At 43.7% G+C, this 72,089-nt stretch overlaps 1 protein-coding gene across 6 annotated transcripts; it reads left to right on the top strand.

Annotated features, from left to right (window-relative positions):
• Nucleotides 1–27,592: 27,592 nt before the first annotated feature.
• On the top strand, nucleotides 27,593–64,831 carry LOC136302540 (zinc finger protein 131-like). Of its 6 annotated transcripts, XM_066206013.1 has the most exons (8): nucleotides 27,593–27,668; nucleotides 31,158–31,296; nucleotides 35,642–35,743; nucleotides 37,362–37,506; nucleotides 41,860–42,220; nucleotides 42,323–42,545; nucleotides 54,881–55,011; nucleotides 57,434–64,831. In XM_066206013.1, the coding sequence occupies exons 2-8, from the start codon at nucleotides 31,173–31,175 to the stop codon at nucleotides 58,076–58,078; spliced, it is 1,731 nt and encodes a 576-aa protein (XP_066062110.1). In that variant the 5' UTR covers nucleotides 27,593–27,668; nucleotides 31,158–31,172; the 3' UTR covers nucleotides 58,079–64,831. The 6 variants fall into 6 exon arrangements, with proteins under 6 accessions (XP_066062110.1, XP_066062109.1, XP_066062111.1 ...); XM_066206014.1 differs by having other exon boundaries at nucleotides 27,618–27,668; nucleotides 41,860–42,545; XM_066206012.1 differs by lacking the exon at nucleotides 35,642–35,743 and having other exon boundaries at nucleotides 41,860–42,545.
• The last annotated feature ends 7,258 nt before the right edge of the window (nucleotides 64,832–72,089 follow it).

Below are 72,089 nucleotides of genomic sequence, written 5' to 3'. Positions count from 1 at the left end.
GATCTTTGACTGTGTGATCCGATCCCCTGTTCATGTGCTTCCACATCCCCGAGCAGGGGAGCAAGCGGGAGAGCTAGTTGAACCACTTCGGGCTCTGCTCTTTCACCCATCCCCCTGAGCAGGAGAGCGAGCAGGGGTGTGCAAGTAGAGCAACCTGCAGTAGATAATCTGAATATTTCATGAGAGAGGAGCGGGTTAGCTTGTTTATAGTTTGTTTTTAGCTTGCTTACAGCTAGTTTTAGCTTGCTTATAACTTGCTTATAGCTTGCTTATAGGTTGTTTATAGCTGCTTTATAGCTGCTTTATAGCTTGTTCTTGTGGTAATTTTAAGGCTTTTTTGCTTGAGAGAGAGTGGCATCTTGCATAGGTACTGATACAGTGTAAAGTTTGTGGAGGAAGTTGGTATTACTTTTCTGCCAGGTGACAGTGTGTGCACCCTATGTGAGCAGGAACAACATTTTAGCCAAATAGACGTTGAGCCTGAGATTTTAAAGCTTGTGTGCAGAAATCACAATTGGGTCCTGAAACTTGGGGAGTGCAAGAGGAAGACTGGGAGAGGACTGGGATAGCCTGCAAAAGAAGGTTTGGGTGGAAGCGAGACAAGGCAAGGAGAAGGAGATAATGGGGACTGGTCAGAGCAAGCAGATCTCTAAAGCTAGTCCTCTGGGTTGCATCCTAGCACACTGGAAGGACATTGTGGGTTCTGGGGGCCTGGAGAGCAAACGGAATCTTATCAAGTATTGCAATCAGTGGTAGCCTTTGTATCGATTGGACGATGGAGCAAGGTGGCCACCTACTGGAATGTTAGACTACAACACCTTATTGCAATTAATGCTGTTTTTAAGGCAAGAAGGAAAGTGGGACAAGGTTTCGTATGTGGATATGTTTTTCTCCCTTCATAACCACTCTGAATGGCAGAGAGATTGTGAAATGAGAGCCCCTTCTCATCCCCTGGTGCTAGCCCTTTAAAGGGACTGCAAAGCAAGAAAAGAGAAGCTTATGCAGTGCTGCTCAGCTTGTAGCATTGGTCCGAGATGTACAAAAAAACAGTAATACAGGAACAAGATCTAGATAACTTGCTTAGGCCTCCCCTTGGGGAGCAGGAGGAGGATGACTTGCATGAGACATCAGCTCCAGTAGCTCCAGCCCACCCTCCTTCTAGTTGTCCGATTTCTTCTCGGACTAGAAAGCAAGTATTGCAAGCACCCCTACAGGAGGCAGTGGGGCCAGAGGGAGAAAGAATGTTAGTTAAGGTACCTTTTTCCACAATTGACCTGGAAGCATGGGAAAAGGTTGCTAAAAATTACCGGAGCGACCCAATAGCCACTGCCAAATATTTAAGATCTATAATAAAACAACATAACAAAGATTGGAGTGATATGCAACTATTATTAGATGCGCTGACCAAAACGGAAAAACAATTGGTTTTAAAAACAGCAGGGGATTTGGCAGAAGATGATTACAAAACTCAGCAGATGTAAAGGAATATTTCCCACTTCAAAAACCAAAGTGGAACCCAAATATAACAGTAAAAAGAGAAAAGCTGGAAAGCTACCAGGAGTGGATAGCAAAAGGGGTGGAAAGAGCCATTCCCAAAACTATAAACTGGTCAGCCTTATATGCAATCAAACAGGGTCCCTCAGAGTCTCCATCTGCATTCCTTGACCATTTGGGAGATGCAATGCACTGTCACCCTACTGGATCCTGGATCAAAGGTAGGAATACAACAGTTAGTTTATTTTTGGGACAGTCTACGGGAGACATTAGACATAAACTTCAGAAGCTTCGGGGAATGGGCGGGAGGAACCTAGAAGCCCTATTAGATGAGGCATGGAGAGTATTTAGCAATCAAGAAGAGGGATACAAACAAGGGATGAGAAAACTGGTGGCAGTTGTGAGTGAACAAGAGAAAAGTAGACGCAGCCAGGTGATGCAGAGTAGCACATGGCCAGAGTGTAATAAGCCACGTGCTAATATATCAATCTCTGAGGGACCCGCCGTTGCAGAGAAGTGGCTAATATTAATTAGCGAGACTGTTCCTCAAAGGTGTTTTGTAAATCAAAAGGTTTAATAAGTAAAAATATCAAAATAAACAAACATTACAGAAAACAAATTGATAAAGCTGCGCACAGGTGACTGAGAAAACCTCAGACACCCTGCTACAAACACCCCAAAAAGCCTTTACTTCCTTTTGTGCTCCTTCCTAAATACTGAATGTTTTAGGAGGGATAACCTGGCTTGTAGACAATAAGATCACCAAGAGGTTTTGAGTTACACAATCAGAGCCCAACACATGTTCTTGTGCTGGTGCTAAGCCAATCCCTGTCATAAAGGCATGGAAGTTTCTAGGTAAATGTCACAAGCATGACATGAAAGAACGACACTCACCCATCAGGTTGAGAGCGAGGAAAGAAGCCTTTTATTTTGGGAATTTCAACTTATATAGTTTTTGGGATTTGGTCAAGGATTGGGGGATGAGAGGAACACCCCTCTGACCCCAGTGGTCAAACCAGCAGTCCATCACAGAGAGGAATGCAAAAACAATCAACTTTGTTTATGTTAAAATCATGAGAACTCCAATAGAAGAATGTAAAACAATCACAAGGCTGAAAATCAGGGCCACAGGTAAACTTCCTAAAAGGTCTAAAGGTAAACTGAAACTCCCTATTTGGAAGCACCTGCTGAGTGTGAAGGATGCTTTACTAAAGGCAGGGACAACCCAGACAAGGCCCACCCCAGTTGGGTAGAAATCAGTGTACAATTTGTAAGAAGGTTGGTCACTGGAAAAACCAGTGCCCAGAACAAAGATGAAGTGACCGACAAGAAAGAGGGAACCGGGGGAAAAAGGAGGTGATCGCACAGGTGAAAGAAGACTGAGGAGGACCGGAGGATTCCACCCCAGTGGATCCACTGGTTATACAAATGAAGCTGGGGAAAGAAGGGAAAGAGCTGAAATTTTGAGTTGACATGGGGGCAGGGTACTTAGTTTTTAACAAAGTTCAAATGCCTGTGGGAAAAGATTGTGTTGTGGTTCAAGGGGCAACTGGCCAGTCTGAAAAGGCGTATTTTGGAAACCATTAAAATACAAGCTTGGGAAGCAGTGGGGCATTCATAGGTTTCTATATATGCCCAAATCACCGCAATCACTTTTGGGTAGAGATCTATTAGAACAATTACAAGCAACCATTACCTTTAAAAATGGGGAAATTACTCTGGAGGTAAACGATCAACAATACAGGGAAGTGTTGAGCTTAATGTTAACAGCTACTGAAATTAAAGAGGAAATTAATGAAGAAATAATTAACCAGGTTTTTCCTGGAGTGTGGCCTTCTAACGTACCAGGGAGGGCAAAAAATGCACCTCCTATATAGATTAAACTTAAGGAATGAAAACAACCAGTTAGAATTAAACAATATTCCTTGCAAAAGGAAGATAGGGAAAGAATTAGCCCAATAATTGAAATTTTTTTACAATTAGGATTGCTGAAAGAGTCAATTTGACTTTAACACTCCCATTTTGCCTGTTTGAAAACCTGATGGATCATATTGAATAGTACAAGATCTACGAGCTGTCAACAAGATAACTGAGGATCTCTGTCCTGGGGTAGCAAATCCATATACTTTGTTAATATGCCGAACACCAGAGCTAACTTGGTTTACCATTTTAGATTTGAAAGATGCCTTCTTTTGCCTCCCTCTCCATGAAGCCAGCCAGAAAATTTTTGCATTTCAATGGGAAAACCCTAAAAGTGAGTGCAAAACCCAGCTCACATGGATGGTTCTGGCTCAAGGGTTCAAGAACTCACCCACCTTGTTCAGACAACAACTTGCAAAAGACTTAGAATCCTGGGAAGATCCACCAGAAGAAGGAAGGTTGTTGCAGTATGTAGACGACCTCATAGACACCAGTATGAGAGAAAGGTGTGTGGCATGGATGGTAAGCCTTTTAACCTTTTTAGGACTCCAGGGGTACAGGATATAGAAGAAAAAGGCCCAGGTGGTAAAGCAGAAAGTGATCTACCTGGGTCAGTGCTGGACAATGGACTCTAGGGCAAGATCGTAAAGAAATGATATGTCAAACCCCAAAACCTAAGACGATAAAAGAACTGCGAAGCTTTTTGGGAATGACTGGATGGTGTAGGTTATGGACATAAAACTATGGGTTGCTTGTAAAACCTCTTTAAGCGCTTATTACAAATGGAGACAGAGACCTCCAGTGGACAAAGGAGACCACACAAGCCTTTCACCAGCTAAAGAAAGCTCTCATGTCAGCTCCAGCTCTAGGACTTCCAGATGTGAATAAACCTTTTTTTCTGTTTTCCCATGAGAAACAGGGGATAGCAGTTGTTTACTTTTCGAAGCAACTAGAGGCAGCAACCAAGGGATGGCCTGGGTGTCTCAGAGCTATCGCAGCAGATGTGCTGAATATTCAAGAGGCATGCAAATTCACCCTGGGCCAGAAAATGACTGTGCTAGTGTCTCACACAGTGTCCGCAGTGCTGGAAGTGAAAGGCAAGCACTGGCTTTGCCCACAAAGGTTCCTGAAGTACCAAGCCATCATGGTAGATCAAGATGATGTAGAAATAGTGGTAACTAAAATTGGCAACCCAGCTTCTTTTCTCAGCAGAAATCAAGGGGAGCCAGTATACCACGACTGCCTTGAGACTATTGAAGCAACCTACTCCAGCTGTCCAGACCTGAAGGCTACTTTCTCAGGTTTGGTTCTGTCACCCGAGATTTAGGTGGTAAAGAGTTTTTCTGCCTCTGAAAGCCCTGAGCCAGGTCGCAAGAAAGAAGCGGAGTCTTCAAGGTCTAATATTCTTGATTTCTCGTGTTGTTTATTATTTCATATCTCAAAATGTTCTCCGTGCCCAGCCGAGATCTGGACAGCAGCTAGGACATGAGACAACTTCCCCCGCAGTGGTGTTGCCTTGGAAGGCTGACCTGAAACAGAGACTGGACAGAGCTAGACAATAAAGTAGGTATTTATTGAAAGGCCTCCAGGATCCACCCTGGGCAGGACAGGGGCCTGACCAAGGCTGCACCCCAGGCGGACCAAGAATAGTCACAAAAATGGCCCCCCCGTCACAAGATCTTACACTTTTCATAAGTTTTGGTCCATTTGCATATTGGGGTTCAATTGTCCAATTACAGCTCCAGGTTGTGAGGTCCCATCCTTCTTGTTCCTCCCTTCAGTCCATCGTTGTTTATGCTTTCGGTCCTGAAAGGTGTCCTTGGTTTTCCGCAGAAGAAAGATTTGTTTTGTCTACCTACTCTGTGAAGAGAGCTTACTGCCACTAAATATGAGGCTCAGAACTGCATCCCTAGGCAGCACAGAATCTGTGAACATGAAAACTAAAACTTAAGGCATCAGTGGGATGTCGCAGTCCCTTTATACAGAAAGTTACATATCACCTGTTTACACTTAAGTTCCAATACCCATCACCTATACTAAAATGGTCAACTCTACTCTGATCCAATCTCCTTAAACTACTTTGTGCCACCGTCCCCAGAAGATGAAGGCCAGGGGAGTAGAAGGAAGAAAGAGCAACACCCAAAATCATCCATCTTGTCCCCCATGTACCTATATTCTAAAAACTCAAAACTACATAATTTTTCATCCTGTGCTAAACTAAACTACTCTTTTCACACCTTTGTGGTTTGTAATTCTTCTCTCAATGTTGGAAGCCATTCCCATGGGCTGAAGTCAAAGGCAGTGTCCTCCTGGGCTCTGTGCCAGGGTCTAATACCCCCCCGTACAGATTCCAAAGCCCCCTGTACAGATCTCAAACCCTCTTCCTCGGGTCCCAAACCTCTCTGTCGAGGTCTGTGGCCTCCCAGGGCACCCAGAGGGATGCCCTGGACTCCAAAACCACCCCTTTTGATGATGCAGAAACCTGGTTCACTGATGGAAGCAGCTACATCATCGCTGGAAAACAACATGCTGGGTATGCAATTACCACCTCCAGAATGGTGATTGAATCTGGACCCTTGCCAGCAGGTACTTCTGCACAAAAGGCCGAGATAATTGCCTTAACTCGTGATTCAGAGAGAGCAGAAGGAAAGAAAATAAACATTTTTTACAGACTCAAGGTATGCTTTTGGGGTTGTGCATGCACATGGAGCCATCTGGAAGGAAAGGGGGCTGCTGAGCTCCCAGGGGAAGAACATCAAACATGCACAAGAGATAATGCGACTATTGGAAGCAGTCCAGATGCCTGAGAAGGTAGCAATTATGCACAGCAAGGCACACCAGAAGGTGAACTCAGAATTGGAGGAAGGAAATGAGCTGGCAGACAAAAAGGCAAAAGAAGTAGCAAAAGGTGAGATAACAGTAGAGGGAGCTTTGATTCCAGGTGGTCAGATCTGCCTTGAATGTTAGCCAGTATATAATAAACAAGATAGAAAACTAATTGAGGGCCAAGGGGGAACATAAAACCAAGAGGGATGGGCTGTCACGGCAGAACAGAAGCTGGTTATCCCCTCCCACCTACTGTGGTCACTAGTAAGAGAGGAACATCAGAAAACAAACTGGGGAATTGATGCCTTGCATAACTATTTAATTGAAAAGATTACTGCCAGGAACACATAAGCTACCATTAGTCAGGTGACTCGGCAGTGTGACCTTTGCCTCCAGACTAAACCCAAGAATACCCCCAAACCAAAGCTTGGTCAAATTGGGAGGGGCCATGGACCCGAGCAGCAGTGGCAAATTGACTTTTCAGAACTTCCAAGAAAAGGAGGGTATCGATATTTATTGGTGTAAATGGATACCTTTTCAGGGTGCCTAGCTTTTCCCACCAGGACTGCCAAAGCCCAGGAGGTAAACAGAGTATTATTACAGGAGATCATACCGCACTTTGGAATTCCAGCCACAATATCCTCAGATAGAGGGCCACATTTTATTTCAAAAATAGTGCAGCAAATTAGCTGTCACTTATGCATAGATTGGGAACTTCACACCCATACCACCCTCAGTCAAGTGGCCAAGTGGAGAAAATGAATCATTTGATTAAACAACAAATTGTGAGACTAGGGCAAGAAGCAAATCTGCCCTGGCCCCGATCTCTCCCACTAGCATTGTTACGAATTCGTACTAAACCCAGAAGCAAAGAAAAATTAAGTCCTTTTGAAATACTTTATGGTAGACCATATGGGGTGGAAAAAGGAATATCCACCCAAGGTGGGGAAGAAACACTGGCCACCTACATGGTGGCCCTGGGTCAACAACTCAGAGAAATCAAAAAACATGTGTCTGGAACTCAGAGTATAGGATTGGACGGGCCAGTGCATGACATACAACCTGGAGATTATGTATATGTTAAGTCTCTTACAGAAAAGACTCTGGAACCACGATGGGAAAGACCATTCCAGGTGCTTCTTACCACATTCACTGAAATTAAGATCAAAGAGCAAAGTGTGTGGATCCATCACACTCAAGTAAAGAAGCCTCCAGAGACCCTCTGGAAAGTAACACCAGGTGATGATGAACTGAAACTGAAACTTACTTGAACAAAATGAATGCATTATAGCTAGGAATCATAAGTAATTCAGCCTGTACAAATTTAATCAAGAAAATTGTTTTGTTTGCAATCATAATTATTATAATCCAAGAATTGGAAAGTACCTCTAGCCAGAACAATGCTGAGTGGCCTTGGTCCCAAGCTTTTATTCAGTACACTGGATCCATGGGAGAGTATTCTGATATAAAAGATCTAAACCTATCAACTGTGTTCATGCTTGAAAACCAAGTATATGAAAGGCAAGAATGGCAAAAGCAAGGGCTATGGTCACTTCAAGGGACTATAGGAGAGGTAATTAGAATAGGATGCTGGATGGTTAATGGGACTACCCATAAGAAAGCAATCCAAATTAGGGTCTCAACAACCCCTATAGATGATCAGTGAGAGTTTTGTAATTGTTTAAATGAATTGGACTGTTGGTATAATTTTACATTAGTACAGACTGTGGAGGTAGTTTGTCTTTGCACCCATGGTACTATTCGGCTCTCATTCAAATTTAAAATAAATGCCATAACTGGACCCATTACAACTTACACCAGCACTCAAGCCCAAACACAACCCATGCCATTTGAGCTTGAATTCAAAATTTATGAAATTGGCCCATATGTAATAAAAAATACAGGCTAACAACAACTGTTGTTTAACCCAGAATGGTCTCTCAAACATGTTGAATTACTAATGCAAACTAATATCTCTGAAGTTCAGCCAGCCTGCTCTCCTTTCCTAAAGACATCCTTTGAGGGCTGGGCAACATGGTTACAAATACAAGAACACCTTAGAGGCAGAGTGAGAAAAGATTTAACTGGAATATTAGGAACAGGAGTGGGAGTTTTAAATGGAATAAATTCAGAAATATTACTGAATAAGCCAGCCACTGCAAAAAATGATTTAACACAACTAAAACAGCCCCCACGGTCATCCCTATTGGCATTAGGAACTAGTCAATGGCAGGTTTCAAAAGCATTACCAAGATGGGAAAAAATAGAGGACCAAGACCATAGGTAATAATAGATGCACTTAGTATGGCTCAATGTAATGTCTTTGGCTTTCAGTTGTATGCAAGCACAATTATGGCTACAGTCAACAGCTGCCTTAATCATAAGAGAAGGAAGTGAAGGCGCTTTTCTGATTGAGAGTCAGAAAGCTGTTTGGGACAATGCTACCAACTTTGAAAGGAAATTTCAATCTTGGTTGACCCTAGCAAATTTTACCTATGACCCTACTGTTAACATGGCTACTGCCTTTGTCCTTCTATATGTAATGCCACAGTTTGTTATTCATCCCATCATTGCACTAGGGTTAAATCATGAAGGGACAGTACTCCACCCCTCGGAACACAGAGTATGGGCCCGAAGAGTGAATGAGAAATGGTAAACTATAAATTAGGAATCTTGCATTGCCCGAGAACAGCAAGGGTTTCTTTGTGAAAGTAATACAATTGATGCTCAAGACATATGCCTTGACACAGAGCAAGGCTCCTGTCAGTTTGAAATACATCCAGATAATACTCAAAAGACTGTGCTTGTATATACTGGTCAAGGCTGTGTATGTTTAAGAACTGCTTGTGCTTTTATAGAAATAGATAATGACAATGTAACTTTGCAAAAAATTATTCTAATTTTTGTTTCTGTAATTTTGTTAAGATTGTCAGGTGCGACTTCTTATATCACGTACCAGCTGTACCCCACCAGCTGATAAAATCAAATTACACAATGTATCAAAAGTTATTACCAACACCCATCAGAATGAATCTTACATTAGTAAAGCAATTAATAAGACACCAAGATCTGATTAAAATTTTGAAAGAGATCCAGGAAAAAGGAGAGAACTCTAATTATTGTCCATCATGACACAAAAGAAATAAGCAGAATTTTGCAGAGAATAAAAGAAGACATGAGTCATCACTGGTGGGATACCCTCTTTGGATGGTCACCAACCACGATCAGGATTTTGAAAACATTATGTCATCCCATTATTGTTTTATTAATATTAAGTAGTGTAAGTTTAATATTGTCTTTTATAATACTTGTTTGGAACTGGAAAATGTTGAAACGAGTGACAATATTAACTTCCTTGTTGAAAGTACATGGTAAGGTATTGAGGGATACATATCGTAGAAATTGGAAAGAGGAATTGTTATTTTAAGTAAAAGAATTTACTTAAAAGGGGGGATTGAAACAAGGAGGCTAAAAGTCAAAGGGTGATTAATTAGGGGTAATAGTCTGAACAATGAATCTCGCTCAACATATGCTGTACTTGCAAGAGCAGGCAAGGCCATTGCTTGCAAAAGCAAGATGAAAAGAATGCAAGGCTAGTGGATAAGAAACTGCTTGAGGTGGTGATAAGAAAGACTGTTATGACCAAGACTAGCCTTGCGGCTTGAACTGTGACCAAGAAGCCAGTGACCATGTGCAAAAGTTTGACACTGTCTCTTGGAACAGACTCTGGATCAGTTGCACCACTTTGCATCATGTGCAGTCATCTGGTGCAAGGCCTCAGGAATGAGTCTGGGGAATACTTCAGGGGGTCTTTGATGGATTATGATACCCTCAGCTGCCTCTCACGTGAATGTCCCATGGATGGGCCCTTCCCAGGGTGAGGGGATTTTACAGCTGAGCCAGTATGTGTAACAGAGCATGGATGTTCACTGCCTCTGACCAGAGGTTATGCCACACACACAAAACTCTCCTCTTCCCCCTTTGGTTGGGGGGAGTCTGTGCAAACCTGGCCTCATCAGATAAGCCTGTGGGCTATGGCCTCCCACACCCCAAACCCAGCCAGGTATGATTTTCAGGACAGCTGCTGGGCTTGGCCCTCCTGTGGATGAATTCTTCTTCCCCAGCCTTATCTGCTTCTTCCCAGACCTGAGATGATTGAACCACAGTGTCACCTTTATGTTACCTCAAGTTCCCTTAGGTGGCTTAACTCACAGTCTAAGGTTCCAGTCAGAAGGCATATTCAGAGTGGGGTGGACTTCCTTGGTGCAGCTTCGTTGGAGCAGCTTTGTTATAGTGTTGCTATAATGGGCAAATATGGGGAATAGAACAGAGCACAATGGAACTGATAAAGGAGACTGATATCTTAGGCCTGATCGAGCAGAAACCGTGGGACAGACAAACACACATAGATGGTCACTGGTGAAAAAGTGACCAGGAAACATGTTGTGAAACTTTGCGATAAGATAATGTTACCAGGTGATGTGATGTCATGAAGAATGTGTAACCAATGGGCAATTGTTACCAAAAATAGAACCCTATATAAGTGCCATTCAAGTAAAACCCTATATAAGACCCTTGTATACTTAATAAAATTGGCTTCTGATTTGAACTTGGATGTCCTCGTCTCTCAGTCACTGATAGGAAAAAGTCTTTCGTAACAATGTTTAAGCCATGAACCATAACATTTCAGTCTCTGACAGTTGTTAAAGACTTCAAAGCATTCTTCCCATAGGCTTTGGGCCTCTCTGTAAGGGGGGGAGATAAGAAGTTCGGAGACTAAAACACAGCCTGGTGAAGATTTGCACATGCTCTGGGCCCTTTGATATATGTAACACAGGGCTCAGGCCCTGCTGCTTTTTGCCCTTGCTAAAATGAGTTTAGCAGTGTGTGTCTCCATTTGTTTTTGGAATCCTCCAGCCAGTGAGATGATGTCATAAATCTACTCTTTGCACTTCAGCAGTGGGTTGTGCTCACCTTGCTGTTGCCTGCATATATTTGGTTCATACAGGGACTTATTTCAAAAACAGCCTCAGAGACACCCGGGCCAGAAGTACGGCATTGAGTTGGTGTATCATATTCCCTATCATGCACCAGCCTCTGCAAAAATTGAATGGTGCTGTTGGGAGGAAAGGGTTAAAACCAGAAGACTTGGTGAGAAGGGAGAAAGTTATTTTTGCTCAAGATGACCTTGCAGCTGAGGGATGCTAAGAATATTCAGTGTGGGAAATTTCATGCTGTTTTCTGTCTTTCTTGAGAAGTGGAATTTCTGTAGAAGATAAGAGAATGCTGTAAAAGACCTAAAAAACTTTATTCACAGGCCAAGTCCTCTGGGTGGGGGGAAGAGAGATAAGAAGCTTAGAGACTGTAAAACATGGCCTTGTGAAGGATTGTGCCTGCGTCAGACCTTTTTGAAATGTGAGGCCTGGAACGGCCCAAGTGCTTTTTGCCCCTGCTAAGATGGAATAAGCTTAGCAGTGTATGTGTCCCCATTTTACCAGCATGGTGATGGAACAAATCTACTCTTTACACTCCAGCTGTGGATTTTGGCCATCTTGGTTGCCTACATATATTTCAGTTCACATAAGTACAATGGACTGGTAAAAACAACACTGAAAGCAATGGGTGGTGGTGATGCCTTTTCTCTGGTCCTAGAATTAAGAGCCAAACATGGTTAAGGGATAAAAGGGTTTTTACCTTGGTATTTAATAAGGATCCTTATGGGGCAACAATTTGTCAAGGTGGAATACACTGAAATGCACACACAGAGTATATCAAATATACAATTTTATAGACCTTGCAAATTAGCATACCTGACAAAGATTACCCAGTGAGAGACTTAAATTAATGACATGACATTTCCCTATTCTAAAATATTCCCTCCCAGAAGGGTTTAATCCTAGTTTACAGAATATGTTCTAGAGAGAACCTTTGTTTCTCAAGATAGCATAAGGCTTTCTGGCCTCCAACTGTGAAGCCTTTAGGATGTTTGGTGTTCTGGCCTAGCAGAATACCAGGACTACGCTAAGATATCAGGCTTAAAGAATTATAAGTATGTATGCTAAGAATACTAAGAATACATAAAGGTATATAAAAAGGCAAAAAATCATCATGGCATCAGAGGAACTGATGCCTTAAGTTTTAGTTTTCATGTTCACAGATTCTGTGCTGCCTAGCAGTGTACCTCTGAGCCTCATATTAAGTGCTAGTAAGCTCTTTTCACAGAGTAGGTAGACAAAACAAATCCTTTTCCTGCTGAAGACCAAGGACAACTTTCAGGCCCAAAAGCATAAACAATGGTGGACTAAAGAGAGAAACAAGAATGATGAGACCTCACAACCTGAAGCTGTAATTGGACAATTAAACCCCAATATGCAAATGGACCAAAACTTATAAAAGTGTGTCTTGGTTTGGGAAGACAGGTATCTGCCAGGTAAAATTACAATCAGAGGCTCTTTGGCAAAGATTTGGGAAATAGGAATAGCAGTTCTTTACTAGTATGTAATACAAAGCAAACAAACACAAAAAAAACTCCCCCCCCCCCCAACCAAACAACTACAGCATTAATAACAAACGACAACAGTACCAAGAACCTTGAGGGCTTTGTTTCACAAAACCCAGGGCAGTCTGGTTTCGGTGTCCCTGCAGGATCCTCAGAGCACCAAGCTGAAACAGTGGAAAAGTCCCGGCAGGCAGGGGCAGGATGTCCCGGCAGCGCAGAGGGTGCAGGGTCACGCTATAGCAAGAGGAGCAGCGCCGAAGAAGCCGATGGCGAGGCAGGGCCTGGACCAGCTCCCGCAGGTGGCAGGGAAAACTCAGGATTTAGGCCGAACCGGTGATAGTAGATTTCCCAGGACTGGATCCCTTTGGCCACAGTGAAACTCCTCCAGCCAGCAACAGCCGTTCTCTGCTCGGCGTGCTTTGCGACGGCTGTGATCCTCGAGGAGCGGCAGACACGCGTCTCCCCGTAAGCTGGAAAAAGAAAAGCTGGCAGCTGCCTCAAGCTTTGTCTTTTACCTGCGTTATCTCCCCCTTCCACCTTTGTCCACCTCTTTGTTTCGGTTAAGTACTCTCAAGTATCCAACACTTGGTCTCCTTGGTAACTTGTGGGAAAAAATTCTTTAGAGAAAGAAGGAACAAACCTAACCCCTAACAAAGTGTTAGACCTCGTGACTGGTCGTCCATTTTTGTGATCATTTTTAGTTCACCTTGGGTGTAGCCCTGATCTGGCTCTTGTACTGCCCAAGGTGTACCCTTAAAGTCTTTTAAATAAATATCTACTTTATTGTCTAGCTCTGTCCAGTCTCTCTTTCAGGTCAGTCTTCCCAAGGCATCAGAGCCTTCAAACATTGGGATCTACATTTAGCAAAGGCCACCTGGTTAGTTAACACCAGAGGGTCTACCAATCGACCTGGCCCTGACAATCAAAACCTCCACGTACAGTAGAAGGGGATAAAGTCCCTGTGGTGCATATGAGGAATGTGATAGGGAAGACAGTTTGGATTAGTCCTGCCTCAAGCAAAGGCAAACCCATCCGTGGGATTGTTTTTGCTCAAGGACCGGGGTGCATTTGGTGGGTCATGAAGAGGGATGGGGAAACATGATGTGTACCTCAAGGGGATTGGATTTGTGGGTGAGAACAGTCTGTAATATTGAATTTTATTATATTGGTTGCTAAATGACACTGCCACTGTATGCCAGAACTCCTATGGCCAATGAGAATAGACTGCTCCAGATACAGCAGTCATGAGATTCTGATGCAGCAACCAGCTGACAGCACACCAGCCCTCCTGCCCTGGAAGACACCTAGGATGGATAGAATCCACAGTCATGGATGAAATGAACTCAACAGAAACCTTGGAGGGACAGCCATTGACTATGGAAATTATACCTGTGTTTGTGTATATTTATATATATGGATATGGGGGGAAGGTGTAGGATCTGGGGGTGAGTAGATGGTATAGAATTAGAGGTGAATAATGTCCTGGTTCCAGCCCAGATCAGTGGGAGGGGGCATGGCCAAGACTGTGTTATTCAATACCACCTTACATCATTGCCAGGGGCAGGAAAAAGGGACTCTCTTCCAGGAAGGAGGGACATCCCTTTTCAGTGGAACAAATCGTGACAGGGTGGAATGTCCTAGGGTGACTTTATGATACTTGTATCCCCAGTCGTCTGTTCTGTTTGTGTTGGGTATTGTGTTCTGTACCTTTAAGACTGGTTCTGAGAGCGAAGGGGGGGAAAGAAGAAGCGTGCAGTTTGTTTTCAAAAACTGTACTCACTCCTCTGCATTCCGGCTCCTGGACTGTGTCTGAAGCACGGACAGCAGCAGAACAGAAATCTCCTGTTCTTTTGGTTAGTTTAGCTAGCTGAGGCAGAGAAGTTCCCTCGTGTAGCAATGTGTCTGAATAACTTAGGCCATTCCCTGTACCAGCCAAAATGTTTGTAGATAAGAAGACACCTGCAGTCTTGTTTTTCAGAATTCTCAAGGATTCGTCAAGGCTACGGGAACAACAGGTCTAAAAATAATGAGCAAGAGACTGGGAAAGTGTCTACAAGAAATGCAAAACTCAGAAGACACACAGCGTGGTGATGGGGACTTGACCAATTAGGTGTCCTGAAGGATGTGTGCCCCTCTGATGGACAAATGACTTAGCCAATCGAGAGACTCCTGCAGGTGTGAACAGTAGTACTAGAAACTATAACTGTGCCTTTATGTAAACAATAAATGGCTTCTGTTGGAATCATATTGATTCATTTATTTCAGTAGCCCATTTTCCCCCTGCATATTGGTAACCCAAATCATCTCTACGAGCGCGGAAGATTGAAGTGGACCAGGACTCTTTGAACTCTGATCGGGCGCTAAGAGGGTCCGCGGAGAACAAAGGCAGGGGGCCTGATTCCACACCTCTGCGGTTGGCCGTGAAGGTAGGAGTTGCGAACTCCACTCAGAGCACAGAGACTCACCTTACGAGGAAAAGCTACGGACGACGATATTGGAGTACAATAGCGCTACGCCTTTCGAGGAAAAGCTCCGGAAGAAGCAAAGCTTCAGAACACTGCAGCATATTCACCGGATAAAACAGGTGGGGGGCTAGGGCTGGAGGAGATGGGGAAGTCTTTGTCCAAAAAAGAGGCGGCTACCCTGGATCTCCTTACCATTATCCATTCAAAGAAAGGTGATAAGTATGATCAGGAGGTGTTAAAAAAGTTATTAAAATGGGGATTTTTTGCCACCCCCAGAAGCGTACTCAATGTTCGCTAATGGGACAGAGTGGGGGCAGAGCTCTGGGAAGCGGTAAGCACTGGAGTCAAAGGCACGAAAGCATTATGAAGGATGTGGAGGATTACGATTATGGGTCTGAGGCAGTTAAAAGCAGAAAAAACCGCCATGGCAGGAGCAGTTGCTGCGTTAGAGCTGGAAGACCCTGCGGTCACATTTCCGACCTTTGCCTGAGAATTCTTTGGGGGGGAGGACTTCGTCATACCATCTTTGCCTTCTGTCCCCACAAAGCCAGACCCGCAGGCTGCACAGGTGACCGATAATGCTAACACTGCACCGCAACAGCCTGTGCCGCCTTCACACGCCCCAGGAGAAGTGGAAAAAATGGAGGTGGATACACCCTCACCCGCCCCTGCACCAGGGTCCCCTATGGGGAGTCTGAAGCTAAAATCTGAAGAGTTACCAGCCGCATCAGGGGGCTGTCTTAACAATCCGCCAGCCCCACCACCTCACTCAGAGCGGCTTAACTGCGCCGAGCATTCTGATGCAAAGCCGCTTGATAACATCGAGCATTCAAATGCACTGCGGCTTACACATACCAAGCAATTAGAGGCAGAGCGTCATTGGCGCTTTGAAGAGGAGGAGAGGCGGTGGGACCAGAGAGAATTAGCCGAGCTCAGAGCCCTGGTTGATAGGCAGATGACAGAGAGGCCGAAAGCCAGATCGCTGCAGTGGGCAGAAGGACCACAGGCCGATGAATTCGTTGAGGGAGCGTCCTCATGAGGTCTCGATCCTGGCCGAGACAGCTATGGTGATAAGCGAGATTGGTTCGCCAGAGAGTTGATACCGTGGGCGGAGGAGTGACAGAGGTCGCGGGAGTGCGATTTTGACTGGCACTCTGGTATGCGGCGAATGACAGATTCCCCTGTATTCCGACCCAAAAGCCGAGAGTGCGCACAGCTAAGGGAGGAGGGCAGGGATCCCGACGGATGGGGGCGGAAGCCCTGGAAGGGGTTCTCCGAGTTGTTCTGGTCCTGGTGGTTATCCCGATCACATTTGAAAGTGGCAAGGTATTATTCGCGATGCCTTGGTCGAGGGTGAGTTCGTTCCGAGTGCCTTCCCAGTTATTGCTGCTCCCGGGGACCCAAACCAACACCTGTGGGCACTGCTGGACTGGAAGCTTGCCCGTGAGGGGCAAAAGGCGGTGATGCAATATGGTTTAACGAACCCATATGTGCAGTCACTGATAGATCATATATTTACTAGTGGGTTGTTGGTCCCTTTTGACTGCAAAAAATTGGCAGACGCCTTTCTAAAGCCCACGCAGAAGCTCTTGTGGCTAGTGGATTGGGAGCAGAGAGTGGAAGCGGCGGTTACCGAGAATCTCTCGCTCCCTCAGGGAGAACCCAGACAGTCTGAGACTACGGACATGCTGCTGGGGAAGGGGGCTTATGTCAATCCCCAGGAACAGTCCAAGTTAGACATTGCCATTTTACAGCAGTCCCAGAGACTGGCCAGAGAGGCATTTTGGGCTGTCCCCGATATGGGGCTTCCGAAACCGTCTTATGTTACCATCAGGCAGGGACCAAAGGAGACCTTTATGGGTTTCCTGGATTGTCTCAGGGATGCCCTTGACCGAGTACCTGGAATGTCCTCAGATGTTAAGGTTGTGATCAGAGAACAGCTAGCGGTGGCAAACACGAACCCTACATGCCAGAGAGTGATATACTTGCTGCCACGCTCGGTAACTTTGGTAGACATGATAAAGGCATATTCCAGGGTTGGAACTATGGAGGAGAAAAATGCTGACTTGGCAGATGCAATGGCAGTGGCTCTGAAGCCGTTAGTCCAGCAAAGCAAGAGCGTCGGTCTTAAGTGTTTTCACTGTGGAAAAGTCGGTCACAAGAAGAGCCAGCCTAAGGCAGTGAAGAAAAGTAAGGCGACAGCGCCACCTACTGATTCTTCAGGAAACTGCAGCAGATGTGACAAGTCTGGGCATACAGCCAGCGAATGCAAATCTCGACGCAAGAAGGATGGAACCCTGCTGGGAAACGCGAAGCAGAGTGCGACAGAGGGGTGTGCCACAACACAAATGCGCTCTCAAGGCCACAGTCAGGCGGCTGCCTGGACCTTCTCGTCTCTGCAACATCAGGAAGTGCCGGAGTGGATATACAAACAGGAGTAGACTTCAGCTTGACTGATGCTACTGTGCAGGTTGTTCCACCAACGGCTAACGGACCTTTGGGGCATGGTCTCAGTGCCCTACTGACAGGGAGATCATCTATGTCAAAGCAAGGCATCTTTGTTTTGCCTGGACTAATAGATGCAGACTAGGTGGGTAACATTGGTATCATGGTGCAGGCCATGAGCCCACCTGTTTACATCCCAAAAGGGACTAAGTTGGCTTAGCTAATTCCTTTTAGGGCTCAGGTTGATAGCATAGGGTTAAAATGTTTCAAAAAAATCGTGGGAACTGTATACAATAGATTAATGGGAGGTGGAAAGAAAGGTTGGGCCTGGACAGGCTTGGGAAAAGGGAACCAAAACTACGCAGGCCCTGGAAACAAAGGTTAGGTTTTGTCTTTACTAGATCATGTGAAACTGCACCTGCATAATCATCATATAATAAATGATATGATTGTTAATTGAAATGATTGTTTGGTAATTGAATATGATTATTATCTTAAACAAGAATCATGAGAAACGATATTTGGGGGGCCTGATGAAAACTACAAGAATTCATGCTTGGATAAGATCAATGTATACAACAGAACAATATGAGCTTAATAATTATTATACATATAGTTAAATAACGAAAGGGTATAAAAATATGTACATCTAGAATCCATGTCAGAGTCAGATTTGGGTCTGTATCCTGTACCCCAGATTCCCAGAGCTCTTCAATTAAAGCACCTGCATATAATCATTCTGTAATTATGTGTTTCAATGCTAACAAGGTCCCTAGGAAAGGGGCTAGTTCAAGAGGGGATGGAGGTTTTGGATCAACAGGAACCCCTCAGGTGATGTTCATGATGCTGTTGTCCAAGGATAAATCAATTAAACCTATTACTTTTCAGCATCCCGGTGGTGAGACTGAAGGTTAAAGCTGTGCTGCTTGACACCAGCGTGGATGTAACCATCGTGCCTTCCTTTGAATGGCCTGATGCATGGTCTCTCACCACCCTGGGGACAGTGGTTCTGGGGGTGGGGGGTATGCAGATGACCCGAGTTAGTGAGTCACTCCTAATAGTGTGGATTGACAATGAAGCACATGTTTGTGCCCAGGTGAGACCTTATGTGATGAACACAACCATCTGGCTGCTGGGAAGGGATGCATTGAGCCAGATGGGTTTCTGCCTTACTAATGAGGGTTTTTAGCTGTGGCCATTGGGGGGCGGCCGATCCTAAAATTGAAGTGGTTAACTGAAACACCCATATGGATTGATCAATGGCCGTTATCCAAAGAAAAGCTTGCCCACGTTACAGAATTGGTTGATGAACAATTGCAGAAGGGGCATATAATACCTTCTATGAGCCCCTGGAACACGCCCATTTTCACAATTCCAAAAACATCAGGAAAGTTGAGGTTGTTACATGACCTTCGGGCTATCAGAGATTACAAGATGGGATTAAACCTGCTTATGGGAAGAGGAGAGATTCAATCAACCCCCTATGAGCAAGATGTTGCAAAATGCATGAGTTGTTTGTATGACCTTTTAACCTAATTATTCTAGTGGAAATTATTAACCTTCCTGAAATGGTATATAAGCTTTTGGAAAACCTGAGTAAAATCGAATTCTGATCACTGAATCAGTCTTCCCATCTCTCCATCAATCACTAAAATTGGTGCCCCATGTGAACGGAGAATGACCGGCTAACTGACGGTAATTGGCAACGCCTCTGGAACTTATTGTGGCGGTGAGAGAACCGAGTTTGGGTCCACAATTGCCTGTACACTGCGACGTGACAGGTTAGCCAGGGGAACTAAAAAATATGGGACAGGGAATGTCCGCCAAGAGAGACATCTATGAAACCATGCTACACCTCCTGAGCAAGCATGGATCCCCCATGTTTAAGCGGGACCTTAAGTCACTCCTATGATGAGTGTCATGCATATTCCCCGATACCACCCCTTCTTCCATTTTTACTCAACGCTACTAGGACAAGATAGGCGTAAAACTCTATGACCTGGCTACGCTGCCTGGCCATGAGTCAGAGCTTCGCCTGCTTCCTGCTTGGAGGGTGGTCATGGACGCGATTAAAACAGAGAGGGGAGGCGAGGCAACCTGTGAGACAACCACAGAGACAGCCCCTGCAGCCATGCTAAACCCAGATCTGCCCAGGTCCCGCTCCCTGTCCCCCACCCGCACCCCCTCCCCGATGAAAGCCAGGGACAGAGCGCAGACGCCACCTGTAGCCCTGCTGCTATCCCACCAGTGACCCCAGAGCTGCCAGACGTTAATCGATTATGAGAACAGTGACTCCAGTAGCAACGGAGAGTCTTTTGACCCCGGTCCCAAAAAAGATCTGGACCTATTCCCTCCAAATATGCATAATAATTGGTTACGGATAAAAAAGAAAGCCCTTAAGGACAGAGACTTTGATACCGCAGCATAAATTTTTGTAGCCCCCGTGCAACTCGGCCCGAGGGAGAGGAATCCACAATGGGAGCCCTTGGGCCACTCAGAAATTAAGGAACTGTGCCGTACAGTGGCAGAATATGGTCTGGGGTCCCCTTATTTCAGTAATTTACTAAGAGCAACCTTCACTACCCACCTCATGACTCCTCACGACGTTAAATTCTTGGCAAACCTTTTGCTCACCCCAACGCAATATGCAACATTCATGGCACAATGGAAAAAAAAAACCTGGAGAACCTAATTTTAGCATATGCAGGGCACCCAACCCAAGCCCTGGCTGCCTTAACTACTGACCAGTTGGCTGGCGAGGGGGCGCATACTGATCCTAATGGCCAGGCTGCCTTACCGAGGGAAGCCCTGGAGGGGATAACTAAGGCTGCTAGGTATGCATTTCTCAAGGTGCCTGATGCCAAAACCCCGAAACAATCCTTTATAAATATTAAACAAGCTCCACAAGAACCCTATTTGCAGTTTGTGGACAGATTAAAACAAACGCTGGAAAGACAAATTGATCATGATCAAGCCAGGGAAGTTGTACTGCTCAAACTTGCTGTTGAAAATCCTAATGAGGATTGTAAACACCTTTTGAAAACCCTGCCCCAGAACCTGAGCCCACACTGCTCCAAATGACTGAAGCTTGCAATCGCCTAGGGACATTGCAACACACAACAGCAGTAACTTACCAAGCCGTGGGGCAAGGCATAGCCGATGCTTTTGCTGCTTTCAAAATGATATCCAGAAAGCAGTTGGTTTGTTTTGGCTGCGGGGAGCCCAGGCACATTAAAAAAGACTGCCGAAAGGCGCAGAAACCAAAGACACCGAGTGTATGCCCTCGCCGCCAGAAAGGTCCTCACTTTGCTGATTCCTGTCGCTCTAAATTTCACAAAAATGGCCAGCCTTTACAGGGAAACTCGTCTCGCAGTGCGGGATGGCGACGCGTGAAGACACAAGTCCCACAGCCTACCCAGCCACAGCTGCCAGAGCCAACCTTCAGCTTCCAGCCAGCCCTGCCCCCGCCACCCGGACCATTGCAGAACTATGGGCAGCCACTCCAGGAAGCACCAGGTTGGACATATCAACCAGTAACACAGTAACGTTGACCAATAGCTCCATATTTTGTCTCCCCACAGGGATTTGTGGTCCTTTACTACTGGGTTACCATGCTTTGCTTTTAGGTAGATGTTAAAAATGAATGAGCCAATTTAATAATTAAAGAACATTTATTAAATATTCAAAATATAAGTTTTGGAAAAGCCACAAGCAATGCAGTGCCGAGCAAGGTGATCGGCACTGAGTGAACAAGATTTGAAATGAAGAACTTCAAACCTCCAGAGTTCACCGATCCTGCTTTTGCAGGGTCCGGTTTTATACCTTTTTTCCCCTGCACGGGGGGGGTCTTCTCGCTCCTTTGTTGCTCTTATCCTTTTAGCATATTCATGTATTTTCTTTTCTTGCTGATGGTCTGAAGAAAAGTTTTCTTGAAATGGGTGAATAATAATTATTTTCTTACTGGAATTCTGTTTGGGAATAAACATTTTTGGCGACGAATATTATCTTATCGTAAATGCATATTGAATGCATATCACTGGGGCTTGTCATATGAAGAAATCTTTTGGAATCAACATTTTTGGAGACAGCTTATCCTTGCTTTGGTATCTGCATTTCTCTTCCCTCATCACCTGATGCAAACTGCTTTTCCCCCTCACCAGCGTTGGTTATATGACTGCTGTAGTTTTTAATTCTTTTGCACAAATTATTTTGTAACACATATTACAATCCCTCCCCTTTTATATTAAATCATTAATTCGTGCTTTTTGTGGTAAGTTTTGATTTGGTTTGTTCATTATACATTTTCAATTTCATTTCCTATTTTCACAAAGATTAACAGTTACATTTCTATATTATTGATTAGCGCATAAATTAACAACCTTTATAGGATAGATTACTCTAGTTGTTTATTTAAAATTTATCATTTTTAATTTTCTACCAAACTTCTATACTTTTACTAGCACTTATTGTATCCTAAAGTTCGAGTGTTATTACGAGGTATTTTAAGGCTTACAATGGCTTTTATTGAGCAAAATACTGGTAGGGAGTTTCACACATCTTCTATTTTGCTAAAACTCATTCTTGTAATCATTCCATTTATCCCATGACTGTACTTTATACATTTCATAATTATTTTTTTTCCTTGCTTATCTGGGCTTCATGTTGTAATTCTTTAGGGGAATGGTCTTTCGCCTTTTGACCCTTCTGGAAGTTCCTCCCTACAGGTCCATACCTAATTGGCTGAATGCCAGGACCCTCCCAAAATAGGAGACTAGATAAGACCCCTGTATTTCTTTGTGCTCTCTCTTCGGCCCCTGGACCCCTTCGAGGAATAAACGTCTTGGAATAATCTGGGGGTAAGAGCCTTTTTTGGAATCTTTTGTCCTGTCCCTTCGGAGATATTCCTCCAAAGCCTCTCCAGAGCTAGCCCTGGAGGGGGCTGCGGGGGGAATATTTCAATTGGCGCTCACGTGGTCTTATGAAATATTAAAAGTCCACGCAATAGCTGCAGACTCTGTTAAGGGGTCTCTAAAACTACTAAGTCAATTACCCTCACACCAAGCAGTTGTTTTTTGCACAGCTGTGGGGTGGGGGAAGGGTTGGCAATTTGCTTCCGTCCAGTGCAAATTGACCCGGGACAGGGACTTTTGATGCTTAGCACGACCACCACGGTCCACAGGATAGGTGAGAACCCTTTCTGTTAAGGCTACTCTGGAATAGCCCCTACCTGGGGGAAGAGTTCTTACCAGTGGTCGTGGAAACCGTGTTCTCTGAGGGAGCTAGGACCCAGGGGAAACAGTTTGTAAAACGTGGTTTGGTTTTTTTTCATTTTTTTTTTTGCTGCCAGGTGCCCGCTGCGTGCGGGCCTGTCCCAGTCGGCACAGCCCGCATTTTGGGGGTGAACACGGCACGGGCCGGGTCTCTAAAGCCAGGTTACACCGGCAGGACTCCCCCCAGTCCCCCGGCGCCAGCGAGAGCTGAACACGGAGGCTCTCCCCGGTCCTGGGAAACCCTCGCCGCTCCCGGCTCTAAGCGGGAGTTGGAAAAGGATCGTGCGTGTGTGTTTTTTCGCGTCAAGAGGTAGATATTGGACAGATAGCTCTTAAAATATCACAAACATGGGCGTATCACTGTCTGTTCACCCAAAGAGTGTATTAAAACAGTTTAAAAATATTTTAATTAATGTCAAAATCCCTAAGAAGTTACTATCACAGTTTGTCTGCTGGCTGTCAGCTGAAATACCTGACTATGATTTGCAAGATTTAAATTCCATTTCATTTTGGGATAAAATTGGACAAATATTAACTTTAAAAATCAAAAAAGGTGATCAAAAAGCTGCTCTATTTGTTCCTTTATTCTTGCATGCACGTAAAAATCTGTTACAAGCTAAAGAACAAGACCAAAGCAGGCAGCCATAGATAAACTCTCCAAATAACCCTTGCCTTTTTTCTAATGCATTTGTTCCTGAAACGGAGGGGAATAAGCCCCCCTCACACAACCAGGATACCAGTATAGATCAGGTCGGCACAAAACTGCTGACTTACCCACAGAAACACGCAGAGGGGGATAATGGCGGATTCCACATGCTTAAAAACTCTCCTCAGACTCCTTTGTCTTCATTATATCCGACCCTCACTCCCTACCCCTCACCTAACCCCTACATTCCTTTTCCTGACCTTTCCCAACCCCCCTTCCACTGTCCACCCCTCCCCCCGAGTTACCACAGCAACGGGGGCAGGCCCTTTCTGGCCCGGACTACCAGGGGGAAGGGGGGCGGGCCCCTTGCAGCCTCCAGCCCTGGTGGGGATGGGGGCGGGCCCTTCCCAGCTCGAAGCCCCGGAGGGGGACGGATATCCCTCACGGCAGAGGCACAGAAACAGCTTCTCCTCAGATCCCAGGATGGGGGAGGGAGGCTACCCTTTGCCAGACCCCAGGGGGTGGGGGAGCAGATACTTCCTGCTCCCCTGGACCCTTATGGCCATGTTGATTATCAAAGCTCGTCAAAGACTGACCTCTTTGGCTGAGAAAGATTTTGATCGGATCTATCTGCCTCTCACTACGTTTTATTTGAATTGGTTGCTACAGATGTCTGAAAAATTGCAAATTGCTTTAGCAGATTACCCAGGGCAGATATCTATCCATCCGCCTAAACACAAATTGTTGAGCTCTTCTTTTAACTTACTCCCCAAGCCAAAGAGAAGTAAGACTCCTTTGTGAGCTATGACTATTCACAGATGATTCTGGGAAAACCCATAAATCAGTGATTGTATGGAAAGATTCTGAAACTGGAACCTGGCAATCCGATATTGCTGTTGTTAAATGGGTCTCCACAAATAGTAGAATTAGCTGCTGTGGTCAGAGTGTTTCAGAAGTTCAACACACCTTTTAATCTGGTTGCGGACTCCTCATATGTTTCAGCTATTGTTCAAAGAGCAAAGAATTCTGTCTTGAAAAATGTTAAAAGTGACACTCTTTTTTCCTGGTTGAAACTGCTGGTTACTCTGTTAGACAAAATGATGGCTCCTTATTTTGTTATGCATATTAGGTCACATTCCAACCTCCTGGGTTATCTCACTGAAGGTAATGCCCAGGCAGACTTGTTAGCCTTATCAGTTCTGGTAAATATTGTAAGATTAATTCGTGTTTTTTCTTTTTATATTACTTTATAAGCCTATGTAATAGTAGTTTGAGAGTTAGTTCATGCGTTACCGTATAACATTCTTAAGCCTAAGGAATGCAGGATTCCGGGAAGACATTCCTCTGCCTAGAAACAGAAAATCACCCATCTCTGAAAGAAAGGAGAGTACCACCCATGGGTGATGGAGCTGAGCACCGCCATCAGCGATCATCGGCCGAGTGCTCAACACCCCATATCCATCATCCCAATCTCATCAAGGACATACATCTCAATACCTGGTTCCAGTAAACCCAGACATAAGCTTATGTCTCCCTGGAAAAACTATTCACCGAACTCACATCCAGAAAAGAAACCAGACAAATATGAATCAAAGACCATATACACAAAGAACCGATGAAGTAATCGGTTGCACAAGCCCAAAAACTGTATAAAAATAAGCCCTGCACACTCCAAATTTGTGAACCAGAGGGGGATTCTGTGCCATAGGGGCAGGATCTGTGGTTCATCATGTTTAAGCAAACAAAATAGAGCAAGCTTGGCTGAGCCATGCTTTTTTTCATCAGAACGCTGGAGCTTTAATAAGACTTTTTGAATTAATTTCAGCACGGGCCTCTAGTATCATCGCCACATGTCCTGACTGTCAGTGCTGCACCCTCCCTAATGTGAACACAGGAGTCAACCCAAGAGGTTTACAAAGCCTACAGATTTGGCAAACAGATGTAACACACTTTCCTGAATTCGGCCGCTTGAACTTTGTGCACGCTTCTACTGACACATTCGGGTGCTCTGTTTGCCTCAGCTCACACAGGAGAGACAGCTTCGCTGCTGCCTTTGCCACATTAGGAATTCCACAACAGATTAAGACAGACAATGGACCTACATACATTTGCCTAGAGTTGGAGATTTTTTCTCCTTATGGGGTATCACCCACAAAAGAGGCATCCCACACTCACCCAAAGGGCAGTCCATTATAGAGCATGCCCATGGCTCCCTCAAACGTCTTCTGGTACAACAAAAGGGGGGAGCTGGAGACACACCTGCTGAAAGGCTATGCAATGCCCTGTTTGTTTTTAATTTCTTAAACTGTTCAATGACAAACTTAAATCCCCCTATGACCAGGCATTTTGCATCATCCATATTGCTTTCCTGCAAGGAAAAACCACCAGTACTAATCTGTGACCCAGAATCTGGTAAAATCCTTGGCCCTTACTTTTTGATCACTTGGGGGAGGGGCTTTGCTTGTATCTCCTCAAAAAGAGGACCCCGCTGGATTCCTGCAAAGAACGTAAAACCTTTCCAAGAACTCCTACCGGCAGCTGATGCCACCAAGCCCATGGGAGAGGAGGAAGAGGAGGAAGCCCACCCAGACTGCAACTGATGACATCTTTTGTCCTACCTGTAAAGGAAACTGTGAACTTTGGATTTTATAATTTCCATAACACAGTAAAGGCAGTCAATTATTGCCAACACTTGTGTTATAAATGACAATATAATATTGGCTTTTGCATTTATGTATCAGCTTTTGCATGTTGTTATTGATCACAAGTATTTTGATATGGTACAATTTATAATTCCTTTTAGCTGCTCATTAGTATAATATAATCAATCAGTTTATGTATGTACCATATAGCCTATGTAAATGATAGTAAAATAAATAGATATTATATCATAGGCCTTAGCGAAATATGAAAATAGAGACTATGCAATGCTAAAATGCTTTGATGTAACTAACTTAGAAAATGGTGCAAAACAATTATGTTGTTTCTCACATCTGTGGACTGGCCTCTTTAAGTGATAAGATAATAGTGACAAAAAACAGAGCACCAGAGAAGGATTTATTAACCCTTCTTATCAGGGAGTGTGAAACAACAGGATGGAACCACAAGAAGAAATTAAATATAGTGACCTAATCTACAGGATGTCATGCAGACAAGACAGAGGTTAAAACCAAAGAGTCCCTTGAACACCAAAAACTCACAAGAATGTTTGAATAATGTATAAACTCATGAATATGTATGTACCCCCAGTAATGTAACAGTATATAGAGAACACTGTTTTAAGTTAACTGCGTGTTCTTTGGCCGATCGCCAAAAACACCCCAGAGCTGGATATTGTCCCTTTATCCCTTATTAAACTTTTAAAAATTCTGAGTGAACTTTTTCACACTTGGTTACACGTAATTTGCACGTACTTGTTGGTTCATTTATGAAACTGGCAAACGTAGAGACTTTAAGTCTGGGGAAAAAAGACGGTGTTTAATCTTATGCTAATGATGAATTAAATTGCATTTTTCTTTCATGTTGAGAAAGCACCCGTATTCCTCCCAGGGGCGGAACAGTCAAAGGCCCTCCTACCTGGCCTCCTGCCAGGCGCAATGGCCACCCGCCGGCGCTAGGATTCCCACCACAGTTCAGGACCGGGACTGCGCGAAATAACCGTTGGAGCCGCTAGTTCCCCACCCCGCGTGGGCACTACCTGCTCCCCTGCGGAGAGAGCTAGCGACACGGAGGCGAGCCAATCCTAGGGGAAGTAGCCCCCCTGCCCCCTACCCCCGCCGTCCCCACGCCCAACTCGGCCTGTTGCGGCGCCTCACGGCGGCGTCAGCCACCCCCAACCACTGCTCCCCACCCGCAGCCATACGGTGCTAACACACGCACACATCCCAAACTCCAACTCTCAGAATGGTCCGAGCAGTCGAACCACGGTCCTCACTACCTGCGCATCCTGTCATGTGAAAGGCGACCCTACCGTCACTTCCGCACGCTGTGCAGGTCGGGAATGCGAGTAGCGATTGGCCGGCGCCTGCCCCGCTTTTCAACGTGCAGGGGAGCAGGAAGCGGTAACGGCAGAGCGAGAGCGGCACGGTGAGGGGCTCTTCACGGTGAGTTACCCACCAGAACTGCTTCCAGAGCGTGACCCGGCCGGGAATTGAAAAGGAATCGATTTAATGCGCCCTTTGATGACGTAATAACGACTAATGAGGTGGCGGTGTGTTAAACGCATGGTTCGGGCCGGCACTGGTTGGGTCCCTTCCTCAGGGGCGCCCTTGTGGGATACATGCGCCTGTCGGCGGTTGCGCACACCTCTCTCTCGGAATGTCCGTGCCCGTGTCCGGCAGGCACTTAGCGCTGATTAGGCCTTCTGGTAGCTTCTGAGACTCGGCGTATGCACATTTGCTTCTCCGCCTGAGGCGGGCTCTGCTGCCGCCTTACGATTGGCGGGGTTCGCGCAGACTACTGTCAGCGCTCGCCAGTGGGGCAGCGGCTGTCCGCGGGGATGTGAGGGGCTTTGACAGGGCTGGGCCTCGACCTCGCTTTCGAGAGCTCCGCGCAGACTAGGGCCGGCGGGAACTACAAGGGGTTTTGGCGGCAGGTCGCAGTTCTGCCTCTCAGCTGATGTGGACAACGTGAGGCCTCTCCTGCCCCTTGGAAGTGCGACACCCCAATGTATGCCTTGCCCTGCTTGTTAGGGCATGGGTGCCTTGTTCGCCTCTGTCTTAGCGATAGCGAGGCCTTGTATGTGATTGAGAGGGAACTGAGGGGCTGGCTCGTGTCCTTGCTCTGTGGTTGCTATCTTTGAAGAAAAATAAATAGAAAAGTGCACAAGAAATTCTCATGTCTGTGTTATTTTGAAGCAACTACTGCTGTTACCCACCAAACACCCCTCATTCTCCTTTCCTGATGTGGCTACAATGAGATGGCAGGGGTTTGGCCAGTGCTCAGTCTGCTGTTCTGTGTTGCCTGCTTTGCCTGCCTGCATTTGTGTACAATACATATAGACAAAGAAAACAAATATCTTTTGCCTGAAATAAGGAGTTCCTGTTGAAGTCCATGAGTGTGGAAGTAATAAGATGGCTTCATTGAGGTAGATTTTTAAGAAAAAAATTTCTAATTGTGTGCATATTGTGAGATGCATCTAGTGTCGAAAGTTAATAAGGTTAAGTCAGTAGACAACTGGGTCTACTGAAAAATCCAGATAAAAAACTGAATTAATCCCGTTTTCATCACTCATAAATGAACCTGCATGTGTCAACTTGGATCACTTCTCTCTGCCTTCCTTGGCATCTTGTTTTTTCTCTGAGGACTGCATTTCACTTCTTGCTCCATAGTCATGCTCTCATTGAACATATGCTGTTCTGTTGGGCTTTCTTCTGCAATACCACTGAGTTTGAAATGAGAAGATTCAATGAATGCTGCAACTGTATTTAGATGGGTGATAAATTCACTTTTTTTTTTTTACCAGTCTTGTGTTAATTCAGGACAATAAATTATCATAAGTTGGTTTTTTATTTGTGATTTTTAGTGTTCTAATAGACTGAAACTAAAATTTCTTTGATTGGAGGGCTTGCTCTGTTATTTGGGGGGTGTAAGATCTCCCTATAAACACAATTTGGAAGTAAATTCTGGATAGGTAGAAATAATAAGATTTGAGGTTGAAATTTTGGTTTAACTTTTAGGGAATTACACTTTTAACTGCAAGTCATCTATCAATCTACAATATATCAAAAGTGGGCAAGAAAAATTAAACAGTGAAGTAAATGGCTGACAACTTTCTACATGCAACTTTCTGGATTGATGGATGGAAGAAAGATGCTGATCATCTGTCTTAGACCCATCATTACAGATGAGGTGAAGGCAGCAGCATTCTTTTCCTTCAACCTCACTTTCTTGCCCTCACAAGATCCTATGTATTTCAGTATCTGCTTAGAAAAGCAGTGATAGCAGATAGAACTAGACTTCCATAAGCAGTTACTTCTGCTCTTTTCCATCTCTTGGCAAAATGATTTCTCTGTGGGACAGTTTTTCTGAGATGCAAGAAAGAATGTGTTTTGTGGCAAAAATAGGAATTCCACAATTTCGTTTATCTGATGTCTGTTAGTTATAAGACAATAACTTTGCTTTTATCATAACCAGGTAATTCTTCTTCAGTATGTGTTTATTGGAAGCAAGGTAGAATTTACATATCTGCACAGGGGTGTTAGCAAGCGTGGTGGCGTCAGCTCAGGACTTTTCAATTCAAATCGCATACAAAAAATCTGCACAAGTTAGGGAACACTTGCTATCTAGTTTCTTCTAGCACTCTAAAGAAAACTGCTTCTTTGCCGCACCTTAATTTTCCATCTCTATATTCAATGTTTGGTTTGATAGTAGAAGCTCTCCTAACTTTCTTCCTTTTGTCCATACTAAGTACAAAAATAAAGGAATTTGAGACATAGCCTTCACTATAAAAGTCATTCAATCGTAATGACCGTCTTCTCTCAGAAACCATGTGATCTTCAAAGTGAGTTAGACTATGACAAGAAACAAAGTTTCTGCGTTAATGTGACTTTGAAATGTTTGCTTTTTCTGTGGCATTCTCAGTGTGAGCCATGTGAATGTGGAAGTTGAAGATGAGTGCTGCTGCACAGATCTAAAGTAATTTTGCCCAGAGTTAATTTGTAAAATGCTTTCATTGAAGCATTTGAACTCTCTCCAGAGATTCTTTTGCATCAGCAGCACATCCTGTGTCTCATCCACAGGCATAGACTTCTGCTAAACTTTTTCAAGTTTGAGGATCTCTGCAACTCCCACCTCCAGCTACATTTGTTGTATAAGTAAGGGAGGAAGAGCCATGAGATTACAAACCTATATGTCTCTTAAAAGTTGGCAAAAAATATTTCACCTTGTAAGGGGAGAAGTGTAAGAAGCCTGGGTGAATAAGCTCTTTGCTCCTGGGTGTGACAACACATTAAATCCCTAGCAACTCCTGTGTACCTAGAAGCTGAAAAGTGCTGTTTTTACATCTTGCATTTACTAGATACAAACATTTACTAGATACAAAATGTGACTTAAGTATGAAAAATTTTAGAACCATTCTTTCACAAAGAGGATTGGTAGAATTGCATGAAGTAACTATAAAGATTGACATTATGTTGCCAAGATTGAGAATAGTTAGCTGTGGAAATGTTACACCCCTGCAGTATTTGCTTTGAGGGAGGTGGGCCCTTGCTGAATTTGTAGAATAAAGAAATGCATTTACCAACTTTGACTGTTTCTTCATGCTATCTTGGTTTGAGACAAGTTAGGAGGAAACATTCTGAAATTGTCTTCTCTGAAGAAGGCAGGTCTTGGAACTCCCTCCCTCCACCAAAAGGAATTTCTTGGAGGAAAGTGAAAAAGACTTTATAAATTGCATATAAATAAGGCCATACTTCATTAACCCTCATGTTTCCTACCTGAGAGCTAAAATCAGGTAAACCTGTTACCAAGACAGTTTGATGTTTCCATTGGTTTTGTAGTCTCTGAAAAGTGCTAGTTAGTTCATGTCTGTATAATAAACTGACTGTGCATAGTGGCACAGTATTCTTACTGTCCTACCGCATCTTTTGTAGAGTAATCCTTTTGCCATGGAAGCTGAAGAAATTATGGAATGTATCCAGGAATTCCCTGAACACTATAAAGTTATTTTGGATAGACTGAATGAACAACGTGAGCAGGACCAGTTTACAGATATCACGCTGATTGTTGATGGTATGTATACACCTGAGAACCAGTTGGTACCCAGAGAATTCTGAAAGCTGTGCTGGGAAGCTGTTTGGTTTGTCGCAGGTCAACTGTCAAACTGGGCTGCTAACATTCTTGGCTCTGTATTGGTGTGAGTTGCTTGCAGAGTTTCAGTTATTAATCTTGGGCTGAACAGTCTCCAGCAGAGATTAATAATTTTGTTTCTGCTTTTTATAGAATCCCAGAATGTCCTGGGCTGAAAGGGACCTTAATGCTCATCTGGTTCTAACCCCCTGCCATGGGCAGGGACACCTTCCATTAGACCAGGTTGCTTCAAGCCCCATTCATCCTGGCCTTGAACACCTCAGGGATGGGGCAGCCGCAGGTTCTCTGGTCAACCTGTGCCAGGGCCTCACCACCTTTACAGGGAAGAATTTCTTCCTATCATCTAATCTAAATCTTAGATCTAAATCTCTAATCTCTCGGTTTAAAACCATTCCCACTTGTTCTATCACTATCTGCCCATGTAAAAAGTCACTCTTTTTTTTAAGCCCCCTTTAGGCACTGGAAGGTGCTCTAAGGTCTCCTCAGAGCATTTTCTTCTCCAAACTGAACAGCTCCAATTCTCTCTGCCTGTCTTCAAAGGAGAGGTGTTTCAGCCTGTAAGCATCTTTGTGGCCTCCTCTGGACCCGCTATAACAAGTCCATATTATTCTCATGCTGAGGACTCCAGACCTGGATGCAGTGCTCCCGGTGGGGTTTTATGAGAGCAGAGTAGAGGGGGAGAGTAGGGAGCCCCTTCCAAACAAGGGGCTGAACTTGTACAAATATTGGTTGATTATTTAAAAAGAAAAATAAAAAAGAAAAACCAGCTTGAAATAAGGTCACCTTCTTGCTTCTTTGATATCTGCCTACTATTTTAATCTATAGTTAAAATAGGGGAGAACAATTCATTTATCTTTTTCTACATGTTCTAAAGGCATAAGTATTATTTTAAAAGGAAGATGGAGATGCAAATGCTTATTATTTCATTAGAAAAGGTGGTGTCTGATAGGTCACCTAAGATTGCTTATCCCGAACATGTCTTAGAATGGATGAGCACTTCAGTGAAGATAGGCAGTGTCCACTAGGACAGACCTAGCTAAAGGAGTACTACCTGATCCTTAAAAGGATAGCAAGAATTCACTTGAAAGAAAAGGGACCTACAGAGCCTGGATTAGAAAAAAGTAAGCAAATGAAGAAAAAAAATATTCTTTTGAATCACCGTAGTTTCAATGACAACACTTGCACAAAACTTATCCTGAATGTTTGTTCCTGGTCTCGTATTACCAAATCCACATGTTGAGCTCAAAACTGTTTTCTTGTGCAGCTGTGTAGTTCTAATACATGTTGGTTCTCTTACCTCTGTCCCGCGGAGCCTTTTGGATGTTCATGCCTGCACCAGAGAGAAGGCAACACCGTGATGGGAATACACAGTCTGGCAAACAGGAAGAACAGAGCTAAACCAATTTTGTTCTGCAGGGATCTTTATGCTGGCAGAAAAGACGATTAAATACATCCATATGTAAGAGCAGCAAAATTCAAGAGCATTGTGTTGATTTGGCACGGCGTAGTTTTTGGTAGCGGAGAAGGGCCACAGAAGTAGCTTCTATGAGAAGCTGCTAGAAGCATCCACCATGTCTAACAGAGCCAATGTCTGATGGCTGTGAAGATGGTCATGCTGCTGGCCCAATTAGAGAGGTTGGTAATGCTTCTGTGATGACATGTTTGCCAAGAAAATCAAAACAGTGCACAACAGTTTTTCCAGGGCTGGTGAGGCACCTCAGCCACTGCCATCTTGGTGCAGCCCGCAGTGAGCCTTGCCTGCCTGGCTGCCCCTAGCTAGCCGCACCACGGGCAGAAGGGCAGGGGTGGTGGTGGTGGCTTCTCCTTCCTGGTGCCCTGCATGAAGGGAGGCATTAAATAGCGCCAGCGCCATGGCACCGGCCACTGCCCATGTGGTGGCAGCGGGGCTGCCTGGCTGCAAACATGGCAAGTGGCTCCCTGGTATGGAACCTAAATGAGATCAACCTTTTGGCACTGCAGGATCCTTCAGGAATCTTTGAATTGGTGGAACTTGTTGGCAATGGTACTTATGGACAGCAGTTTTTCTTCTAGTCAGAGAAGAGGAGGAAGTGAGGACATGTGAGGGAAAACAACATGGCACCACCAAGGTCAGTGGAAAAGGAGAGGGAGGAGGTGCTCCAAGCACCGGGGCCAAGATTCCTCTGCAGGTCGTGGTGAGGACTATGGTAAAGCTGTCCCCCTGCAGCCCATGAAGTCCACAGGGGATGCAGGGATCCACTCGCAGCCCGTGAAAGAAGTACTCATGCCAGAGTAGGTGGATGCCGGAGAAAGCTGTGATCTAGTGGGAGACCTGAATAGAGAGAGAGGGCCCGTGCTTCCAAACTAGAGCAGCCTATCCTTAGAGAACTGAACCCCGTGGACAAGTGACCCACACTGCAGCAGTTTCAGAAAGACTGCCCATGGCAGGGACTGACATTGCAGCAATTTTGGCAGGACTGCTGCTCGTGCAATTGGAGCCATGTTGGAGAAGTTCACGGAGAACTGTCTCCCGTGGGAGGAACCCCACGGCATAGCAGAGAAAAGACTCCTCTCCCTGACTGAACAGAAAAAGATCTTGGGTGATGAACTGACCAAAACCCCCACACCTGGTCTCCCTGCACTGTAGGTGGGAAAGAGGGAGGGGCTGGGAGGGGAAAAAGGTGTTTCAGTCTTATTTTACTTCTCATTATTCTCCTCTGACCCTGTTAATAATAAATTTACCTTATACCTTTAAATTCGAACCTGTTTTGCCCTTGGAATGTTTTCTCCCAATCCTTATCTAGTCCCTCGCTCACCCTACCCTGCCACAGCTGAGCAGAGGAGAGAAAAAAATTAACGAAGGGTTCATGAGTTGAGATAAGGACCAGGAGAAAAACACTTCAAGGGCAAAATAGGCTCAGTTTAGAGGTACAAAGTGAATTTATTACTAACAGAATCAGAGGAGGATAATGAGAAGTAAAATAAGCCCTTAAAACACCTTTTTCCCCCCCCAGCCTCTTCTTCCTTCCCACTGACAGTACAGGGAGACAGGGCATGGGGGTTTTTGACTCAGTTCATCACAGAGACTTTCTCCTGCTGCTCCGGGAGAGGAGTCCTTCCCCTGTGAGACCATGGGGTCCATCCCATGGGAGACAGTTCTCCATGAACTTCTCCAGCGTGGGTCCACTCTCACGGGCAGCAGTCTTGCCGCACCTGCTGCAATGTGAATTCCCCCCACGGGAGAACAGTCCTCCAAAAACTGCTGTGACGTGGGTCACTCTTTACACAGGGTGCAGTCCTACAAGGACAGGCTGCTTCAGCCTGGAAGCAAGGGCCCTCTCTCTCCACCTGGTCTTCCACTGGATCACAGCCTCCTCCAGTCATCCACCTGCTCTGGCGTGGGCAACTCCCCCATGGGCTGCGGGTAGATCTCTGCATCCCCCGTGGCCCCATGGGCTGCAGGGGGACAACCTGCTTCACCACAGTCTTCACCACAGCCTGCAGAGGAATCTCGGCTCTCCTCCACTGACCTTGGTGTCACCATGTTGTTTTCCCTCACATGTTCTTACCTCTTCCTCTTCTCTGACTAGAAAAAAAATTGTGTGACTTTGTTTTGATTTTCTTCTTAAATATGTCATCCCAGAGGCATTACCAACCTCTATTATTGACCCAGTTTTGGCCAGCAGCATGTCCATCTTCAGAGCTATTAGGGATTGGCTCTGCTGGACATGGTGGAAGCTTCCAGCAGCTTCCCACAGGAGCCACCTCTGTGGCCCCCTACTACGAAAAACCAGGCTGTGCAAAACCAGTACATCATCTCAACTCATGAGCCCTTCATTAATTTTTTTCCCTCTCCTCTGCCCAACTGAGACCAAGAGAAGATGAGCGAACAGCTTTTGTGGGTGCCTGGCATTTGTCCAGTGTCAAACCACGACAAGGTTGGATAAAATCTGAGAGCTGAGCCCAAGACACACAGGAAAAGGTTTGAACAGGAATTTCCCACAACTTAAATATTTGAAAAGAGAAACACTCTTGAGTGAGTCCTTCAGCTGATTGAATTGCAGAGCTTCAACAAGGTCAATGATGTCAGCAAGGATCTGCATAAGATGGGACAGGCAAGCTGCAGTGGTATCACATGTTACAAGAAGACATGCTGACTGTGTGCTGCTGGAACAGATTAGTAGACTGGGTGATTCTGCAGCTTTTCTCTTCTCTGCATCTGCACTTATTCTGCACCATGAGTAAAGAAGGTGTTATCCTAAAGCAAATTTTTTGTCTCTCTTTGTAGGTCACCATTTCAAAGCTCATAAGGCTGTTCTTGCTGCCTGTAGCCAGTTCTTCTACAAATTCTTTCAAGATTTCACTCAGGAACCCTTGGTGGAGATTGAAGGTAGTCTGATTAATGCAAATTAAAACCTTCAGAGTTGTGTGCCCATGCTCAAAATGAATATAGTATCCCTGGTATGGGCTTAAATGCATGCTTGATCATATTGATTAGCTTTCTAGATATCAGCTCTTGAGTTGTCAGGTAATGTTGTGGTTTAACCCTGACTGGCAACTACTCACCACAAAGCCAGGCTGGTTCATTTTCTACCAGTGGGATGGGAGGGAGAATCAGAAGTGTAAAGGGAACTCATGGATTGAGATAAAAATAGTTTAATAATTAAAAAGAAATAGTAATTTTGTAAAAATTATAAGTAAAAAAGAAAAGAAAAAGGAAAAATACCAAGGAAGACAAGTGATGCAAATTAAAACAATTGCTTGCCACCAACTGACCAATGCCCAGCCAATCCCCTAGCAGTGGCCCCTCCACCTGCTTCCCACACACTTTATATACTGAGCATGATGTCATATGGTCTAGAATATTCTTTTGATCAGTTGCAGTCACCTGTCCTGGCTGTGTCTCCTACCAACTGCCCACACACCCCCAGCCCTCTCGCTGTCAGGGCAGTGTGAGAAGCAGAAAAGGCCTTGGCTCTGTGTAAGCACTGCTCAGCAGTAACTGAAACATCAGTGTGTTATCAACACTGTTTCAGCTCAGGAAGGACATCGACCTCTTGGAACAAGTCCAGAGGAGGCCACCAAGATGATCAGAGGGCTGGAGCACCTCTGCTATGAGGAAAGGCTAGGAGAATTGGCATTGTTCAGCCTGGAGAAGAGAAGCTTCAGGGTGACCTAACTGGGGCCTTCCAGTACCTGAAGGGAGTCTACGGGAAAGATGGAGAGAGACTATTACAAAGGCCTGGAGTGACAAAACAAGGAGGAATGGCTTCACACTGACAGAGTAGGTTTAGATTTGATATTAGGAAAACATTCTTTACTGTGAGGGTAATGAAACCCTGCACAGGTTGCCCAGAAGTTGTGGATTTTTCATGCCTGCAAGTGTTCAAGCCCAGGTTGGATGGGGCTTGGAACTACCTGGTCTAGTAGGTGTCCCAGCCCATGGCAGAGGGTTGAAACTAGATGATCTTTAAGGTCCCTTCCAATCCAAACCATTCTATGATTGTGTACAGATCCAAAACATAGCCCCATGCTAGCTACTATGAAGAAATTTAAATCTGTCCCAACCAAAACCAGTACAGGTAGCTATTGCCACTGGAAAAAACTTCCCCTGAAGAAAAATTCAAAAAGATACCTTCCCTGGGATGCAAGAACAGGATAGATGTGGAGCAATATCTTCCTGGTAGGTAAGAAGAAATTTCCTGGAGCAATGCAGCTTCTAATAACTTGCTGCTCAGAAATCTCTTGAGAGAGATCAGATTTTTATGTTCAAATTTGAACTTCTTTATTTTATACAAGTAGATTTTTGTCCATTTTATCCTTCTTTTTATCTTTTTCATGGAATGACTAGTTGTTCCAGATTCACCTGTTTATGTAGTAGACTTATTCCAATGTGAGCCTTTCAAAGGTGGCATCTTCTTGAAACTGGCTATTGGTGTACTGTGAGCAGGCAAGTGTGAAAGACTGAGGAATTGTTAAAAGAGGCTGTTTTTCTTGCTTGTAAACAGGTGTAAGTAACATGGCATTTCGTCACCTAATTGAGTTCACCTATACAGCAAAACTCGTGGTCCAAGGTGAGGAAGAAGCAAATGATGTTTGGAAAGCAGCTGAGTATCTACAGATGTTAGAAGCTATCAAAGCACTTGAAATCAGGTAAACATATAAGCCTCTTTTACTTCCCAATACTGAAATGTAGTCTTAAGAATCCTTGTATGAGAGCTGCCAGTATTTTGCAGTGCTCTTCTTTATTTTGAAACCTAAACTCTTGGCATCCTATACTCTTCTACTATAATATATGAGTCAGAATTATACAAGCTAAAAAAATGAATGTCACAGTCATTGGGCTAGAACTTGATGACAAGTGATGTGGCTGGTAAATGATGCAGACATTGTAGGGCTGTGACTTTGTGATAACTAATACCAGGCCTCTATACTGACTGCCTGTACCTGATTGACAGCTGGCTGTACAGTGATGCTATCTCTCAGGTAATTAGACCACATTAACAAGTTTGCACTGCTCTTTTGATTTCACGCAGCTTTCTGCTTTCAAGAGAATAGGTAGTGATTTTAAAGCTTCTTGTTGCAAATTTAGTCTCTCAAACTTCTTGAACAAATGTAGTTGTTATAATTGGTTTTATATGGGATCAGTACTTAATCAAATGTTGCTGTAGCACCTTTTATCCAGTACAAGGAACTGTAATCCATTACAAAACTCCAACCTGAGAAAAGCAGGTGCCATTCCCATCATACTGTTTTTCTTCCCCTTACTTCTCTTTCACAGTGCTGTCATGTTCTCATTTCTTCTGTATGCTATACTGTTCTTCTGTCATGAAGCAGGGGGAGGGGCAATAAATAACTCCCAGCATAAGGGTTATCCTTGCTTTCTCTTCTAGACATGCTGAAAGGTCTTTGTGTTCAGGCTAAGGAAAAACTTGTTTCTTCTTTATCTCCCCATAGACACACTAAGCTAAGGAGAGTGGCTCTGACACTGAGTTCCTCTAGTAGCCAATCAAACAAAACCTCCATGACATGGTACCCTGGAAACTTGTTTTTCAACATCAGTGTTTTTTTTGTTTTTTGGAATCAAGTTATTCTGTTGTCTTGGTTTAGATAGACAGGTATCTGCCAGGGAGGGTTGGAGTCTCCCTTAAAATGTAAGCCCCTTCCCCCCCCCCTTTTCCAAATTATCATAAATTTGCAATTAAAAGGCTGTCAGGCAAAGATTTTGGGAATAGGTATAGCAGTTCTTTACTAGGGATATAAAAAGCAAAATACAGATGTTGTAGTACAGAAGAATAAGCAAGCAAACAAACAAACAAGAAATCCTAGAAAACCCTGACAGAGTCAGAAATAGAACCTGACACCCTGTTGGTCAGGGTGTTGGAAGCAGTCCAAAGTAAGCCCTCCTGGAGTGGCAGATGTGGTTCTGTTGGAGTAGAGATGGTCCCGCTGAAGAAAAAGGATCCAGTAATGGTGAGATGGGTCCAGTCTTCCTCCAGGGATCCGGTGGAATAACTGGATACCTAGTGGCACTGTGGCTCCTTTTTATCTAGGTTAAGATGGTTTGGCTCCTCCTCCCTGTGTGGAGCATCTTACAATAGTACAAAGTAATGTGTCATGTCATTGGTGTGCTCTTAATGGTCCATTAGCAGAAGATATTTCAATGGGAGTAGTGAAACAATGAAGAGAGATAAGTAGCACTCCACCATCTGATAAGCGACACTGACCCATTTGGACAAAGATAAGCAATTCTGCTCCACCCAGATGGAATAGAATAATATGCCCTTTACAAAACTCATGACATCTGTTGATTGATAGCAGAGCTCAATAACTATGTTGGGGTTTTTAAATAGGAAAGATAAAATTGTGCATTTCTAGTTCTACTCTCCAACCCCAACAATACTCTTTTTTGACATTATTGAGATTAAACATGGTATCACCAAAAGAACTTTTGGGTTTTTTTCCATTTAGGGAAAAGCAGACTGCTGTCTGAGAAATTTAAGACACTTGAAATTGAAAAACTATGTTCTCATTGGTATCACTTTGAGTCTCTGTACACTGGTAGAGCTGTTTAACCAGGATTCAGATCAGTCCATCAAGCTAAACTGTCTAGTCTGCAATTAATTCCTACTAATATATAACGTTTGTTGGTTATGCAGCACTAGTAAATGCTGTAATTCTTATGTTACAAGGAAATAAATGTTAACACACACATGTGCAAGCCAATCTATTCTTAGAATTTTTTCCACTGTTCCTAGATTTTTGGGTGCGTGTTTTTGGTTAGAAAAACAAACGAGTACCACTGTCAGTCTCAGTTTTCTCCTTCACAGTAGGAAGGGGACAAATTGCAATACAGTGCCTCCAGCTGAGCTTTAACTAAAAGGGGCAAGCATCAGAACCTTTAGCTAGAGGTTATTACAGAACTAACCATTTGTGTAATGCATCAGAGTTGCACAGCACATAATCTAGACTTGAAAGAAAAAACAACTAGCTGTTATTCCTTGAGGTACAGTGTATTGTATGTGTGTATCCTCATTTAGTTTCACACCTGAGCCACACAATGTACTCAAGGACAGTAGTCTCCTCTTTGCTGGGTAGATTATTATTTTTGTACGTGGTCCTGGAGCTCCTTGCAGTAATGTGCAAAGTAACTGTCACCTAGGCATCAGAAATATGGCCTAGATGAAACTCTTAAGTTTAGCTGCTGTGTCTTCCTGTGTCTGAATATAATAAGGTGCAATTTAGTTAGCTGTATCCTGAATTAGGTCATTAGCCACACATCTCTGCTGTATGACATACCGATACTGGAGAAAAACCTTATCACCCCTATTATTAGAAAACCTGAAAGTGATAGGGAGTTGGTTACATAAAAGGATTTATCAGGCTGCAAAGGAAGGTAAAGGTACAAATTACTCTGATTACAGTCTGATTTGAGGGGAAGATAGCCACTCATCTTCAAAACTGATAATCAATAGTTAAACCTCCAGCATGTAAGTGCTGTGAATAATCTTGTGTGTGACTTGAAAGCATTGGCCCAGTGTCTTGGGGTGATTTTATGATGATGCTTTATTTCCTGTCTGCTTTATGCCTAGGAAACAACTGCTGTAGCTTTAAGATGGACCCGGGGGGTGGGGCGGGGAGCCTGGGGCTCCTGCGCGGGCTCTGTTCAAGCTCTCTCTCTCCAGGGTGGTTGATGGCTACAACGGATTGTTACTTCGTTGACTTGTTTGCTGGATTAATTTTCGCCAACTTAGGCAAGGAGCTTCTGGGGTGGTTTTTTTCCGTTGTTTTTCCCTTCCCCTGGCCTGGAGTCTTTTCACTGGCAAATCCTTTCGGCAGGTTTTTTTTGGGTTTGTAGTTTTGGTTTTTTTCTCTTCTGCCTGGGGAGCCTGCGGGGCGGCTCCGGCCGGTCCGAACCCTGGAAAGACCGAGCCAGCAAAGAAGGGACATTAAACTCCACCAACTTCGCCGGCTGCGAGGAGAAGACCCACGCCAGAAATTCAACAGGTTCCAAGCTGCTTTGTGAACTCTCCTCCCCTGACAGAGACAAAAGGCAGTCGCCATCTTTGCCTCTCAGCCACGTGGCAAGGTGGGGGTGGGGGTGTAAAGTTCAATTTCCTTTTTTTTCCCTGTGCTTTGTGAGTATCTTGCTTTGTTATTAGACAGTTTTACCTTTTTTTTTTTTTTCATCCCCTGGTATCCATTTCTCTCATTGGCAAAAGAAAAGGGAGATATTGAAGCCCGCTCTCCTTCGAGAAAAACCACTCATTTTTGAGCATTTTTCTTCTGGAATTAGTCTCCAAACCGAGACACCCAGTCAGCTCTGTCCATGTTTGAGATGGGATGCTATTTCTGACATCTTGGAGGAAGGGGATTTTGTATTTATGGTGCAAGGAAAAGAACAGAGCTGGGAGCTGTGCTTAAGCCCAGATAAATTAAATTAAAATACTTTTTTCACATCCCAGTGGCTTTTTTTTCTTTTTTACTACAACTGTTAGCTCTGTGTTTTCCTGAAGTACAAAATGCTATAATAATCATTGTGCGAAGTCACAGCTGTAGTGTTTTGTAAGAAGCTGTAAGTGCTGCAAGCAATTTCATGCACTCCACAGCTTGAGAGGTGAATAGTGTAGGAAGAACTTGAATCTTGTTTCTGAGTAGGCAGGCCAAAGTACAGAGTTTTGCATTTCTTATATAAACCTATATCATTAGGCTAACTGGCCTCCCTTCTTGATAGATGCTTTGTATCATTCAAGTGGACCCATTTAAACCACTTTAATAACCTTATGTTAAAGGCTCCACAGCTTTAATTGTGCTGTTCTACAGCTCTAAGGAGTATAGATTAAGGACAAATTAACATCTGAAATGGGTGCAGGTTATGTGGTCATTCATTATTCAGTTTCTTTGAGAAACATCTAGCTAGTGTTTAATGCAGAAGCTCAGCATCAGGCAGCAATTTTAATGTAAGTGCTTATGGATCTTAACTATGTTTATGTAAATGTTTTGCAGGAACAAAGAAAATTCATCACCCTTGGAATCAAATCAAAGGCAAGGTGAAAATAAAGCAAAAAAGAGGAAGATTGCTGAAACGTCTAATGTTATCACAGAAACACTGCCATCTGCAGAATCAGAGCCTGTTGAAATTGAGGTTGAGATTGCTGAAGGGACGATTGAAGTGGAAGATGGCAGCATTGAAACACTTGAAGTAGCTTCTGCAGAGCAATCTATAAAGTACATACATACAAAAGGTACATCAGATGAATCTGCTTTAGCTCTTTTGGCAGATATCACCAGTAAGTATCGTCAAGGAGAGACAAAATGCCAGATTCAAGAAGAAGGTGGTAGTACAACTGATCCCTCATGCAAACAGGTAGAAGATATTGAAATTGTGGAACTTCAACTGTTGCATGTGAAGAATTTATTCCACTGTGAAAAATGTAACCGTTCATTTAAATTGTTTTACCATTTTAAGGAACACATGAAAACACACTCTGCTGAGAGTTACAAGTGTGACACATGCAATAAAAGCTACCTACGAGAGAGTGCTTTGAAACAACACCACACCTGTCACCACCTTGATGAAGGTGGTGCTAGCAAGAAGCAAAGACCTGGCAAGAAAATACATATATGCCAATACTGTGATAAGCAGTTTGATCACTTTGGACATTTTAAAGAGCATCTCCGAAAGCACACAGGTAAGAACACTGATATGGTCCTGTTCTTGTGGCTTTGGGTCTTGCATTTTGGGGTTTTGCATGTTTTGGGGAAATAGAAAATATGCTGAAGAAAATGCATGAGTCCTGAGTGCTAAAAATACTTGGCTTGTAGTTGCAACTAAAATGCTGGTTTGGTTTTTAATTTTTTTTGTTTGTTTTACATTGATAAAAACTTTGAGGGATTGAGATGGTTAAAAATAGATGCCTAAAACCAGAAAGCACTAATGAAGCTTCTCTTTTCAGTCTATTAAATCTTAAAATATTTCTTTCAAAATAATTTCTTTAAGCATGTTTTTTTCCTTGAAAAGTACCAAACTGAGGAGCCGCTCTTATTTTCACAATTCTACTAGTAAATGTTTCTGTTGAAATATGATCTAAACCATGAGCTTCTCAGTGGAATATACATTTTAAAGAGTTTCTTTTACTAACAGAACATATGAGCAGATGCCTATTAATGCATTAGGCATAAAGTACCCCCTTGCTCTTGACATCTCATCTGATTTCATTTTCTTTGTTAATTAACACAGCAAAACATTTCTAGTGACTATAGTAGACTTTTGTTACTGTAAAAACTGCCTCTGAAATCTGAACAGTCTTTTGAGTACAAAATTACTTGTGCTTCTATATAATATGGGAGGTTAAGATGCTATTTCTTCATGTCACTGAAAAGTCTGTACTATCGGAATAGGTACTGAGTATTATATAGATAGCTCTCTGAATGTAAAATATACGTTTTCCTGATCTTTCAGATGTTTTTGTTTAATATGTCAGTCATGAATCATCAGTAAGAATTTAATAGAGGGTAGCAGTCTTATTTCTTTAGCAGCTTGCTGTTACAAAAGCCTTTAAATTGGAACTTCTTTGCATCTGAATATGACACTGCATCAAATCTACTCCAAATAGCCCCTTAAAAGTTGCATTTATGAAAACTCTGGCAAATCCTTCTTCCCTATGAAGCAGGGAGTGTTTCTCCCTGATGAGTATGATCAAGACAAATGCAAGCTACCTAACAAAAGTCTTTTCAGAGAAAAGTTTGTGGAGGATTAACAGAATAAGCTAAATATAACTATATTTGTTGCTGTTGTGACAGAAGGATTTTGGGGGTGAAGCAACTTAGCATATCACAGGAGGTGCAGAGTACTTTCTAAATATTTATTGATGCAAGTATCACACATGGAATCTAATTACTTCCAGTGATGTGCTTGAAGCAGCCAAATTAATCAGCCCATGTCTGAAAACTCTGTAATTGAAGTAATTTGTATGCAGATTATACAAACTTCTTGAGCAAAATTCATCAAGGTCTTTGCCGTTCTTCATGAATGCAAAATGTTTCGCAGGAAGTGCACTTTGAACTGCAAATGAAATCTTCCATAGGAGTGAATAAATGGACTCTATTTACATACCATGAATAAATGATCCCAAGAAGTTCATTTGATAAATGCCTGCCTTTGTGTTTCTGGGGAAGAAAAACAGAAAGAAAGCCAAACGAAAAATCCCAACAACATTACTATTTCTCTCTAAACCCAGTCTAAATAATGATATGGCAGCTTTATGGTTATGCGTGAATTCCCTGGTATTTCTTACATACAGGGCAATCAGAAGTCACTGTGTTATTATTGTCTTTGGGTTAAAAAATATTTATTTTGGGCAGTCCCCATCCTGTGACTGCAAGTTTATAAAGGTCCAGCAAAATATTGGACTATCTTAGATCACAATTTCTGTCCTGTGAGTTACTTATAATTGGCTAGTGAAACCTCACCTGTCCTCATAAATGGAAAAAAAATTAATTGTTAGAGCAGTCCAAGAACCCTCCCTCTTTAGTCTTATCTAAGTGAGATTTTTTAAACTCATAGTTTAATGACACCCAGGGGAAGAGAAGCAAGTTGTCACCTTTAGCAGAGGAGTTGTTCCCAGCTTGAGTGTACTTCTCAAGCTAGAGGCAGGCTGATAGGCTCTCTTTTCCATTGCTGCTGCTGAAGTCACAGCATTGATTTGCACTGTGCAAGAAGTCACACAATGTCTTTTTGGCTTTAGGATATTGCCAGTTTTCTTTGAATTGTCAGTTTCAGATACTTGGGGCAGAATACAAAGATTGTTGAAGAATTTGGGTAAAAACAGAATAAATCTGTCTTTAACTGGGCAGTGCCTTACTTCAAGTAACTCTAAATGTGACCAGATCACAGAGCAGGTGAAGGTTTGTGATGTGAGTTTTGTTCTGTAATATTCACAGAATCATAGAATGGCCTGGATTGGAAGGGACCTTAAAGCTCATCTCATTCCAGCCCCTCCTGCCATGAGTGCCTTCCACTAGACCATGTTTTTCCAAGCCCTGTCCAACCTGGCCTTGAACACTTCCAGGGATGGGACAGCCACAGCTTCTCTGGGCAACCTGTGCCAGGGCCTCACCCTCCTTGCAGTAAAGAGTTTTTCCTAATATCTAATCTAAACCTACTCCTTTTCAGTTTTAAGCCATTCCCCCTTGTCCTCTCACTCCAGGCCCTTGAAAATAGTCTCTCTCCATCTTTCTTGTCAGCCCCCTTTAGGACCTGGAAGGTCACAATTAGGTCACGCTGGAGCCTCTCTTCTCCAGGCTGAATAATCCCAATTCTCTCAGCCTTTCATAGCAAAGTGTCTCAGTTTAAAAGATAGATGTCTGCCAAGGAAGGTGGGAATCTTCCCAGAATGGAAAAGATGACCCCCTCCCTCCAAATTATCACTTCAAAATTATGGGGTTTCCAGGCAAAAATATAGGAAAAGGAATAGCAGTTCTTTACTGGCTAATATAATAAAATATAATTATATATTTAATATAATATAATATAATATAATATAATAAAATATAATATAATATAATATAATATAATATATATAGAACAGAACAAACAACAACAACAAAAGCAATAACAGAAGTTTTCCTGCCTGTTAAGTAATTTTTTCCCTTGGGTGTAGTTACAACCACAACCGGCAGGGAGCACTGTTGGCTTCTAGCAGGCCAGACAGGCTTCAGTGACTCCCTGAGACTTTAGGGGACACTGACATGAGCTTGGCAACCTCTTCAGGTGGTGGGAGCTCAGGCAAAGAGGACAGGAGATTGCTCCTTTTGCAGAGCTCATGGGCAGCAGTTGGTTCTGGTACCCCCACTGGCAGCTGGCACACTCTGGGGAGGTGGGCGTGGCTTGGTCACAATGTCAGGCTACTGTGCAGACAAGTGGCCCGGCACGGGCAGCCCCAGTCCTGGCAGCCTCCCACATGTTGGCTCTGGATCCCCAAACGGCTGGGAAACAGGGAAAAAACGAGCAGGCTTGCAGTGTAGAAACTGTGGCAGATCGAAGTCCTGGAGCCTAACACACAGGAGTAGCTGCGGCCACCACACTGCAGGCGGGGGTCCAGTGGGACATGGTCCCAGTCCCAGGTGGCACCACATGCACTGGCTCTGGGCTCCTGAACAACAGGGAAGCAAGCAGGCAGGCCCTGGTCGCAGTGCCAGGAAAAAAACACGGCAACAGTATTTCAAGCCAGATGCACTCAGTGTGTCCCCATGTGGCCACCACCTCAATCCTGAACCAGAAGAGAGTGAGAGAGCCCCAGGCCCCACCCTGCCCAGGTCCCAGGCCAAGCTTACACCTCTTATGATATCCCCTGAGCCATGGAAAACCTGGACAGCAAGGCTTTTAAAAGCACCTGCACCGAAACAGGGGCTCTCCCCACCCCCAGCCCCACACAAATCCAGTCCCTTGCCTTAAAAGATACAGCAACCATTTTTTGGGCACAAAGCAGAGGATCGGGAAATATACTATCATATAGTAAATCATAACTCACTCCAAGACAGAAAGATGCTCCATCCCTCTGATCATCTTGGTGCCTCCTCTGGACTCACTCTAACAGGTCCATGTCCTTTCTGTGCTGGGGACCCCTGAGCTGGAGGCAGCACTACAGATGGGGTCTCACCAGAACAGAGGGGCAGAATCTCCTCCTTCCCTGCTGCCCACACTGTGGGATCAGCCCAGCACACGGGGTTTCTGGGTGCCAGTGCACACGGCCGGGGCATGTCCAGCCTCTCACCTACCAGTACCCCAGGTCCTTCTCCCCAGGGCTGCTCTTGATCTGTTCATCCCTCAGCCTGGATTGATCCTGGGGATTGTCCCGACCCAGGTGCAGCACCAGCACTTGATCGTTTTAAACCTCATGAGATTCCCATGGGCCACTTCTTGAGCTTGTCCAGGTCCCTCTGGATGGCCCTGTCCTTCAGGTATGTCACCCGCACCACTGAGTTTGGTATCATCTGCAAACCTACTGAGGGTGCCCTCTACCCCTTTGTGTGTGTCATTAATGAGGATTTTAAATAACACTGTGTAGCGGGTTGACCCTGTCTGGGTGCCAGGTGCCCACTCAGTCGCTCTATCACTCCCTTTCCCACTGGGACAGGGAAGAGAAGATGGAGAACAACCAGCAGAGTGAGATAAGGTACAGTAACAGAAAGAAATAAGCGGAAATCTGCACGCGCATGGGCCAAAGAGAAAAAAGGTCAGTCTCTACTTCCCATCAGCAGTGATGTTCGGACACTTCCTGGGAAGCAGGGCTTCAGCATGTGTAATGGTTCCTCCAGAAGGCAAACATTGAAAACTCATGAATGCCCTCCCTTCTTCCTCTCTCCCTTAGCTTATATATATATAAGCTGATGTCATATGGTAAGGAATATCCCTTTGGCCAATTTGTGTCAGCTGGCCCGGTTGTGTCCCTTCCCAGGATCTTGCCACTCCCATCCCCTTTGATGGGGGAAGGAATGTCAGAGGGACAGCACTGCTCGGCAGTAGCCAAAACACTGGTCTGTTATCAACACCCTTCCAGCTACCAATGCAAAGCACAGCACTGTAAGGGCTGTGAACTTTACCTTGGACAGACCCAATACAATCTCCACCCCTTATTCCAAACCATTTGCATCATGCTCAGATCCCATATAATCTATATACTCTTATTACTAGGATCCTTAAACCATCTCTATACCAAACATACATTTTATTAACTACTATCCCCTGTCCTTTTACATCCCTCTAGGTGGTCTCCATTCCATCAGAATGTGAGGTCAGGACAGGAGAAATAGTACACTTGATGGTTCATGGTTGAGCACCACCACCATCCCTGTTCCTCATTGCATTCTTCTTGCTCCTCACAAAATTCATTCTTTGTCAGTTCACGTCACTCCTGCTACTTTACCTTCTGTAACATACAACTTACACTATAGGTTATTCTTACCCCAAGGTTAAATCTCCTTGAGGTACACATCAGGTCTCCTCATCCTCCCACATCACCCACCAAGTAGACCCAGGTCCTTGGGCAAAGACAATCCCACAAATGGGTTTGCCTTTTCCCATGGGGAAGAAATCCACTCTCACTTCCCTATGTGTAGCAGGGACCTTGTCTCCTTCCACAGTGTCTAAGGGCTTAGTTTGGGCAGGATAAGGGTGGTTAGCAGATCCCCTAGTGTTGACTAGCCAAGTGGCTTCTGCTAAGTTTGCATCTCAGTGCTTTCATGTCCCATTACATAATGCCCCTAACATAGTTTTCAGTAGCCCATTATATCTTTCAATCTTCCCAGAGGCCTGTGTATGATAGGGAATATGATATATCCACTTAATGCCATGTCTCTTTGGCCAGGAGTTTATAAGATTATTTCGAAAATGAGTCTCATTGTCTGACCAAATTCTATCTGGGGTTCTATGTTGCCACAAAATGTGTCTTTCAAGACCTGAAATAGTGTTCTGGGCAGTGGCATGGTTTACTGGGTATGTTTCCAGCCAGCCAGTTGTGGCCTTTTCCATGGTGAGCATATAACTCTTGCCTTGGCATGTTCATGGCAATGGCCCAATGTAATCAATTTGCCAGGCTTCACCATACTGGAAACTGAGCCACCGCCCTCCACTCCAAGGGGGCTTCATTCATGTGGCTCACTTGATGGCAGCACGTTTCACACTCATGGATAACCTGTTAAATAGCCTCCATGGTCAGGTCCACCCTTCAATCATGAGCCCATCTATTTGTTGCATCCCTTCCAAGATGCCCTGATATCTCATTGGCCCATTGGGCTATAAATACCTCACCATTTCTTTCCCAGTCTAGGTCCACCTGAGCTATTCCACTTTTGGCAGCCTTATCTACCCGTTCATTGTTTTGATGCTCCTCAGTGGCATGACTCCTGGGCACATGTGCATCTACATAATGTACTTTCAGTCATGTTTTCTATTTGTGCAGCAATGTCCTGCCACAATGCAGGAGCCCAGATGGGTTTACCCCTGCGTTGCCAATTGCTTTTCTTCTACTGCTGCAGCCATCCCCATAGGGCATTAGCCACCATCCAGGAGTTGGTATAGAAATATAGTATGGGCCACTTTTCTCGCTCAGCAATCTCTAGGGCTAGTTGAATGGCTTTCACCTCTGCAAATTGGCTTGATTCACCTTCCCCTTCAGCAGCCTCAGTGACTTGTCATGTGGGACTCCACACAGCAGCTTTCCACCTCCAATGGTTTCCTATCACTCAGCAGGATCCATCAGTAAATAAAGCATAGCTTCTTTTGTTTTCTGGTAACTCGTTATATGGTGGTGCTTCTTGGGCACAAGTCACCTTCTCAGGCAATGCTCCAAAATCTCTGGCTTCTGGCCAATCCAAAATCTCTTCTAGGATTCCTGGGAAATTGGGTTTTCCCATTCAGGCTTGTGTAATTAATGCTACCCATTTACTCCATGTAGTGCTGGTTGCATGATGTGTTGAGGCAATGCTTCCTTTGAACATCCAGTGTAGGATGGGCAATCACAGTACCAAGAGGAGACACGCTTCTGTCCAAACAACTTCTGAGGCAGCTCGAACCTCCTCATAAATTGCTAGTATCTCTTTTTCAGTTGGACTATAGTGGGCTTCTGATCCTCAATAACTCCAGCTCCAAAACCCTAATGGTTGACCTCAGGTTTCTCCTGCAGTCCTTTGCCAGAGGCTCCAGGTGAGGCCCTACTCCCCAGCTGCAGTGGAGAGTATATTTTGCACAGCTGGTCCTGTCCAAACAGGCCCAAGAGCTATCACACGAGCTATTTCCTGTCTGATTTGCTCAAAAGCCTGTTGTTGCTCAGTGCCCCACTCGAAGTGGTTCTTCTGGGTCACTTGATAGAGGGGGCCCACAAGCTGACTATAACCTGGAATGTGCATTCTCCAGAACCCCACAAGGCCCAGGAAAGCTTGTTTCCTTCTTATTAGCTGGTGGAGACATAGTTGCAATTTTGTCAACCACCTCTGTAGGCACATGGCAGCATCCATCCTGCCATTTTATTCCCAAGAACTGGATCTCCTATGCAGGTCCCTTTGCCTTACTTTGTTTAATGGCAAGGCCAGCTTTCAGAAGAATTTGGATTATTTTCTTTCCTTTCTCAAAAACTTCTGCTATATTGCCCCACACAATGATATCATCAATATATTGTAGATGTTCTGGAGCTCCAGCCTGTTCCAGGGCAGTCTGGATCAAGCCATGGTAGATGGTGGGACTGTGTTTCCATCACTGGGTCAGTCGGTTTCAGGTGTATTGGACACCCCTCCAGGTGAAAGCAAATTGTGGTCTGCACTCTGCCACCAGAGGGACTGAGAAAAATGCATTAGCGATGTCACTTGTGGCATACCATTTGGCTGCTTTTGACTCCAGCTCATTGGAGTTCCAACATGTCTGGTATGGAAGCACTTTTAGGTGGCGTGACTTCATTCAGGCCCTCAAAGTCCACTGTCAGCCTCCATTCCCCATTTGATTTCTGCACAGGCCAAATGGGGCTAAGGGTGAGTGGGTTCTGCTGATTACTCCTTGGCTCTCAAGTTGACAAATTAGTTAATGGATAGGAGTTCTAGAGTCTCAGTTTGTGCGATACTGCTGCCGGTGCACTGTCCTGGTAGCAATTGGTACTTGTTGATCTACCTGCAGCAATGCTACCTTCAGCAATCCTGAGGGGATCTTCTGAGAGCCCAGGTGGGGTGGATAACTGTTTGATCTTCTCTGTATTCACTTTAGCTACACCAAAAGCCCATTGATACCCTTTTGGATCCTTGAAATACCCTCTCATGATGTAGTTGATGCCAAAGATACAAGGGGCCTCTGGGCCAGTCACAGTGGGGTCCTTTTGCCATCTGTCCCCTGTTAAGCTCAACTCAGCCTCTATTACAGACAACTCTTGGCATCCCCCGTCACTCCAGAGATCCAGATAGGTTCTGTACTCTTGTGCCTTGATATTTATTAAAAGGCCTTTAAGGTACACCTTGGGCAGCACAAGAGCCTGACATGGGCTACACCCAAGGTGGACTTAAAATGGTCACAAAATGGATGACCGGTCATGAGGTCTTACACTTTTATAAGTTTTGATCCATTTGCATATTGGGGTTTAATTGTCCAAATTACAGCCTAGGGTTGTGAAGTCTCATCCTTCTTGTTTTCGTTCTTCAGTCCACCATTGTTTATGCTTTTGGGCCTGAAACTTGCACTTGTTGTCCTTGGTTTTCAGCTGGAAGAGTTTGTTTTGTCTACCTACTGTGTGGAGAGAGCTTACTAGCATTTAATATGAGGCTCAGAACTACACCCCTAGGCAGCACAGAATCTGAAAAACACAAAAGCTAAAACTTAAGGCATCAACATGGCCTTTTCTTGTGGCTTCCCTTCCTTCTGACGGGTTGGAGAGGCGCGATCTCTTGGGCTGCCCCTAAAAGTAGGGGTACTGGCTCATAGGGATGAGGGAGTAAGCAGTTTCTTCTACATTTCGGAGCCAGGAGGATGCCACATCTACAGTTGGCGTATCCATTTGCAGATAATACAGTGATACTAAGCTGCTGGAATATGATGCAGGGGCACCTTGAATCACCTTCCTCCATATGGCGAGTGTACTAGGGACCTCCTCTGGATCTTTAGAAACACTGTCATTCTTTAGATCACTATAGACAACTTGCAGCACTGCTAGTTCTCTCAAGTACTGGATACCTTCATCTGCAGTGGTCCACTTTCCTGGGGATTTCACAAGATGGATATCTTGCCCTTATGCTTGAGAGAAGCCATTTCCAAAGGTTCAAAATGGCTCCTTCCTTTCTGATTCCTCTTTCAATTTCCTGTGGGCAAAAAACAGGGGCAGCGGCAGCAGCTTCTCCTTCCCAGCCCCCCACCTGAAGAAAGGCATTAAATAGCGCCAGTGCTGAGGCAGCCGCCACTGCCCACATGGTGGCAGCAGGGCCACATGGCTGATGACAAAAACGTGGTGGGTGACTCCCCAGTGCGGAACCTGAACAAAATTAACTTCTCGATGCTGTGGGATCCTGCAGGAATCTTTGAATTAGTGAAACTTGTTGGCAATGGTACCCATGAGCAGCAATTTTTCTTCTAGTCAGAGAAAAGGAGGAAGTGAGGACATGTGAGGAAAAAACATGGCGGCACCAAGGTCAGTGGAAAAGAAAGAGGGGGAGGAGGTGCTCCAAGTATTGGAGCTGAAATTCCTCTAAAAGCCGTAGTGAGGACTATGGTGAAACAAACTGTCCCCCTGTAATGCATGAAGTCCATGGGAGGTGCAGAATCCACTCACAGCCCATGAGAAAAGTGCTCATGCTGGAGTGGGTGGATACCAGAGAAAGCTGTTATCTAGTAAGAAACCCAAATAAAGAGAGGGCCCCTGCTTCCAGAGACAGAGAGAAAAGACCCTTGCTTCCAAACTAGAGCAGCCTAGCCTTAAAAGACTGCACCCCGTGGACAAGTGACACACGCCACAACAGTTTTGGGAAGACTTTGCCCATGGGAGGGACCCCATAGCATAGCAGAGGAAAGACTCGTCTCCCTGAGCAAACAAAAAGAAGATCTTGAATGACAAACTGACCAAGACCACCACACCGTCTCCCTGTGCTATCAGTGGAAAAGAGAGAAGGACTAGGGGGAAAAAGTGTTTTAAAGGTCTATTTTACATCTCATTATTCTCCTCTGTTAATAATAAATTTACTTTATACCTTTAAATTTGAACCTGTTTTGCCCTTAGAGTATTTTTCTCCCAATCCTTACCTCAACTCATGAACCCTTTGTTAATTTTTTTCCCTCTCCTCTGCCCAACTGTAGCAAGAAAAGTGAATGACTTTTGTGGGTGCCTTGCATTTGGCCAGTGTCAAACCACGACAACCATCCAACCACTTTCTTACCCATCTAAGAGGCCACCCATCAAATCTATCTCTCTCCAATTTAGAGAGAAAGATGTTGTGGGGCTCCATGTCAAACGCTATACAGAAGTCCACAGAAAGGACATCTGTAGTCCTTCCCTTGTCCACTGATAGAGTCACTCCATCAGAGGAGGCCACTGGATTGGTCAAGCAGGACTTGCCCTTGGTGAAGCCACGCTGGCTGTCCTGAATCACCTCCCTGCCCTCCATGTGCTTTCGCAGTTTCCCAGAGTATCTGTTCCATGATCTTCCCAGGCACAGAGGTGAAGCTGACAGGGTGGTGGTTCCCAGGGTCCTCCTTTCCACCCTTTTTAAAGATGGGGGCAATGTTTCTCTTTTTCCAGTCACCTGGGACTTCACCTGACTGCCATGGCTTTTCACATATGGAGAGTTGCTTGGCAACTACATCAGCCAATTTCCTCAGGACTCTGGGATGCATTTTATCAGGTCCCATGGACTTATGTGCATTCAGGTTCCTCAGGTGATCATGAGCCTGATCTTAGAGTGGGAGGGACTTTGCTCCCTCAGTCCCCATCCTGCTGTCCATCCATTCAACAGGTGTGGGAAGAGAGGTTGGCATTGAAGACTGAGTCAAAAAAGTTGAGTACCTCAGCCTTCTCCTTGTCCATTGTTACCAGTTTCCAGCACTGTTTATCAGGGGGTAACACCTTCTTTGACCTTCATTTTCTGGCTGACAGACCTGTAGAAATCCTTCCTGTTATTCTTTGTGTCCCTTGCCAGGTTCAGTTCAAGCTTCACCTTGGCCTTCCTCACCCCATCCCTACACAACCAGACTCCATCTCTATACTCTTCCCAGAATAGCAGTACTTGTTCCCACTGCCTGTGCATTTCCTTCTTTCCCTTTAGTTTGGCCAGCAGTTCCCCACCCAACCATGCCAGTCTCTTGCCTTCCTTGCGCAGATTTTTACTCCTGGGGATCACCTCCTGGGGTATTCTTTAGGCTCACCAATGTATTTGGTTGCTCGTGCAATGTCTGTGATTTTTGATCTGTGAGAAAGATGGTAGTTCAGCCTACTTTGCATTACCTGTACAAAAGTTTCCAAAAATGTAGCCTTTTTTAACCATTGGGGAATGTTCCCTCCATTTAATATTTTTCTGTGGCCTTTGGGTGTATAAGTGAGAATTATAGGCTACTTGTGGATTTCTTTTCAAAAGTTAGTTCGATGCTGCTGAATATCTTTATTTCTCAAAATACAGGCTTATTTGCTTTCCATCTCAGTTGTCAATAATTACTACATCCCTGAAAATATAGGCCTTTAAACTGAATTGAGCTAGAATAGATTCTTATGTTACTCAATGAAATGTCTCAGCATCTTTTGGAGTTCATTAAATAGTTTGTTACAATAGTGATGTTGATATCAGTACCTCCACAGATAAATTATCAGACTTAAAAGAAACACACTGTTACTAATTTTTTGTACTTTAATTTCCTTGAATTTCATTGTATTTGTGCATGATGAAATTAGTAAACAGAGACAGCAGTTGTTCTTTGTTACTATTTAATGATGGTAATAACAGTATACTACTTTGAATTTAAGTTTCTGGGCTTGGTTTATTTTAATACCAATGCATTGTTACTTCATGGTCATTCTGTGCCAACTTCTTTTTCTGGAGCTTAGTTTCGGCTCTCAAGCATAAGCTGGCATTGTTCTTGAAAATAAAACTTTGTATTATTTAAATACCTCCTTCTTTAATGTGTCACTTTGTATATACTAATGTTGAATCTAACTATAATCAGGTGAAAAGAGAGAAATAGCTCCTATTTCTTTAAGATATTTCATCAGAGTAATAACCTAACTTTCATAAAAACCCGATTATACCTTAAATGAAACTGGGAATTATGTTACTTTATTATGTCTGGGGGTTTTGTTTTGTTCAGTTTTTGTTTTTATAAATGAGTTATGACTCCACATTATGTTTTTGCAATTTTATTTACATGCAATTTACATAGAATGGCTTTTTCTTCTGTAGAATAGTCCAGTTGGCCACATCTTTACAGCATATTTATCAACCTACACAAAAGGAAGAGCTGACCAAAAACTGGCTGGTTTTATACACTTACAAATCCCTGTATCTGTCTTAACAGGTGAAAAACCATTTGAATGTCCAAACTGCCATGAGCATTTTGCTAGGAATAGTACACTCAAATGTCACCTGACAGCCTGTCACTCTGGAGCTGGAGCTAAAAAGGGAAGAAAGAAGCTGTACGAATGTCAGGTGGGTAATAGAAGTAGCAGAGTCTGAAACTAGACACCTCCTTCCTATGCTGAGGGAGTGTGAGAGTACTGAGCAGGAAAGGCATAAAGAGTGGACTTTTGTCTCAAAGAACTATTTTTAGCAAAATAAATTATAAAGGTTGCATTCAACCATGACATGAAGGTAAATTCTTATATCTAAGTAGTTCCATTTAAAATATGAAATTACTGATATGGAGCTTCATAATAGTTGATCAGTTAAAATCTTGTGAGTAGATAAGTGTTCATCTGCACCTTACTGATCTTTCTGCTTCTTGATGCACAGACCTAGGCCTTTCCTGCTTGTGGGCATGCTTCACTAAAGTCCAAAATATAAAGTATTATTTTATTTCCTAGTTTATTATTTTTCTGTTTAATACCAGTGTACTGACTGTCTGGAAAGTCATTTCAACTTATGATGACAATCCATAATGTCTTTTAAGCAAATATAAATGCTGTAGATGGATGGCTAGGGTACTTGTTCACTACGCAACTGATGTGAAAAGCTGTTCAGAAGAATATTACTTAGCTTTTAAAAGTTGATTCTGAAAAGCTAGAAAATATGAGAGCTGAGGTTGCTTGTAGCATTTTTATTTGCCATTTTGCTGCCCCACTGCTGTGACAGTCTCAAATAAGGCACTTACCTTATTCAGTTCACAGAATTGCTGTGGTTTGAGGTTAAATTGGGTCATGTAGTAAAGAAAACTGTTGGAGATTGGCTTTATTTGTTCTAAAAAAAGAGTGATCTTATTCACAGAAAGCAGCAAATACTGCAGGAGGTGAATAAATTCATCATTTAATCAGAAATTTCACCAGTGCTGTTGCATTGCTTAGTTGTTATGCTAGACTGAAGTTAATTCTTGGGAGCATGCCTTTGTCTTAAAGATAAGTTTGTTTTGAACATGGGAACTAATATATAACACAAAATTGTACCTAGTAGCTTCATTAAAGATACTGTTTTGTCTTTGTGATCCTTTGGTTTAATTACTTCACCTTGTAGCTTTCTCTGTTACAGATAACTGTGAATGTGGGTTAGTGTTATTTCAGCCTGCAGCAACTACAAGAATTCTTGGATAAATTCTTCTTGATTTTTTTTCTATTTAGAAGTGAATTTGAATAATGTTCAGTAAATAAAATCTTGGTTCACTGAACAAGAAGGAAAAAACAAAATTGCACTTGCTTGATGAGCACTTTTGGTGCTCTTCAGTGAATGCCTTGAGTACTGAATTAGGCTCCACATGGCAAGAACAGTAATTATGTGTTTGGGCATTACTGGTAGTCATTACCTTTATGTATGACTAATTAATTTTCAGTGCTTATCTATAAGGTTGGTATTTTAAGAAGTCTGTGTGTGCAACTTCTTTCTAAAGCATGAGCCTAGGGAACACACATACAAAAACCATGTTACTAGCATCACAAATGTGGTTTTAAGATTTCAACAGCAAAATGGGGATATTCAGCTCCATTACACATACCTGTTCCTTGAGTTAATCCCTGTCAGATACTCCATCATCCTTTTGTGCTGTTGCTGTAAATTGAGGAGATGGAACATTCTGTTTCAAAATTATTTGCCAACAGTGAAGGGCTTCCAACAGTGAAATGCATGTTCTTTGCTTCTTTCTGAAGCCAAGAGCACTCGTATGGACAAAAACCCCTGACCCTGTTTCTTTATTCCAAGCCTGACTCTACTCCACTCTTCTCTCTCTTCTACCCTGGCACCTCATTCATTTCTGCAGTCTTTGTGTATTGTTTTCAAGCTACTTACCTCACTGCCAGCTGAAGGGAAGGAAGCATGCTCGTGCTTTATGAAAATAATATGCCTGCAGTCAAAGCAGTACTTTTAGCTGGAAGAGAATTAAAAAGATGGAGTTTTAAGAGATTTTTATCTGCTAAAATGGCTCAAGTATTTTTTTTGAAATGGCAAAATGTGAGTTTAGTCTATCCAGGTAAATCTTACAATGCCATGAACAAATGAAAACAGATAAGTAAAAGTTGGCTATTAGTACTGCATCTAGAACTTCAGCAAAAGGACAGTTTGAATTACACTTTGATATGATATTACATAAATAGATTTCCACTCAAAATTCTAGCATCAGACATTTAATCTGTATGTGAATTTAACATAAAGTTAAAATAAGAAAGCTTTTACATGCTGTACTGACTCATTAATTTTGTATGTATCCTCTGAATGCACAACTCAAAATGGCACACTGTATCTTAAAAATAAATTAATACCATGTCTTCTGTTCATTTGAAGCTGACTTCTCAGCTTTTACCTCTAACATACATGGTGGGATTTTTTAATCCAAGTTGCAAGAAGCTACGCTATGTGAAGCCATGATCTGAAATAGGCACTATACTTTGTTTTATTTCTGTTGACACTAACACACTGTATCTTGTTTCAGGTTTGTAACAGCATGTTTAACAGCTGGGATCAATTTAAAAATCATTTGGTAATACACACTGGTGATAAACCCAACCACTGTACCTTATGTGATTTGTGGTTTATGCAAGGCAGTGAGCTGAGAAGGCATATCAAAGACATGCACAATATTTCAGAACGAATAGTGACAGAAGAAATTCTTCCAGTGGAAGCTATGGAAGCTGAACCAGTAACATCAATGACTATAATAGAACAAGTGGAGCAAGTCCATGTCCTACCAGTAATTCAGGTACAAGTGGATCCTGCACAGGTAACTGTGGAAGAGATGCACCAGGATCTCATACAGGACAGTCAAGTGAAAGGCACACAGATAGAGGAACTGCAAGAACAAGTGCAAATTAGTTATTTAGAAGTTGAACACATTCAGACTGAACAAGGTGCTGAAGTTCATGTGGAGCAATTACATGTTGGGCATGTAAATCGAATACAGATGGAAGAAGTACAGGCAGAACTTATAGATGGAACAGACCTTGAACAAGTAGAATATGAAAGTGTTGATCAAAGAGAAGCAGAAGAAAATGAAATTAGTCAAGTAGATGATGCAGATATGGAAGATCATGAACAAGCTGAAGACTTAAAAACTCAACAATTAGTGGACACAGAATGAAAAGGTGAATAACTAGGACAAATAACCACACTGCAGCTTTAGGAATGAAGTACCCAATTATTTTTGCTAGCTTTTACATTGGTTTTTCAACCAATGGTCAGTGGTCACCTTTCCAATATGCTGTCCTTAGGAAGCGTGATATGTAGACCAAAGTTAGTTTTCTTCATGTACAACTAAACCTCTCATATGTGAAAAATAACTTTACCATTCATGTAATGCCATGGAACAGAAACCACCACAGATTTCTTAGGATTTTAATAATGAATAGCTTGTATCATTTACATCATCCCTGGGTATATGTAAAAGTAACTTTGCCTCTTTTCCTCTTGCTATAGAAGCAAACTGTTATAGATTTGCAGGGTGTCTGTGGCAGAAGAATCAGTTAAATCTGGTGGGTTCTAATGTGTGTCTTGGTTTAGGCAGACAGGTATCTGCTAGGTAAAATTACAATCAGAGGCTCTTTGGCAAAGATTTGGGAAATAGGAATAGCAGTTCTTTACTAGTATGTAATACAAAGCAAACAAACACAAAAAAACTCCCCCCCCACCAAACAACTACAGCATTAATGACAAACGACAACAGTACCAAGAACCTTGAGGGCTCTGTTTCACAAAACCCAGGGCAGTTTGGTTTCGGTGTCCCTGCAGGATCCTCAGAGCACCAAGCTGAAACAGTGGAAAAGTCCCGGGCTGGTAGCTGGGATGGCAGGGTGTCTCCGAAGGCAGGGGCAGGATGTCCCGGCAGTGCAGGGGGTGCAGGGTCACGCTGTAGCAAGGGGAGCAGTGCAGAAGAAGCCGATGGCGAGGCAGGGCCTGGACCAGCTCCCCGCGGGTGGCCGGGAAAACTCAGGATTCAGGCCGAACCGGTGATAGTAGATTTCCCAGGACTGGATCCCTTTGGCCACAGTGAAACTCCTCCAGCCAGCAACAGCCGTTCTCCGCTCGGCGTCCTTTGCGGCGGCTGAGCTCCTCGAGGAGCGGCAGACACGCGTCTCCCCGAACGCTGGAAAAAGAAAAGCACGCAGCTGCCTCAAGCTTTGTCTTTTACCTGCGTTATCTCCCCCTTCCACCTTTTGTCCACCTCTTTGTTTCGGTTAAGTACTCTCAAGTATCCAACACTTGGTCTCCTTGGTAACTTGTGGGGAAAAAATTCTTTAGAGAAAGAAGGAACAAACCTAACCCCCAACAAAGTGGATAATCAGGTACCTGTGAATTTTCTGGGCAGACTGCTGTTTCGTAACAGCAGTCCCTAACTTTCAAGCTGGGGAAAAAACATTGTTGCTGGATGTCTCAGAGCACAAAAATACTGTGCCTTTTCAACAGGGGTGAAATTTCCACAAAGCTCCTAGAGAGAGTGTTCAACCTAGTTCAATAAAAGGCAATGTTATAGTGCTTTATATTTTTGCTTAAAATTGTCAGCTACTGATTTAGGGGTTTTTTTTCATTAAATTTAGGAGGGGATGAGGGAGGAAACAGATTCCATATGGAGGCAGCAGGACACTCTAAAAGGGACACTTTAAATTAGGCAAAGCTCAGTAGAATCTATGGTAAACATGAGCTGGAAGAAAGCTACCAGCAGACTCTTCTTTTATAAATTGCCATTTTTGAAAATGAATATTTTTAAACATATAGAGAAGGCTTGTCTATAGGGTATCAGGTTCCTAACTTTTTAAAATTAAATTCTGACACTTGACACAAAAACCTTGTACTAAAAGTAAAAGCCATAGGTATGAATGCTAAAATGTAAATTAAAAAGTAGGAGTGTAAATATTTTAATCAGTATTAGACAACAAAACAATAGCATCCATGAAATACTGAATTATTTGCTTAATCCAATAAATTAGGAACAACTGACTGTCATTTACAGTGCCAGATCCCAGTGGCAAGAATCAATACAATTTTAATAACTTTGCAGTAATGACCTATTAATCTTTAGTTTGTTTAGAAAATACTTGTCTGGCTCTATGTTTAAGGATGCTAAGAACTTCCAATTCTCAATTATTGCCTTGAGATTAGAGGTGCCTCCCTACTTCGGAAAAACTTTGTTTTCAAAGCCCTAAGTAAAGGGAAGAATTTTTGCAAGGATGTTCCCTAATGCTGTAGATCTTGCTTAAAATCAGGCTTTTCTATTCAGTCTTCTCCAAATGCAAAATTATTTCTTGAGATTTGTGCTTTTATTTAGTATCATTCAAAATGATTCTTGTGTTTCATCGTAGCTAGCCTTGGAAAAACTGTTGCAAAACAAACGAATCTCAATTAAAATTTCAAACAATTCAATTAATGTAACTTGCATTCTCTTTTTTTTTGATGTTTTGTATTTTCTGAGATGCAAATAATATGGGATGAGATTATGTGCAGAGGAAAAAAATGTGGCCTGATGTTAATCATGAAAGTGAAAGATAGCTGTTGGATTTATACCTGGCTTCTGATAAGCCTGTCTGTTGATAACATGGAGGGGGTGTAACTTGCTTAGCTGCATAACTAAATTTTTAGGCATTTATGCATATAGACATCAGATCTGTATCAGTGGAATGAAAGGAACAATCTGGTTGTGTCTAATTAATTAAACTAACTTAGGCAATTTAAGTCAAATGTAAATTGAGCAGTTAGGTGATATTGATAGCAGGGCTATAATTTGGTAAGCACAGTTGGGCTATTTTTTTTTCTGTTTGATCTCCCCTTTTTAACAACAGCTTGCAAATTTGGTAGGAGAGAAATGATGCTTTGTTGTTGTGTTTAGTGCTGCGTCTATACAGACCTGTTGAGCCTGGGTGGGAATGCAGTGGGGGCATGACCAATCCTCTCCTCACCCTGAGGGACACGGTGAAAGGCTCTCCTCAAGTAATAACTCCACTGGGAAGTGTTTCCCTTTGCAACCCCCTCTTCCCTAGAATTTCCTTCCCAAATTGCTTCTACCAGTGGAGTCCCCCATGCCTCCTTACTGCAACTGCAACTGTGGGAGGGATGATTGACTTGGAGTCTGGAGTCTTAGAGAGACTTGGAAGTTCTGATTGCCCTCTGTAACAGCCACCTTGCCATCCTCTTTCTGCCACAAATGTCTGTATAGACATACAGATCTCTCCAAACTATATACCTATGCACCATTGGAGTTCTTCCCTTTAAATAAGTATATACTGCTGGTCTCCAGAGTGCTGTGTTATGCAGGTACTAGTCTGTAGCTTGCAGTGAGGCAGCATGCAGCTGCACTTGTTGCCTGGTGTCTGCAGTGGGCTGTCACATGAGGTGAATGCTTGAATTTATGCTGAATGAAACTAATTGGCTAAAGCCCTGGGGTCTAGGCAGTGAGAAATGGAAAAGTTGGAATAAACAAAAACCTGTGAGGTGTGTCTGGATACAAAATAAAAAGTGAACATTAAATTGAGACTTGTGGATTTATATACAATATTCATGAGAGGCCACAAGCTACTTCTGACAGAAGGGCAGGGAAAAGAAAGGGAGCTGATCAATAGTTTGAGATCTGCTAAGTTATTCACACAATATAAGAAAGGATTAGCTGCTTTTTTTGAAAATAGTTGCAAAAGCATGTTTCATCTGCAGGCTTATGAGGGTGGAATTGGATGTCAGTCCTGTGTGAGATGGTCACTAGAGGAGGATCATGCAGCTTCTGCTGTTTCATGCTTGCAGTGGAATTTTTAATTAGCTAATGGTGCAGAATATGGTAGTCTTACACAATTTCTGTAACCCAGTATTATTTCAAATGAGGAAACATTTAAATAGATGCTTAATTGGGTTGCTTACTTTTAAGGACTGAAGTATCTGTTCTATAGGGACTATTGTGAAAATGTAACATGCAGTTATATTTTTTTTATTTCTAACAAGTTCCTTCTTAAACTGTAGTGTTTCCTTCTAGAAAATAATTTTAACATTAAAGCAACCTGTTTCCAATGAAAATACAAGTAATTTGTAGCTTGTTAAACACTTGGCAGCTCAGGCAGGTACATCAGAAGCTGGAGCTCAGTAGCTCAAATCTTGTAAAGCTTCAGCCATGTCTGGACCTAACTGTGGGAGCATGCCTGTGTTTGCATCCTGGTCACAGTTTTGCATGCGGCGTGAGTAATGCTCTCACAGCTCCCTCGTACTTTTTTCCCTAACTGGAACCTTGACATCTATAAACATCTCTGCTGGGACTTGTCTTTCCAAATCCTTTGAGAGCTTGGTGGCCTGTTGAGGAAATAATTTGTACCATTAAAAGATCTAAAACTAGAAAGGGAGGTGCAGCATGTAGATCCTAGGGTGAGGGTCTCTAATGTGGGGATACAAGGACCCAGAGGGTGTAAGTGGTGTGCAGGGGGCTATGCCTGGCAGGTGATAGCCAGTCGTAGCATTGCAGCCCATCACCACTGGAGCTGTCCAAGGTTTTGTAACAAAGATGGCTGCAGTGACTTCCTAGCCTGGACTGCAAGCTTTTTCAGTGTCTTGGGTTTTGTACAAAACCCAAGACACTCAGCCAGGGTGTTGGGAGTTGGGCAAGAGGGGGATGTGAGGCAGGGAGATCTGTCCCCATCTCATGAGAAGAGTGATGGCAGGTGATTGGCAGGGGCTGCAGCAGTGCTGAGTCCCACAATCCCAGACAGGCCTCCTCTGCCCAGTTAGCCTGCTGGAAGGTTGAGAGAGGCAGTGAGGCACTGCAAAGCCAAGGCTGGAGGCAATGGGGAGGGAACCAGTTTTCAGGTACATCAGTGGAACCACGGCACCAGTGGTGGCCAGCTATGCCCCCTGCTCAGGTGGAGATCTGGCCCCTGGAGGTGGCACTGCCTCAGCCAAGTGTCCCAGGCTGGTCCTCATCAGATTCTACCAATGTATTGTTGTGGGAAACTGAGGCTGAACCACTGCACATTGCCAGCTTGCTATGAACATGCATGGACTCCCCACACCCATACGTGCTGAGTTTTGTAATTCTGGTGCTCTTCCAGCACAACTGGGTCTTGAACTTTTGCCAAGGTGTTATGGGTTGACCCTGTTTGAACAGGTGCAAAACAAGCCACTCTATCACTCCACTCCTCAAGTGGACATGGGAGAGAAAATATAATGAAATACTCATGGGTGGAGATAAGGGCATTGGGAGATCACTCACCAAATACCATCATGGGCAAAACAGCTCAACTTGGGGAAACTAGCTTAATTTATTATCAATCAAATCAAAGTAGGATAGTGAGAAAATAAAAACTAAATCTTAAAACATCTTCCTCCAACCCCTCCTTTTTTCTGGGCCTAACTTTACACCCAAATTCTTTGCCTCCTCCCCCTCATCAGTGCAAGGGGACAGGGAATGGGGCTGTGGTCAGTTCACACATTCTCTGCCACTCCTTCCTCAGGGGAGGACTCTTCTATTCCAATGTGGGTCCCTTTCCACAAGGTCAGTCCTTCAGGCACAGCCTGCTCTGGCATGGGCTCCTTCAGGGGCTGCAGGTGGTTCTCTGCTCCCCCATGGGCTGCAGGGGCACAGCTGCCTCACCATGGGCTGCACCATGGGCTGCAGGGGAATCAGCTCCGGCACCTGGAGCACCTCCTGCCCCTCCTTCTGCACTGACCTGGATGTCTGCAGAGTTGTTCCTCACATATTCTCACCCTGCTCTCCCAATTGCTGTTTCACAATTTTTCTTCCCTTCTTAAATATCCCAGAAGCACTGCCCCTAGAGATGTTTTAATAATTTCAGTAGTATTTGTTGCTGCTGTTTAAATTTGTATGTTAATTTGCTTAGAGAAAGTATACTGGCTAAAGGCAACTTCTTTCTTCATAAAGTTACTGGTAGAAGATCCCACATTTTTCTAATGCTGACTTTCCTTTAACATATTTTAAACAAAATAAACTGTTTCCATTTGTTCCCTTCAGCTGGAGGTCTAATTCTGCATATCCTTTGCTGGGGCTGTAATCTGATTCATGAAAATGTTGTCATATCCTGGTGCTTTGCTCTGAAAAAGGAGCAGAGAAACCCACTGGCTTTCAGGGGCCATGCTGCAAGAATGGTGCTTCATGGGCAGACTTGACTGGGGGCACACAAATGAACTACACAGAGGTGAGGGGAGAAGAGGGTTTTTTGCTGTTAAAATTGAATAAACGAGAGTGCCAATGTGGTTTTAAATTGTTATTTACATGCAGATTATTTGAAAAACTTTTTTTTCTGACACCCTCTTCTTATGCTAGGGCTAATTGGAGCCTGAAGCCAAAACATTTTCAGTCTAAGAAATCCCATACTGTATTAAATATATGAAGCATATGACTAATTCCATGGAAGAAACTAGAACATGCTTCTGTGTTTTCTGGATTGGGGTATTATTCCTTATATTGTGTACTGCTCATATAGCTTTAGAATGGCTGGCACAGCAATTGATAAACAGAATAGCATGTGTCGAGAAATTTGTAGTTTCAAGGCTTTCGCCTTTAATGATATAGACTGATTTTTCAGCTGATACACACCAAATAGATTTGTTGAAGTCATGGGTATGCATATGTTACAGCATGTTTAGATTGCCCCCCTCCACAGTTAAGGAGGGAAATACAGTAAACTAAAAATTGGTACTCATTTTCAGGGAGAGAAGGGTGTTTGTGCATGTGTGTGTAAAACCAACCAGAATTAAAAAGAATTGTTCTATCAAAAAGAGTCCTAAACAATATATATAGCCGTCTTCATTCCCTATTTCATCTCTTTTACTAACATGACCACAGGGAAACATTTTTTCCTACTTTTTTTCTTATGATTTTTTAAAACTATTTTTTGCAGTAATTTTTTAAAAATATATTCTGAGATCTAAAGCAGTTTCAGGGGCTGAGCAACCCCATTGGTGTAAATGACAGGGAATAATTTCATTGAGTTTATTTTTCCTGACCATCTAAGTATCATCACCCATCTTCTAGTGCCTTTAATTCAACTGATGCTTGTTTTCTAAATAGTATCTTATCCCACAAATAGATGCAAGGACTTTAGAATTTTAATTCTAGGCAGTTGATCTGTTTGGGAATCAGAAACTAACGTCTTGTGGAGAAGGACTAGGGGATTCTTGTGGATGAAAAGCTGAACATGAGGCAACAGTGTGTGCCCACAGCCCAGAAGACCAACCGGATCCTGGGCTGCATCGAGGTGTGGCCAGCAGGTTGAGGGAGAGGATTCTTCCCCTCTACTCTGCCCTTCTGAATCACAGAATCGTAGAATGGTTTGGGTTGGAAAGCACATTAAAGATCATTTCGTTCTAACCCCCCTGCCATGGTCAGGGACACCTTCCACTAGACCAGGTTGCTCCAAGCTGGCTCCATCCAACCTGGCCTTGAACACTTCCAGGGATGGGGCAACCACAGCTTCTCTGGTCAACCTGTGCAAGTTCCTCATTACCCTCACAGGGAAGAATTTCTTCCTAACAGCTAATCTAAACCTGTTATCCTTCACCTTAAGGCCATTCTCCCCCTTGTCCTATCACTCCATGCCCTTGTCAAAAGTCCCTTTTTAGCCTTCTTGTAAGCTCCCTTTAAGTACTGGAAGGTTGCTCTAAGGTCTCCCTGGAGCCTTCATTTCTCCAAGCTGAACAACCCCAAACTCTCTCGGCCTGTCTTCATAGGAGAGGTGTTTCAGCCCTGTGAGCATCTTCGTCGTCTCCTCTGGATCTACTCCAGCAAGTCCATGTCCTTCTTTATGTTGGAGGCCCCAGAGCTGGATGCAGTACTCCAGGTGAGGTCTCACAAGAGCACAGTAGAGGGGCAGAATCACCTCCCTCGACCTGCTGGTCACTTTTTCTTATCAAACCCAAGACAGGGTTGGCTTTATGGGCTTCAGGCACACAATGCCAGGTCATGTCATACTTCTGATCTACTAACATCCCAAAGTCCTTCTTGGGGCTACTCTCAACCCATTCTCTGCTCAGCCTGTACTTGTGCTTCGGATTGCCCCAACCCAGGTGTAGGACCTTGCACTTGGTCTTGTTGAACTTCATGAGGTTCACACTGTCCCACCTCTCAAGCCTGTCCAGGTCCCTCTGGATGGCATCCCTTCCCTCCAGTGTCAACTGCAGCACACAGCTCAGTGTCATTGCCAAACTTGCTGAGTGTGCCCTCAATCCCACTGTCCATGTTGCCAACAAAGATGTCAGTGTCGATCCCAATACTGACCCCTGAGGGACACCATTCGTCACTGGTCTCCACTTGGGCATTGAGCTATGGACCACAACTCTTTGAGTGTTACCATCCATCCAATTCCTTATCCACTGAGTGGTCCATATGTTAAATTCATATCTCTCCAGTTTAGAGACAAGGATATCATGTGGGACATAGTCAAATGCTTTGCACATTTCCAGACATCAGTCACCCTTCCTTCATCCACCACTGCAGTAACCCCATCGTAGAAGGCCACCACATTTTTCAGGCATGATTTGCCCTTAGTGAAGCTATGTTTGCTATCAAAAATATCCTCATTATTTTCCATGTGCCTTAGCATAGTTTCCAGGAAGATCTGCTCCACAATCTTGCCAGGCACCAAGATAAGTGATTGGTCTGTAGTTCCCTGGGTCTTCCTTATATCCCCTTTTAAAAATGGGAGTTATATTTCCCTTTTTCCAGCAAGTGGGAACTTGACCAGAGTGCCATGATTTCCCAAATATGATGGATAGTGTCTTAGCCACTTTCTGCACAAGTTCCCTCAGGACCTGTGGATGCATCTAATCAGGTCCCATGGACTTTTCAGGTTCCTTAGATGGTCTAAAACCTGATCTACAATGGGCAGTTCTTCATTCTCCCAGTCCCTGCTTTCACCTTCTGCAACTCAGGCGATGTGACTGGAGCACTTGCTGATGAAAACTGAGGCAAAAAAGTCCTTTGGGGCAATTTACAGGTATTTCCCTCCTGCTTTCAAAAGTGTTGGTGTTTCCTGGTTCTCTGACACTCAGAAGTACATACCCTTCCCCCGGTGAATCTTGTTTAAAACTCTGTTAATAAGTCCAGCCAGCTTGCTTCCAGAACACTCTTTCCCCACCTGGTCATGTGTGCCCCATCAGGTGTCAATATGCCCTGTCTTTTAAAGGTACATCCAAGATCATAGAACCCAGAACCTTGAACATGGCACCAGCCACACAGCCAGTCATTCACCTGATCCATTTATATCCTTCTTCCTGGGTCACACTCTCCAACTAGGAGGATACCATGTAAATAGCTACAATAAGAACATTTCTCTACAGTCAGCTATTTCACTTTTAATACAAAATAGATCGGTTCCACTGATCCTTTATGGAAGAGATCAATTTGTGTCATATTATTTATGATTAGCCTCTTAATCCCTGTAGAAATTCCCATTTCATTCCAGGCAGTTGCATACAACTGCTGGTAGACATTTGGAAGACAACCATGTACCTATAGAAGCTTTTCTTCTTGTCCTTGATGTCCCTAGCCAGGTTTAATTCTCTCAAGGCTATGGCTCTCCTGACCTGATTCTTGGCTGCTCACACAATCTCTCCCTCTTCCTCCCAGGCTACCTGTCCCTGCTTCCACCCTCCACAGGCTTCCTTTTTGTGTTTGAGTTTGTCCAGGAGCTCCTTGTTCATCCATGCATCTTATGGCGTTTTTGCCTGATTTCCTCTTTATTAAGATGCATCACTCCTCAGCTTGGAAGAGGTCATCCTCGAATATTAACCAGCTTTCTTGAGCCCCTTTTCCCTCTAGGGCTTTATCCCATGGCACTCTACCAAGCAGACCCCTGAAGAGACCAAAGTCTGCTCTCTTGAAGTCCAAAAGTGAGCTTCCTGTGCACCCTCCTCGCTGCCCCAAGTGATGCCTAAAGTTTTAGCTTTCATATTTTTCAGATTCTGTGCTGCCTAGGTGTGTAGCTCTGAGCCTCATATTGTTAGTCAGCTCTCTTCACAGGATAGGTAGACAAAACAATCCTTTTCCAGCTTGAGACCAAGGACAACTGTTACAAGTTTCAGGCCAAAAAAAGCATAAACATCGGAGGGCTGAGGGGAGAGAACAAGGAGAATGGAACTTCAGAACCTGAAGCTATAATTGGACAATTAACCCCAAAATGCAAATGGACCAAAACTTATAAAAGTGTGAAACCTCATGACCAGTCATCCATTTTGTAACCATTTTTGGTCCATCTTGGGTTTAGCCCTCGTCAGGCTCTTGTACTGCCCAAGGTGTATAATTTAAGGCCTTTTAATAAATACCTACTTTATTCTCTTAGCTCTGTCTAGTCTCTGTTCCAGGTCAGCCTTGTCAAGGCATCACAATGATCTCGAACTCCACCATTTCATGGTCACTGCAGCCAAGGCTGCCCTTGAGCTTCACATTCCCCACCAGCCCATCTTTGTTGGCAAGAACAAGGTCCAGAATAGCACCTCTCTTCATTGGCTCCTCTATCACTTGGAGGAGGAAGTTGTCGCCAACACATTCCAGGAACCTCCTGGATTCCTTATGCCATGCTGTATTGTCCCTTCAGCAGATGTCAGGGTGGTTGAAGTCCCCGATGAGGACCAGGGCTTGTGAACATGAGGCTGCTCCTGCCTGTCATTACAGGGTGTGGGAAATCAAGGCACAGAAAATTCCCAAAATCTTGTGCATACAGGCCCAGTCATAGAAATGAATACAGGGTTTGAGTTGACCTTGGAAGAGACTTCCAGATTTGGAGACCAGAAGCAAGAATGTGGATTTGTAGTTTAAGCAGAAACATGTTAAGCTAGGTAGTAGAAAGTTTTAAAATTTAGCTATAGAACTAGTTATAAAGGTAGTAAGACGTTATAAGGTGTAATAACGTAGGTTTGTGAGGTGTTATATGATTGTTTAAGAAAATCCGCACTGTGGCAAAACATGTAAGACAACAATAATGATTGGTTTAAAGACACTAACTAACTTTGTGGCAGAAGTTTATTGGTTAATAAATCTTTATAAGGCATTGTAACTAGAGATAGGACAGCTACTGATGTGAAGATGTTCTTAACCTCTCATGAGACTGCTGAAGATAAGAGCAATAAATCATTCTTTTAACACGTCTCTCAGTGGTCCTGTCTTTCGACTATCCCGATAACAGGGCCTCATCCACTTGGTCTTCCTGGTCAGGTTGCCTGTATCAGACCCCCACTATAACATCCCCTGTCCCTGCCCTCCCTTTAATCCTGACCCATAAGCTCTCCGTCAGTACTGCATCCATCCCCAGTGTCATGGTTTAACCCCAGCTGGCAGAACTCCATGCATTCCAGCTGGTCACTGGCAGAGAGGGAGACACCCCCTCAACCTCTGACTTTCCCAATAAAGCAAGTAATTTTTTTCTTCCTTTTCTTTTTTAATTTTCTGTACCTTATTATGGTTATACATATTAAATAATACTACAAGCAGGCAATAGTGGAACTTAAAGCACTGTCCAGCTTCCTGATTTTTTTCCTGAAGCATAAAACCAGAGATGCTTGTGGTAGGTTGACCTTGGCTGGATGCCAGTTGTTCACCAAGCTGATCTATCACTCCCCTCCTCAGCAGGACAAGAAGGGGAGAAAATAGGATGGAAAAAACCTCATGGGTCAAGATAAAGGGAGTTGAATAAAGCAAAAGCAAAGATCATGCACATGCAAGCAAAGAAAAGAACAAAATATGTTCTCTCCTTCCTATCAGCAAGCAATGTTTGTCCACTTCCCAGGAAACAGGGGTTCAGCATGTGTAGCAGCTGGGGGCAGCTGGGCTTAGATTCTGAGTGACAGCCAATTTAACACTAAGCAACAGAAATGCAGAGCCAATGCAGCACTATTATTTCGGTCATGCTCAATAAGAATTACCAGAATTATGGATTCACAAGTAGTGACAGACACTATGTCTGATTGTGCCCAATGAACTCTCACAGCTGGACTAGAAGTTCAGTTGCATTCACTAAGCCAGATGCAAAATAATGTTTATTGAGCAACAGAAATGCAAGTTCTTACTGGATTTCCAGTGATAAATACACTGTCTGCAGAAGCACATATGAACACCTAAAATATGAATAATACAGCTGGCAAGAAATACATTAAATTGCAAGGTTGACTATATAGAACTAAAGGTAAGATCACAAACTCAAGCTTGATTTCTGAATTTCCTGAAAAAGTACTCAGTATACCTAAGTGTTCGAGTCTTACCGAATAGGCGTCCCTATGGGGTAGGAGATGGGTACAATCCATCAACTGTCCCAGGACACACAGGTGGAATTTCCTCTCACCTCTCTTCCCACTTAAGATATATTTATGGTGTTTTCTTGGATGAAGGGGAAAGGTAGTTACAGTTGACACCATTTCATGTTTAGGTGGAGTTTGAGTGACTTTAGTCATTAGCATATGTGGGGGCGTGAAAAGTAATATGTATTTCGTGTAGTGGTTTTGGTTTGCCAATTTGAGATTTCCCAGCCAATGCACCAAATAATGTGGTGGGTTGAGCACTGGCCAAATGCCAGGGGCACCTGTCGCCCTGATTTTTCAGCCTTTGGATGTTTACACTCTTGGACTGGAGTTCTCATGCATTGTAACATAAACAAAGTGGATTGTTTTCGCATTCCTCTCTGTGATGGACTTCTGGTTTGACCAGTGGGGTCAGAGAGGTGTCAACCTCATGGCCCAATCGCTGATCAAAACCTATTTAAACCCTAATCCCAAAATAAACTTCCTTCTTTTCTGCCCTGACGCTGGCTGTGCGACTGTCCTTCTTTTCATGTCCATCTGGCAACAGGCACCCACTAGAATCACTTACTCCTTTTCTGCTGCAAGATAGGATTAGGAGAAGAGTAAAGCAGGCTCAAACTTTAAAGGGTATAAAGAAAACTTTATTTAAACAGAACTGAAAGAAAAGAAAAAAAATAAAAATCAGAATAAAACCTTCAGAACACTTCTCCCCACACACCCTTCTTTTCTTTCCCACTGACAACGTATAGAGACAAAACCTGGGACTTAGCTCAGTTTATCACCTCTAAAATAGTCTTTCATCAGTTCTCTTAGGGAGAGGAGTCTCTTTTGCCATGTCATGGAGACTTCTCCACAAGAAACCATTCTCTCATGGCTTCAATTCTCAAGAATAGCAGCCACCCAGAAATCTGCATTCGTGAAGTCCCTCCCATCTCATGCAGCTCTCCCGCAGCTGTGTTCATGGGCCATGTCCAACTTATGGGGTACTTTTTTAAGGATGAGCTGTTCAAAAGCAAAGGTTCTCTTCATCTATCTCTGAGGTTATCTTCACGTCTGGGAACAGAGATCTTCTTCTTTCCCTGGGGGCAAAGGGTCTTCACTTTCATCTCTCTCTGTTCAAGCTTCTCATGAGATCACAGCTACTTCAACATTTACTTGCTTCAGCATGAATGCCTTTGCTCAGGTCTGCAATTGGAGCACTCCATCTCCCCATACTTCATTCATGAATCAAAGGGATATTTCTAGTGTATCACAGTCCATCACCATGGCCTTGCAAAAGAATTTCAGCCTAAGACTAAGGCATCTCCTCATTCTCCTCCAATCTGGGACCTGACTCCTTCACTGACCTTGGTGTCTTCATGTTGTTTCTCTAAATGTCTTCCCTCTGTCCTTTTCTCTCACTCGAGAGAGGATCAATGTTCTGCAAGTTTCATCTGTGCAATGAAAGAGTTAATATCTCACCCGGGACTTGCGGAGGGTCATTGATGGTTTCTGCCGAGTGGTGGCCCGAGGCAGTCATGGTAACAGATTCAGGCCGTGCTGGGGCTTTGCCAGGATCTCAGGGGGCCCGGCCAGAACAGCAGCAGCCGTTCTGGTTGCATAGCTGGTCTCTGGTCCCTACTTTGTTCAATTTAAGCTGCAGGCTGATGGCTTCCCCTCCCCATGCCCGGTGTTTTCTGGTGAAACTCAGCAGTGGCAGAATTTCAGCCAAGCTGAGGGCTGGTCTGGCTGTGCAGGGTGGAGGGAGGGGGGGGCCTGGCCCAGCCAGCACTGCAGCAAGTGGCAGGACCTGGCCCAGCCCAGGCCCGCCAGGCCTGTGGGCCACTCGGCAGAGCAGGGCAGCCCCACCAGCACCCTGTTACCTGTTCAAGATCAGGAAG

Source organism: Chamaea fasciata, unplaced genomic scaffold (assembly GCF_029207755.1).
Source record: "Chamaea fasciata isolate MVZ Bird 193981 ecotype frontalis unplaced genomic scaffold, bChaFas1.0.hap1 SCAF_29, whole genome shotgun sequence".
Taxonomy (NCBI): domain Eukaryota; kingdom Metazoa; phylum Chordata; class Aves; order Passeriformes; family Sylviidae; genus Chamaea; species Chamaea fasciata.
Note: the sequence above shows the minus strand (reverse complement) of the source record. Positions and strands in the feature narration are given on the sequence as shown.

Coding starts and splice junctions, on each gene's coding strand:
- LOC136302540 (XM_066206014.1), top strand. CDS start 31,173: ATGGAAGCTGAAGAAATTATGGAATGTATCCAGGAATTCCCTGAACAC. Junction 37,507..41,859: donor ATCAAAGCACTTGAAATCAG/GTAAACATATAA, acceptor AATGTTTTGCAG/GAACAAAGAAAATTCATCAC. Junction 55,012..57,433: donor AGAAGCTGTACGAATGTCAG/GTGGGTAATAGA, acceptor ATCTTGTTTCAG/GTTTGTAACAGCATGTTTAA.